Below are 72089 nucleotides of genomic sequence, written 5' to 3'. Positions count from 1 at the left end.
CCACATCTGCTCACAAACATCCCATCAAAGCAATGAAGCAAGTGATTGCATTATGTTTTGTGCATCTCTCTCAACTAAATGCTGAGCACAGAACTATTCTCACAATTAATATTTCAGGACGTCAACATTGCTCTGTGTCACTTAAATATACATGTTGCCGTTGCATAATGTTGGTTTCAGTGTGACGAGGGAAACACAAAAAAGATAACCTTTTGGCCCAAGACACCGTCACGTCAACAGCACCACAGGCATTGAACGTTAATGGGCTTGTGGGTGCATTAAGGTGAATTTAGTGACATTGTAAAGGACTGTGGCAGTTGCATTAGCAAATCTTGCTTCCTGCTGGCGTAAGCTTCTACAGGGCTTTCCTGCTTTTTGGGACTTGATAGCCTACTCAAGATTGGGGAGTCCCCTGCATACACAGATTGTGGCTTTGCAACAAAGTCACTCTGAAGTGGGTTCTGCTGGGCTCTCCCGGGTTTCACAGTCCATTGGCAGTTAATCACTGAATGAATGAGTGTGAGTGGTAAACTCCCGGTGCTCCTCAGTACTTTGACAGCAGTGCTCTCCTGTACGCTCCAGAGGATAAGGAGGGAATTTCTGCTTTCATATCCGAGAATGAGGAAAATATTCCCCCCCCCCCCCCCCCCCCAAAATGTAACCTTTTACAGTCACGTTAAGTAAGAGTAAGTAAGAGTAGTAGATTACCATAATTACAGCTGTAAAATCACAGCTCAATGACTTCAAATCACCTCTGGTATTACTCTTCAGTTGGAGTAACTGCATTGTACTGTATCTGTCACAGGTTTAGGGTGGCACAAACCAGGGAAATAATATACACTTTCTAAAAAAAAAAAAAAAAGCAAAAAACATTGTTCATACATTACTAAGCATTAGTAAGTAATTAATAAACACAGTTATAAATGTTTTATTCTTGATTGATAAGCTCATTTTTAATTATTTAACAATTGCATTTAATCTAATTTATAAAGGCTTTGTAAGGCATAGACAGTCCTCACTTTAGATGAGGATACACCACCTGTAGCCAATCCTGTGTGCTCGGTTCATCGTCTCCGGAGTCCCCACCCTAGAATTGAGCGCGCACAAATTCTGTTGATCTTAATATGATGTGTTTCAGTTAGCTTTGCACAGAAGCAGCTACATTTCAGAGCCTGCTGTACTTTTTTACTTTTACTTGAGTAAACAAGTTGAATCAGTACTTCTACTTTTACCTTTCGTCTTTTTTTACACAAGTAACTGTCCTTCAAAAGTGAAGTATGCGTCCAAGAATATGTGTACTTTTCCCATCTCTGCACCTGGCTGATGCACGGCAGCTAGCTTGCGTCAGAAGAACGCTCACCACACATCAGCTCTCATGGTGGAGGGTAGACGACTGAATGTGCCAATTAAGTAACGAGGGATGATTAGGTGGCCATGACGGAAGGAAGGAAGGAAGGTCTGTGTGTGAATTTAGCCAGGGCACCGGGGTCACACCCCTACTCTTGCGAAAAGCACCGATTGGATACAGAGTCAGGACCTTAGTTTAATATCTCATCTGAAGGGCGGTGCTCGCTCTCAGGACGGAGTCACACTGTCTCTGCCATGGGGCATTGGGTGTTATTCATGAGACCAGAGGGAAGAGCGCCTCCTACTGGTCCTCCGGCACCACTTCCAGCACCAGTCTCCCATCCAAGGAGTATGCACAGCCAGACCTACTTAGCTTGCCCAGGAAAGCCAGTAATGTAATGTAATGCAAGAACCACTGGTGCTGCTGACACTTCCTTATTGGCTTCAAAATCCGCCTGTGGTTTTGGCCCAGTAGGTTGAACACATGGTAGCTGCTGACTGCTCTGACTGCCAATGTTTCCATTCCATGATGCCTTGCTCATTTAAAAACAGTGTTACTTACTAGTCATCAGTTTTTTTTCATGGTGATGTCTGCTTAAAATTATCCAGTTATTTTCTACATCAGTTTGACAACCTATGTGTAAAACCTAGCAAGTAGACTCCTGAGGCAGGCTAGAGGTATATTTAATTGTGGCTGACACAGTGCTGTATGTGTTTCTGCAGTCTAGCTATGTAACTAATGGCTCACTGCTCAGCAGTTTTTCCTGCTTCTCTTTTCACCAACTCCCTTTACAATTGAAAATAAAATTAGAATAAATGTTAAGATACATGCAATTAATTAACATTCAAATTGCCTGACTTCAAATGAATGCTTTTGTATGAAACTAGGCATCTCGATTCCTAGGCTCGCCGAGCTGGCCCTGCAGTTCACATACGCAGCTCGGCTGCCCAACTTTGCATCACTGATGACATCACTCACTGATGACATCACAATGATGTCACAATCAGTGATGATGTCACAATGCCTATGACATCATCAGTCATGTCATATTTGATTTTGGTCAATAATGATGTCACCGGTGACATTACTGATGATGTCATAGACATCGTGACATCATCAGTGGGACAAAAATTGAAACAAACACTACCCCCTTGAAACAAACAGTGCCCACATAGGCTCGGCTAATAGAGAGGTCCAGGGATGACGTATTTTTGTAGGCTGAATGCGGAAGTCCCGAACTTCCTGGTTCTTCACTGTTTCTGTCTATGGGATTTTTGAATGGGTTTTTGGCACGATGCTTCAAATAAGGTCTGTGGGCAACGCAAGTTTAATCAAACGCGAACCAAGGTTCGGCGGGATAATCTTCACACATGAGGACCACTTTCATGAGTTTTGAAGCGTAAATGCGAGCCCTAGAAGTAAAAAGCTCGTGCTAAGCTAATCCAGAACTACACACTGTCGCATAGGCTTCCACGTCACGTCAGCACTCAACCTGGACTTTTGTTGATGTGTGCGCTGATTACCCCGGGCTGAACGGGGCTGAACCAGGTGAGGGAAAGAGAATTTCTGTGTTCGTCCTTTGAGTGATGACGTTATTGACGTATATATCCCCATCGAATCAACAGTGTAGTTCCATTTAGCCGTTTGCTAGCTAGCCACCCTTTTAACGGCACATAAAAGCTTCAAAACTCATAAAAGTGGTCTTCATGTGTGAAGATGATGTTACTAAACACTGATTCGCGTTTGATTAAGACACCGTTGCCCAGAGAGCTTATTAGAAGCATCGCGCCAAAAACCCATTCAAAACTCCCATAGGCGAAAACTGTGAAGAACCAGGGCTGTTAGCATCGATGATTTCCGGACTCGTTACTGGACCTCTCTATTCCTAGGCTCGGCCGCTGCGTGGCCTTGCCCGCCCTGCAGCTCAACCACTGTGCAGTCTCACCTGCTCTTATGACATCACTGATGTCACAACTTTGCATCACTGATGCCACAACTTTGCATCACTGATGACATCACACTTGCTCTTATGACATCACTGATGATCTCACAATGCCTATGACATCATCAGTGATGTCACAATGCCTATGACATCATCAGTGGGACAAAAATTTAAACAGAGAACAGAGAGACAGAGACTGCCCACTTGCTCCCTTAGATAGATAGATAGATAGATAGATAGGTAGATACTGTAGATGCTGGTTTCTTTCATCCTGCACTATATCTAGCATCTCTCTGCCTTTTCATGCCTGCCTATTTTGGTGTGGGTCGTCCTTTTTGGAGGCCAAAGTTATCCAGCATTGTGACTGGCTGTCAATCATCAATCAGAAGTAATATTCCCAATGCACATCTCTCTCTGTTGCGACTGTCAGACAAACCAAAAAGAGAGAAATGACTGAGCCTACTTTCAAGATGTTGCAGGTCTTTGGCGGTCCAAGTTTGAACACAGTTTATTTCCTTGTCCAATTACTTTAAATGTAGCAGCGGATGCCGATGTGGAGAGGTTGGCTAATTGTGACTTTGCCTCAGGCAGAGCCGCTGCAGGCTCTCCGTGGGGAGAGAGGCGAGAGAAAAGCGACTCCCTGTGGTAGCTCTGACTGAAGTCTCGCTCTCTCTCACTGTCTCTCTATCTCCCTCGATCACATGAAAGTGAGGCTTCCTTCAGGTACAATCAGGACGGTCAGCTTGGGTGGTGGTTGCTTAAACCTGTGCTAAAACTCTGGTGCCACTCCACATTTACGCTTTAGGGCAAGGTGTCTCAATAGTCTACTGGAACCCCCCCCCCCCCCCACACACACACACACACACACCAGCTTTATGTTGATTGACAGCTGAAATGTAACATTTTAAAACCAGACAGGTCAAACTTTTTGCAGCGGGATTTTGGCCGAACTCTCTTAGTCTCGCTCTCTCTCACTGTCTCTCTATGTCTCTCGATCACATGAAAGTGAGGCTTCCTTCAGGTACAATCAGGACGGTCAGCATGGGTGGTGGTGGTGGTGGTGGTTGCTTAAACCTGTGCTAAAACTCTGGTGCCACTTCACATTTACTCTTTAGGCTTTAGGGCAAGGTGTCACAATAGTCTACTGGAACCCCCCCCCCCCACACACACACAAGCTTTATGTTGATTGACAGCTGAAACGTAACATTTTAAAAACCAGACAGGTCAAACTTTTTGCAGCGGGATTTTGGCCGAACTCTCTTAGTCTCGCTCTCTCTCACTGTCTCTCTATGTCCCTCGATCACATGAAAGTGAGGCTTCCTTCAGGTAAGATGTGGCATTTCTTATCTTACAGTGCCAGTGGAGCTGTTTTACTGCTTTGTCTAATTTTGTCCCAGGAAACTCCTGGGACAAAATTGGAGCTTCCCCAGGCGTGATGCGCTATAGCGCCACCTATGATTGATGCTATTGACTAGAGCTTTTTCAGCTTATTTTTTGTTTGCCGTTTGCCTTAGAGATCCCTCGTATTGTGTACATGTTTCTATTTTTAAACAAGCTGCTTACAGTGGTGGATGGAATTGAAACTATGGAGAGACATTCAAATGGAGCTGTGTGTGTGTATGTACAGTATGTGTGTGTGTGTGTGTGTGTGTGTGTGTGTGTGTGTGTGTGTGTGTGTGTGTGTGTGTGTGTGTGTGTGTGTGTGTGTGTGTGTGTGTGTGTGTGTGTGTGTGTGTGTGTGTGTGTGTGTGTTAGAAATAGCCAGAAACAGTTTGATGAGGCTTTTTGGGGGAGGTGGCATAATGTGGCTGTCGTGCACTTCAAGATTCCTTATAGTCCCTCTTTAGGGCAATAGAGAGCCAAAGTGAACGTCACTTCCTGCTTCAGCACTGTAACAGAGATTTTCATCCACCATTTATTTTCCCATAGACATTTCGTAAAATGCTTATAAAAAAGTTTTACTTGGTCAAACCAAACGGTTCAGATATATTTAGAAACAGGGCAGATCGCATAACATTTCACTCGGACCAAAACATTAAAGAAAATGCGGGTTTAAGGGAAATATTTTTTCGATGTTTTTTTTAGTTGTTGGTCCGAGTGAAATGTTCTATGGTCTCTCCCGATTCTAAATATAGCTGAACCATTTGGTTTGACGAAGTAAAACTATTTTTATAAGCATTTTACGAAATGTCTATGGGAAAATAAATTGCGGAAGAAAATCTCTGGTACAGTGCTGAAGCAGGAAGTGACGTTCACTTTGCCTCTCTATAAGCAGGTTGCCTGCCCAGAGTGCTGCTGGTTTTATTTCACAAGGCTCATGGAACAGTCACTAATCTGCATTTCAGAGTGCTCATTCCACATACTGTAAATACGCAAACAGTGAAAAAGAAAGTCATCATCAAAGTGTTTGTGATCAATTGTTGCAATTAATTGCAAGTGCAGTGAACCACTTTTTTTTTTGCGTGGGAGTCTGAATTAGAAAGTTTGCTAGAGCAAATTATGTTCTGGAGAGGAGGATTGTGATTGCTAAAATAATCACAAGCCGAAGCCATCATCCTAATTGATCTCCCATTCAGTAAGCTATTTGTCAACAGTGATTTATTGAATAATAACCTGAGGGGGTTCCACTAATTGTTGAGGAAACCTCCGGGGACACATTAGGAACTAAATTAGAGCTAGCCTTCAGACAATAGCTACAAACCAACAACAATTCAGTGGCAATTGACAATTCAGTGGCAGTCACAATTTTATAGCTGTGCAGCCACTTCTATAAGTGACGTGTGTCTGCCTGTCCGTCCGTCCGTCCGTCCGTCCGTGTGTAGCATGAGTTAGCGTAAGCCCCTCCCCCGGCTCCACAAGCGAGAGAGAGAGAGAGAGAGAGAGTGCGGGGTTCAGTGGTCAAGCAAGGTCACGAGCGACCTAAAGCTGCCGCAACGTCGTCAACACGACACACACACGTCATCGTCAACGCGACAGACACGCAGATTAGCCGATGAGCTTGCTAAACTTGCTAATGCATTCAAACACATCTAGGCTAGCTCTGAAATGCAGCAACGGATTTCAACACGGTTTGCACCATCGGAATCAGCTTGACTTGTACTTGTTAACGAAGTCTCAGTGGGTAAGCTCAGTGGCGTATTGAGCCCGTAGTTGCTTACGTACGTAGCCTAGTGTACGTAGCCTAGTGTACGTAGCCTAGTTACTTCAACACCTGGGTGTGATTTCTTTGCTTATAGTCTACTTGATGACAACATGAAAAACACTCTCTTGTAAATGTTTAGTCTTTACTGTCTGTGTGGTGTCTACCAGGCTCTGGCACAAGTAACGTCGGCTGATTCTGCTGAGACGATCTGCTTTCAAACCCGCCGTACCTCAAAGAGAGAGAGAGGTGAATGGTCTGTCGAAGAGGTGTGCACAAGTGACCGGGAGGCCAGGAAGCACATCCCCCCCTGGTGCTTCTGGAGTGCACTCACCGACCGGCAGTAGCATATCATTTCTGTCGATTTATTCTGAAGAATGCATTCGCCAGGCCGGGGCGTGTCCGCCGGTCAGCGGAGTGCAATCAGAATTCATTTAACCTCCAGTCCAAAGCGGTAGCGATGAAATGCCATCCATTAAGTGTGGAGAGAACCTGATGTGTATCACAATCACTGTGTCACAGCCAGGCAACTGTCACACACAGATAGCATCTTATTCAGTGCAGCCTCGCGGTCTCTAATCCTGTTTACTGGCACACTTTGAGCGATGTTAAACAGAAATGATTTCCTAGAGACTCGTTGTGGTGCAACTTTTTAAAGATTTTTTTTTAAAAAGATTGCTTTATTTGACAATGTATCGATTCTGTTCTAACTTATAACCTTTGTTCTAGTCTATACTTTGTCTCACTGTAAGAATACAGTGCAGTACCTACAGTAGAGCCTTCCACTACTGCAGAACTGAAAAGAGCAATTAAATATGCTGTTCTACCCTTTAAAATGTGGCTTCAAGCGGAATTCAGATCATTCTGTTAATTTTCAGATTTTGAAAGCAGGACATGCATGGCTGCCTCGGCCCCGAGCCATATCATATTCTTATGATCAGAGTGCAAGGACAAGAAAGCAGACATTTGTTATTAGGATCCCTAAAGTTAGGACTAACTTGCCTCAGAAAATTATTTCTGACAGCACTATAGTTGTTATAGATTGCATTTAATTTAGTTTCTGAGGCACTGAATAGGTCCGCATAACGGTAGCATTTAGAGTACACTGCACTTTATTAGCCCTATTCAGTTGACTATTTCAAACTATAGGCCTACATAATATCAAAAGTCGTATAATTATCTCTCACTGAATTCTGAATTACTTTGAGTTATATTATTACACAAACTCTTGATGTTGAAGATCACACACGGTACTCCCACACGTTATTGAGTCTGATTTACTCCAAAGCACATCTGAAGATAGGCCATGATAAGTTTTCTCCTATTATCGCCCATTTGCTCACTTAAGACGTAGTAAAACACCTCCGATACTGTTGTTTTTTAATCAGTCCCCAATTTCCTCGCCTACAGCATCGTCTTTCCTCAATGGAGGAAAGGATGTGGTTGGGGTTAGTGGCAGAGAGTTCATCCAGAGCACACATCATCTCACAGTCACCCATCCACTTCAGAAGAATCTATCAAATTGCTGTTTAACAGGAGGGAAACCACTGGTGTTTTTGTCTTGGATTATTATCACTTCTTCATGAACCTCCACTCGATGGACTCTGGTAAATGGATATTAAACCAGCCTCTGTATGTCTGAATTGGCATACAATCTGGTGTAATGTATCACTATCATCCACAAACCAAACCATCCGTTTCATGTATTATCCATTACCGCATATCTCACAGATGACATCAAAATGAAATCAAGATCCCATTCTTTTTGCTCGTTTTTGCTCAGACAGCACCTTCGGCACGTTTATCCGATATGGGAATGTTCTGGGGTAAACTCATTTTGGAAAGATCTCTCCAGCAGCATGCCTGTCATCATAAGAGAATCCATTCCTCACTCACATTCGACTCTATTACTGAAGGATACTTCCTCTTCAGAACTGACCATTCATGACAAACGCCTCCGCTTGGCTGGCCTAACTGTATCCAAGGGGATGGTAGGCTGTCATTGAGTCACAACATTAGCAAGGCACTGGCTCTTAGCTTTTATTCTGTACTGTATGTTTCCCAGATTCACCTTTCAACTGCCAGATTACTTGATGCTAAATCTCTGAAAATTACACGATACAGATTAGGGATGTAACGATAACCGGTTTTAGTGATAACCGTGATAAAATTCCTTACGATAACCATGCCATAGTGTTGTCACGGTTTTCGGTACTTAGTCAGTACTACATTGTTTTCGGTACTTCGGTACCTGTTTTGCATGGTACCGAGGGTATTGATTTTTTTTTATTTTTTTTTTATTCAATAAACAATACTTGAGGGCTACATGCCACTGGTGTTGCACTGTCTGCACTCACTGCCATACAGAGTTGAATGTAAGAAGTAAGCAGAAGCACATTGTTTTGTTTTAAAGTTGAAGGCTACATGCCATTTGTTCATTGGAAATGGTTGCATACTTTAATAAAGGAGAATATGTTGAATAAATATCAGTCTGTTTTTTTTACCGTGGTACCGAAATTGGTACCGAGTACCGTGGAAATTCACTAGTACCGTTACCGACTACTGAATTATTGGTACCGTGACATCACTACCGTGCCGTTTCAAATCTTCATTGTCATTAAAAACATGGTACCGTGTTTACAGTGCTTTCAAAAACATGGTAAATACTGTCCATCATCAACCAAAGTGGGCACCAGTCTCCCAGATGCAGACACACAGGCTTGGAGAAATGATTTCACTGAGTGTATCAATCCTTTTGGGGTCTCCTTTTGGAGTTTTCAATATAAAACTTGGTGAAATGATTTCTGAGTGTATTAGCACATTTTAACAAACCGTGATAATACTGATAGCCGTGATCATTTTAGTCACTATAATCGTGATATGAAATTTTCATATCGTTCCATCTCTAATACAGATAGTATTTTCTCTGAGAGGTCTGACAATGAAATATGATAGATACAGTATGAGTGCTCTAGGATTCATTAATTCATTCAGTCTACTGCATAGATCCTATGCATCTCTTATTTTACTATTGTACTAGTAGCCTAATCATGTACAAAACACATTGTTTTGAATGCACAAACACACACAAATGACTTTTGAAATTAGTTTCCCCTGACATATGGAAGGAAAGGAGGGCTTCGGCGTTCCTTAAAGTGAAAAAATGCTTACAGAAGGTGCTCTTTGGATGTTGGGGAAGGCATAGAGTTCATCAAAAAGGTTCCAAGGCACTCTTCTTCATTAAAAAGCTTTAATATAAGGCTAGTTCTTCATAGAACAGAATAAAACAGCCAACATGTTTCGGCCATAAGGCCTTCTTCAGGGCTAGTTGCAAACAGGAAACAAGTCAGTAAAGGAAGCCTTAATAAGTTCAGCAAGCCACACCCATGGGTGTGGCCTTAATGGCAATACTTAACAGGTGTTAGCTGGAAAAAAGTACATAATATTAACCACAAGAGGTCAACATGTCACATAAATACACTTACTGACCTTTGTTCTATAAAGAGACTCCTAGGCTAGAAAAGTACATACACCACAAAACAACAAACATCTATAATCATAATACGTTGTGAGACCAATAGAATAAGAAAATACATATATAATAATCATGATGCATAACCCTTGTAAACAAAAGGGGGGGGGGCTAGGGGGAAATAAAGCAGAGGAGAGGGCTACCAAATTCCTGAGGGGAGGATGTCTATAGGAAAGAAACCATATCTATAGCATCGTTCAGCCCTGGGGAACGTAAAGCCTGTAGTCTATGGATCCAGCTGCTTTCTAGCTGATTAAGGGCTTTCTCTCGATTTCCTAGTTTCCCCTGACGTTGGTCACATTGCTGCTCTTAGTCCAGACGGGCTTCACTAGATACATCTTTTTTCTTTTTCTGCATGGTCTTTTTACTGTGCTGTTGCAGTTTGTTTGCTGACATTCGTCGACTGCATTAGCTAACGTTAGCCTGTGTGTATCTTCTTCTTCGCTGGTGTATTTATTGTCACTGAATAATAGGGTGTATCATCCGAGTACATTATTTCCACTTGTGTGAGATTACATTGCCAGTCAAATGAAATATTTGGGGATTTAATCATTTTGGTGTTTTACTCCTTATTGGATCAATTTACTGCATTATTGTGCATAGCTATAATAGCACACTGCACTTTCAGCCAGCTGTCGGTTATGACATGTACCTGTTCACACAAAACCGGTGGTTACAGACAGTCTCTGCAAACTTTGTGTGCGGTGACAAATGAGGCAACAGCTCAATAGTCAATAGAATTCTCATCTGTGATTTCACCGCACAACAATTAAGATTGGGCAAAGTTCCTGAAAACCAATTAGGCATAATGACACATCCTTCTAAGATTAATGGCTGTAGATGGAAACTGTTAATTTAGACTTTTTTCCTGTTTTTATTTTTTTATTTGCGCTCTGAGTCAAATGTTTTATGCTCACTCACTATTAATCTCATAGATAGATGGTTGGCTTGGTTCAAGGCTTAAAAATCCTTATATAAGGATTCTCCAAAACGTCCAGGGAGAGATGAGTGGGGAATTCACTGCCTGGAATGGGAGCTCTGGGAGTCGTTCCTGGATCAACATTTGTTCCTAGTATGGCCCGGGAAAACCCTGCCCCTGAACTCATTTGATTGGTCGCCGCAATTGCTTCTTCCTTAAAACGTGCGGCAAGGGAAAAAATGTAGTTAAGATTAGGGTTAGGGTGTGAAAAAAGTGCAGCTCTGAGCAAGCTCGGTCCTATGGCTAAATGGATAACGTGAGTGCGAGCCTTCCAATCTGAGAACTGGGGTTCGAGTTCCGGTCAAACCACACATACCGGTATTTTTATTTAAAAAAATTGGTTTAGGCAAGTACAACAATGTGGTTAGGGTTAGGGTTTGGGTCTGGTCGTCGTTAGATAAAAAAGAACCTAACCCTAATCTTAAACACATCTTTTTTACTTGTCGCACGTTTTCAGGAAGAAGCAATTGCGGCGACTACCGTAATCTAATGAGTTCGGGGCGGGGTTTTCCCGGCCCATATACTAGGAGCAAATGTTTGTCCAGGTAACGACACCAACACGGCGATATTCAAATATCTTGGCGTTGACCTTCTGAAACCCTGAAACCACAAGATAATGATGACGGAGTTCTTCTTCTCCAGAAATTTTCTCCAGAAAGGTTCGGGGTGACACAATTAAAAGGCACTTAAAATGCAATTCCCAACAGTGGCCTGTTGGAAATCCCCTACAGCGCGAGCGCGGCGAGGTCCAGCAGCACTGAATAAATTCTGCCAGCCTAATGGTCCTGTTGTTTAATGAAATGAAAGTTTAAAAAGGTATTTTTTACGAGGGGCCTCTTTCATCATTATTGAGGAGCAAAAGCCCATTATTATCACAGGATTATTTGTTGCCGTCGTTCCCCGGCGTCGCCTACTTAAGGCAGAAGTCGTAAAGAAGAGCGATGGTCTCTAAAGGGGGGAGATATACAGCAACCAGGGGCTCACATGACAAATGAGGAGCTCGGCCCGACGCTTATTTATGGCTACTTAAAGCTGTCAGTTGCAGATGATAAAGGGTGACTGCTTGATTAGAAAGTGTTGGATCGGTCGGGTCCGCGCGACCCGCTATGAAGGGAGCAGACGAGCAGGGGGGAAAGGTGGCGATGGCACGGGTGAAATTGTCTGCTTTTTTGCTTGACAGGTTAACTGGTTTGATCTGCTGGCAGAAGGGGGGAAAAGATGAGTGGAGAGGATATGGATGGCAGAGAAGGTGTGTACCTGTGTGTGTTTTATTCAAGCTATTTTCTTTCTTCACCCTAATACATTTGGGCATTCTGACATCGATACGAGGAATTGAACAGGCCATTTTGTTTCTGAAGTCATTATGAAGTTAAATGATTTCTTTGCTGAAAACGGATAATGGAAGGGGAGAGAGAAAACAGCAAATATAGTGGGAGGGGTGGTTGTAGCTCTCTTGGGTGATAGGTGAAGGAATTGATTGGGGGGGAAAAATCCATTTGCAATCACCTTCATTACTACATTATGACGTTTACTAGTTTCAATATGTGCTCTCTGAAGCACGGCTGGTTTGGGGGAGGCATGGATCAGGTGGAGGATGGGGGTTATCGTGCAGGATTCTCACTTTTCCTGCTGTTTCATCCTCAGATCAGGACCTCCATCCATCCATCCATCCATCTTCAACCGCTTATCCAGAGTCAGATCACAGAGGTAGCAGTTCCAGCAGGGGACCCCAAACCTTCTCTTTTCCCTTTCCCTCGCCACATCAGCAAGCTCTGACTGGGGGATCCCGAGCCGTTGGATATAGGCCAGTGTGGATGTATAATTATCGCTCCACCTCGCCCTCGGTCTGCCCCGGGGTCTCCTCCCAGCTGGACGTGCCTGGAACACGTCCCTAGGGAGGCGACCAGGTGGCATCCTTACCAGATGCCAGAACCACCTCAACTGGCTCCTTTCTACGCAGAGGAGCAGCGGCTCTACTCCCGAGTCCCTCACGACTGACTTTCTCACCTTATCCATAATAGTGGGGCAGATTAAATGCACATTTAATGTCAAATGGTTCACAAGCGGAAAGAAGTACCAAAATTGGCATCAATTCTCCTTGGAGATTGTTCTTTGGATAAAACATATTAGCCACCCCCAAAAAAAATCAGTGATGTCATCAGTGAGTGGTGTCATCAATGAGTGATGTCATCAGTGATGTCACTCGAGAATTTTGAGGGTTGTCAGTCAGTCACCTAGCTTCCTTCAGACCTTCAATCAGACCCAGACGTAAGCCGGCAGCTACCAGCTGTAGGAACGATCGGTAGGTCGAGATCAGGAGCTCTTAAAATCAAATTCATGCTAGCTGCATTCAAAATAGATTGAAAGGAGCAAAATGTGCAGTGGATGACTTCATATGCCAAAGCTTTCCCCCATCTTATTGCACATCTAATGAAGCTTGTGCTTGAAGAAGGGCAGTTACATTTTTCCCTGTCAATAGTTTTGTTGTGGAAATCATTGCTATGGGTATACTGCTGTCACTGCACATTCTGCAAACATAGCTTCTCTAATAGCAGGGCTGTGAGATGTTCAACTGATGGCCTCAGCGTTTCACCGGCTTATCTGCCATCTTCTGTATTAAGTGGGTCTTCGGCTGCAATGCAGTTCAGCAGTAGTTCAAAGACTGATAGGCACTTTCCGCCCAGTTTCTTCTAAATTGCTGCTGCTGGGCCATCTTGTTAAGTGGATGTTTAATGGTTTCACGGAAGCTCCTTCTTGTCCTGGACCAGGATTTGCTGTGTGATATAGGGACAGGACAGCACATAATTACCAGTAACAATCTGTGCTACGCTATGTGATCGCAACCCAAACTGCCATATATACCACTCTTTACTTAGAGCCATTCAAAAAACATAAAGCTCTGTCATTGTTTCTTCTGCTTCTTGTGTGGAAACCATCCCCTGGTTTGACTTATAGAAAGAAGGACATCGTCAGAGTGACGAGACCGTCATTTTGCCTCCACCTTCACTTTGAAAAACAAAGTTCGTCAAGTAAATCCTAAAGGTTTAGGATCAGCTGACTGACTATTCGGTTGCCCAATGTTTTCCCCTCCAATTAATCTGCAATTTAAGTGGTTTCATTTAGCCATCATTTCAAGTTCATTGCTCCTCTTTTTGAGGAGTTATCGATGAATAAATAATGCCAGTTTTCATTAGATTGAAGACACCCTCTAACGAATTGACCTCGAGTGGAAGAAGAACGGCCTATTATATTTGCGTTCTCTATTTTCATTTGTTGGACTGCCTACCTAGAGGTATGACAGGAAGGACACAGCAAATGTTGGGATGCGGAGTGTGTCATTACAGCACACATACAGATTGTCCTTGAACAGGCCAGACAGCTCTGACAGTGTTTCCTCTGAGTGGATTACTGGTAATAAACTACTGCGCCGTCTGCTATCAGCCGGATCATGTCCATGTTGTGTACACACACTGCTCTTGGCTCTGTCAGTCATCTCTGTAGAACAACTGACTTCACGGAGTTAAAAGAACAACATTGTGTCCACATGTAAACCACCAATTAGTAGGGACGATGACAAAAAAAACAAAATAATAAAAAAAAAGGATGGCACGGTGGCTCAGTGGTTAGTACTGTTGCCTCACAGCAAGAAGGTCCCGGGTTCGAACCCCGGTCCGTCCCAGGTCCTTTCTGTGTGGAGTTTGCATGTTCTCCCCGGGTTCGTGTGGGTTTTCTCCAGGTGCTCTGGTTTCCTCCCACCATCAAAGACATGTATGTTTAGGGTTAATACTCCTGTCAGTGCCCCTGACCAAGGCAATGGCAAAAGAACTGGAGTTGGTCCCCGGGCGCTGCACTGCGGCTGCCCACTGCTCCTATAGTTCTAAGAAGGTTCCTAATAGAGATGGGTCAAATGCAGAGGATGAATTTCCCCATGGGGATAAATAAAGGATTACTTAACTTAACTTAATGTCATCTTTTAAATCGCTGAATCATTTTCACGTTTTAACTTCTTTGAATTTGCCCATTTTATTTATACATGACCATATTTTGAAAATTAGCATATTACCATTATTGTTGTTACATGATGAAAGACTATTTTTACAGCATGAAGCTGAGATTTGGAATCGTTTCTCTATGACACTAAGTTACTACTAACACAGGAGTCACAGTCAGTTTTCTTTGCAATTGGAACATGTAGGCAGATTATATCTTATTTATCAGACTGTAGAACTGTCTGTTTTTAAAAGGTTTCATCTTAGTGTTATCTACCGTATAATCGTGCAATATCGCTCAACCTTTGTTATCATGTGGGATTATAGACTTATAAAGTCTTGATATGGAAAAACAACAACACTGGTGGTTGTTGTTAGTTCTCATAATGCTGCAGCACAAGCAGCTTTAATACATGGGAAAGAAAATCAGCGCGAGTTTGTCTTGACATTAATATGCTAATCCTGATTGCTGGGGAGTGGGGATCAATGCTGGGGGTCAGGATACAGTGCAGACGTCCTCCACTCAGTGTGTGTTCAAACAAGCACAAAGAGGCCAAACAGAATCCCCATAGCTACTGTATATTCATAGACTGCTGGGAACCAGGGGTCATCTTGATGTTGATCTTTAGATGCCAAGGTTTTTACTCTAAGCATATTTCTTCAGAAAGACATTGAAGGTAACACATCGAGGGGAATATTCCCAAGGAGCAACTTGTGTCTGGTTTTGTGTTTTCCACCGAGCAAAATTAGAGGTTTGGATGAATCAATGACTACGTTTACATGCACACAATATTAGAATGCATCATTATAATATTATATTACAATGCAGTGTCTTCCCAATGTAACATTGGGCTGTCTCTCTTGTGATTATTTTGATCGTCTGTTTACCCCATTGGTTTACTGTTAGGGTAAAATAAACCAATGACAAAGGGATCAACATAACAACATAAACCAAAAAACAAAAAGGATATAAAAAAAACCGATCATTGCTTTAATGAAAATATCTTAAGCCCTGCGTTTATGTGAATTTTCTGGTTTGCTCCATCAAAAACACGGCTATTGTGCACTACTGTAAATATAGCCTGTATTTCCGAATGTGGGGCACGTACTGTAGGAGTAAGAGTCTGAGAAGAAGTGGAGGGAATTGTACAAAAGGCAGATAACCTGGGGCGCCCCCAGTGGCTCACCTACAGTGTGTACCTAGTGTACTAGAGTGACCCAGGTTCGAATCTGGCCCGCGGCCATTTGCTGTATGTACATCCCCCCCCCTCTCTCTCATACCTTCCTGTCTCTCTCTCTCTCTCTCTCATACCTTCCTGTCTCTCTCTCTCTCTCTCTCATACCTTCCTGTCTCTCTCTCTCTCTCTCTCATACCTTCCTGTCTCTCTCTCTCTCTCTCTCATACCTTCCTGTCTCTCTCTCTCTCTCTCTCATACCTTCCTGTCTCTCTCTCTCATACCTTCCTGTCTCTCTCTCTCTCTCTCTCTCTCTCTCATACCTTCCTGTCTCTCTCTCTCATACCTTCCTGTCTCTCTCTCTCTCTCTCATACCTTCCTGTCTCTCTCTCTCATACCTTCCTGTCTCTCTCTCTCTCTCTCTCTCTCATACCTTCCTGTCTCTCTCTCTCTCTCTCTCTCTCTCTCTCATACCTTCCTGTCTCTCTCTCTCTCTCTCATACCTTCCTGTCTCTCTCTCTCTCTCTCATACCTTCCTGTCTCTCTCTCTCTCTCTCATACCTTCCTGTCTCTCTCTCTCTCTCTCTACCTTCCTCTCTCTCTCTCTCTCTCTCTCTCATACCTTCCTGTCTCTCTCTCTCATACCTTCCTGTCTCTCTCTCTCTCTCTCTCTCATACCTTCCTGTCTCTCTCTCTCTCTCTCTCTCTAATACCTTCCTGTCTCTCTCTCTCTCATACCTTCCTGTCTCTCTCTCTCATACCTTCCTGTCTCTCTCTCTCTCTCTCTACCTTCCTGTGTCTCTCTCTCTCTCTCATACCTTCCTGTCTCTCTCTCTCTCTCTACCTTCCTGTCTCTCTCTCTCTCTCTCTCTCATACCTTCCTGTCTCTCTCTCTCTCTCTACCTTCCTGTCTCTCTCTCTCTCTCTCATACCTTCCTGTCTCTCTCTCATACCTTCCTGTCTCTCTCTCTCTCTCTCTCTCTCTCTCTCATACCTTCCTGTCTCTCTCTCTCTCTCTCTCATACCTTCCTGTCTCTCTCTCTCTCTCTCATACCTTCCTGTCTCTCTCTCTCTCTCTCTCATACCTTCCTGTCTCTCTCTCTCTCTCTCGCTCATACCTTCCTGTCTCTCTCTCTCTCTCTCTCATACCTTCCTGTCTCTCTCTCTCTCTCTCTCATACCTTCCTGTCTCTCTCTCTCTCTCTCTCTCTCATACCTTCCTGTCTCTCTCTCTCTCATACCTTCCTGTCTCTCTCTCTCTCTCTCATACCTTCCTGTCTCTCTCTCTCTCATACCTTCCTGTCTCTCTCTCTCTCATACCTTCCTGTCTCTCTCTCGCTCATACCTTCCTGTCTCTCTCTCTCTCATACCTTCCTGTCTCTCTCTCTCTCTCTCTCTCATCCCTTCCTGTCTCTCTCTCTCTCATACCTTCCTGTCTCTCTCTCTCTCTCTCTCTCATACCTTCCTGTCTCTCTCTCTCTCTCCCATAAAATGCCTGAAAAAAGGCAGATAACCTGATAACTTGGATATACTACATAATTATACTTAGTATAAAAAGAGAAATTCAAAGAGGAAGGGGAGAAGTTCATTTTACGCTTTTGGTCTCGCTGCAGTTGCTTGTTGACAATCAAAGAATGGCAGGCTCACATTTCTCCAAAGAGTCTTTTTCTTTTATTTGACTGAGATAGGCTTAGCACAACATTGTATATTGCCTTTCTCATATCCAGCACAATGAAAGAGCCACTCAATAGATGGAAAATAGCCTGAAATTCAATGAAGAAAATCTATACAGTAATAAGTCTTGCTCTTCACAACCTTATTCTTTGTGGTGTTTTTTTTAGCAGTGGTCCAGCTAAATTTATTCCCAGTTTCACTCAGTGAATTAAAATTCATTGAAGCCAGACAACAAAGGAAATAAGCTTTACCATAACACATACATCACAAAACATGATGCCATAATAACTGCATGATAAAGAAGCATGGCTTCTAATCATAGTAAGGCTCTGGATGCACAAGCTGTACTGCTAAATGTCACAAACTGTACTCTAAAGCATACAGTCATACTGTACATTGCTTGACGACGACACCATTAAAAAATTCCGAAAAGGAAAGGTTGTTTAAAATTCAACATGATGCGCAAAGGAATAAAAAAAAAAAAATCTACATTCTCAAAGGGAAATTGGTTTAAATTTGGAATTTCAGTTTGCAAATCAAGGAAATCTACTGCCATCTTGTGGAACATATAGAGAGAGAACTCCATCGCCTTAGTTCTGATTATAAAGGTCAACCTTGTTTACAATGGCAGAGGAGTCTAATCATTTGTGGGTCGAATGACTGACACCAGGGCACGATCCATCTTAAGAGCCAAACAGAACCTGTTGAAGGCAGGTTAATTATCTTAGCATGGGGACTCAGGCATATAACATTTGAGCTAAGTGCAAAACTGCAACTTTAAATATATACTTAATATATTATATATATATATATATATATATACATGCATAATGAAAACAAATAGCAGTGGATTTAATAGTTGATATGTTATGTTCTCCAGCTAAATTTGGTTATTTAGCTGAGATTTAAACCTGATCTCGTTTTCAGAAGACATCCACTTGCTGCTCAAGGTTGATCACCTTTACATGTCACACTGCATGTTCTGTCTGAAGCCAGGTGAACAATATTTCCTTACTTATTTATACTAGTTATGTGTTCTATATCTTTCAGTGTGCAGAGGAAGCCGCAACACTCATGAGTAATAATAATAATAGTAATAAACACTGAATGGCTGCTGCCATGATATTGGCGACAGCCCGGACTGGGCTGACTGATGAGACTACAAGCTGTCTAGATGGGTTGTATCTCGATGTTGAAGACCGTGCCATGTTTACGTCAATCTCTCCGGCTCTGTGACAGCTCTGTGGCATGGTGTGTTGTTTATCCCAGCCTGAGGAAGAGCCACGCCAGCTCTGATAGACACACACCTTTTGCAATCCTGGAATTTGTGTAGAGGAGAATCTGCCTTTCAAGCTAAATGTTGCCCATGTTCAAAGGGAAGCCCTCAGGTATGTGCAGCAGCTAGCCAACCAGCACGAGCGTTGTGTTTGTTGCTCAGCTCTTACGTATGAAGCTCCAAGTGCTGCTGGCCAGAGGAGCACGTTAGCAGGCGGCGAGAGCTCCATGGTTTGAGTGTGTAAGCTAAAGCATACAGATGATGTGTTTGTGGGGAGAGTTAATCAGGCCTGGAGCCTTTTGGAGATGTGAGTAATGAGGACGGGGATGGAGCCATCAGCGAGATGTGATGAGGATTTAGAATGCAATTCATTGCAGTGAAAGAAATCCCCACTCTGAGTGGGATGATTTTTGTGACGGTAGACAAATACTTTTCCGTCAGACTCCTTTTCATCGGTCTGATTTAACACCTCCAGGAGAAGATCTTGCACACAAAGTCACAAGTCAGATACATGTAGGAGTTCTGTAAGCGTCTCTCCAAATGTGCTGAATTCGTGACAGGACTGAAGCCCGGGGAGGGATGCAATCAATTCTGCTCTGCAGTTGAAGTGCTGTGTTTTATTCTGCTAATGAATCATTTTAATTGCTATCCAGTCATAGCACACGACAGTGGCAGCAATCTTCAGTTTGTGGTACTCCCAGCCCAAGGCCTTTCGGCTACCAGCCCACTGTCATACCGAAGAACTGAACTTTGTTAACGCCATAATAAATAATAATAAACTGACGATATCTATGCTGTTTATTAAGAGGGTGGATTGGTTGAAATTGTGTTATGTTAAGTTTAAGTATATTGAATATTGAGTTGAATTGAATTGAATTATCTTAGTTTAATCTGCTAAGGATCTTGGCTGGCAAGCCGAATGGCCCAGGGCCAACAGGACGAATCAGCGTGACATCACGACAACAAAAAAGCCCTTCCGGGTGCCACTGCAGTAATTAACTAGTGATCATTTCAAATAAATGTTAATATCTCAAAAACGATGAATCAAATCGCTTATTTTTTTGGCTTTGTGAAGTAGCTCAAGGGTCTGAATGATGTATATACGGTATATGTATGTCGTGTGTCAAACTTGTGTGAACTGTCGCAGTTTTCTGTGGATTTAGTAAGACGTATACAGCCTGCTAGAGAGAGACACACTCAAGGCTGGCTCCATAGGGTCCCATTATCAAGGCTGAAAAAAGCACCAATCTCCCACTTGGCATTACACACGTTGCACTTTTGGCGATGGTTATCTAAGCAGCTCGAGCCAGTTGTTCCAGTCAGAAGCCCTGGACAGACAGCTTTATGAGCTAACAGGATGTGTGCTCAAGCTAGCATGTGCCTGCCTTGGTCTACCGATCTGCTCATAAATGTTGCTTGGATGGAGAAATATGTTGAAAATCAATAACAAGACAAGCAATTCATAAATACTCATTGGTAACACATGGGAGGAACACTCTATTCCCAGGCTGAACTACAAACTGGGCTAAAAACAGTCCTGAGTCTCAAAACTGATGTACACTCTCACTGTGAAACATGTTGCCTCTTTAATAAATAAGCCTATTCATAAAGTCAATCCCCCCGCTTGGAAGCCTTTGCTAAACACCAGAGACCTGCTGTGTGGCTGAGAAGAAAAAAGAAAATCAAAGCTGCATGTGTTCCGTCTCGTCTGTTGTGGACACCAGATCACTTCAGGTTGTTAGTAATCTCATCAAAAATAGATTTTCTTTATTGGACATAGATTTTCTGGGCTGAAGCCCAGACTTCAGTGACTCAGAGAGTCTATTGTACACATTTCACCGCCCACCGTCTTTCTCAGCAAAACGCCGAAAATGGCAATATACAACCGCTACGTGCGGCAATTTGTATCTTGGAAGAGAAGGCAATGGCAATGCAATAAATGTCATAGTCTCAGCGCCCCTCGTTGCCTTCTTCTGCACAGTCTGCCATGGGTTCACTGTGATTTATAGGCATCTGTGGTCCATCAGCATGTGTGAAAGGCGCCCGATGTCTCAAAGCAATCATGGCACTGGGAGTCGGCACGCTCTGTGTAGCAATAATGAACAGGTGATATAGCGTACAGTAGAAAACAAGACGGAGTGGCAGGTGGCCGCTGTAAGATCTGACTACAAAAACTGTGATTAGGACCACCTAATTTTAGAGCCCTTTGAGACTGCAACACACACACGCACACAAACACACACGCGTGCACACGCACACACACACACACACGCACTCACACACACGCATGCGCGCACACACACACTCGCATCTGCACCATCAATAAAAACAGTAAAACGTACTTTGAAAAGCAACAAATTATGTCAGATACCACAGACCACAGACAGGGGGAGCTGCTGTGTCGGCCTGATTGCTGATAAGCATCGCCTGTTTGTGACAGATTCAGCTTACTTGCCACTGATACACACTGAAGAAGGACACTTCTTCCCGAAACCTCTGTGCAAAGGCAATAAAAAATGGAGAAAGTTATTGCAGTGCTGTCCTGGATCAATTCCTTTCTGCGATATGTTTTGGAGGATTCAGCACCCATAGAAACTTTTGAGGGTTGAGCGTGTTTTTTTTTTTGGTACTTAGATACCACAGACCTGACATTAAATTCCTATAGTTCTAGACCTTTTTTGATGTTAGATTCCATTAGATTTAGATGTGCTACTGTATTAGCATGCATGCTAGGCCTACTGTCATACCGTTATTGTGCAAGATATATGCCTCCACCAACAAGTGAGCAGTCCACATCCATGTCTGTCCAGACTTTGACGTTTGAGCAAAATGTGAAGAAATTCCGTCAAGGTGTTACTGAGGTATGGCGTTACCGAGCTTGAAAATGGCGTTGGTGAGGTCACAGTGACCTTGACCTTTGACCAGTAATCAGTTCATCCTTGAGTCCAAGAGGACGTTTGAGCCAAATGGGGTGAAATTCCATCAAGGCTTTCCTGAGATAGCGCGTTGTTAACGAGCTAGAAAATGGGCTTCGTGAGGCCACAGTGACCTTGAACTTTGACCTTTGAACACTAAAATGTAAGCAGTTCATCCTGGAGTCCAAGTGGATGTTTGAGGCAAATTTGATGAAATTCCGTCAAGGTGTTCCAGAGATATCGCGTTAACGAGCCTGGAACGAGCGGTCGTGAGGTCGTTGTGACCCTGAACTTTGACCTTTGACCACCAAAATCTAATCAGTTCATCCTTGAGTCCAAGTGGACGTTTGAGGCAAATTTGACGAAATTCCGTCAAGGCGTTCCTCAGATATCGCGTTAACGAACCTGGAACGAGCGGTCGTGAGGTCACAGTGACCTTGAACTTTGACCTTTGACCACCAAAATCTAATCAGTTCATCCTTGAGTCCAGGTGGACGTTTGAGGCAAATTTGACGAAATTCCGTCAAGGCGTTCCTCAGATATCGCGTTAACGAACATCAGATGGACGTACGGACATACGGACGGAAGGTACAGTATGTATGGACAACTCAAAACCATAATCCCTCCGGCCTGGCTATCGCCGGCGGAGGCATAAAGAGAACAAGTGTGGGACATAAATGTAACAACTACTGTAACTGCAATATAGGTTATATGGTTCCCATAAATGTAATGCCACCTTTGCCATTACATACGATATTTCCCACTAAACCATGATCACTACTATCTATCAACTCATTCAAAGCTATATGCTCAAAATGCCTGTGATCTATTGGCTTGGCCTTGATGTATTCCCTCAGCATGATCTTTCTGCATGGCCCGACAGAGCCCAGTGATAAATCAGCTCCCAAGATGGACGACGGGCTGCGTCACTCTGCATGCCAGCTTCCAAAGGAATGAGGCCACTTGTTCAGCAGGCTTCTCAATATAACACCTGTGGTATGTCTGTTAAACAGTATGCTCAGCACACTGATCCTGACTTTTTACAAGCCTTTCTTTTTAAAAGGTATAGCTGCACACTACACTGGCATGCCCTTGTAAACACCGGTACACTATGGAACCCATAAATTACTTTTGGTTTTATTTTAGTTCACATACCTGCCTGGGTATATTCAGTGCACCTATTTAATAATGTATGCATGCAAAGAAATCACACAAATCTCATTTCTTTTAGTTTTTCCACACTTTTTCCACATGAAAAGTTAATTTTTCAGGATTTCATTCATAACTGTAATCTACAGTATGGGGACGTTACGAAGAACAATCAAATTTCTACCCCATTTCAACCAATCATATCACGACATGGCAGCTGTCAATCAATCTTCATTTCGAATGCTCTCGTGCTACAAACGGACACCTTGGTTCCCTAGTCCCGCCCTCCTTGCTCCCACCACCCACATCCCCCTAGCCGCCCCTCGAATCCCGACTCTACCACCTTCCTATCCTTAGCCTGGGTAAACTGGGTAAAGGGGGCACGGTGGCGCCGTGGTAGCACTGTCGCCTCACAGCTAGAAGGTCCTGGGTTCGATTCCCACCTGGGACGCTGTGGGTGCTGAGGGTGTGTCCCCCCCATGTCCTCAGTGCCCACGGCCCAGGTGGGCTATCTCGTCAAAAGGGCCTTTCTGTGTGGAGTTTGCATGTTCTCCCCGTGCTCCCCTGGGGTTCCTCCATACAACATCGGTATGGACCCCCACTACGAACATGCAGAAGATCATCAGACAACAACATTTGAAGTTGGTCCCCAGGCGCTGTACACAAGAAAGCTGCCCACTGCTCCTGGCTGCCCCCCCCGGAGGAAGGACAAGCCTGGATGGGATAAATGGAGAGACTGTGTTTCACCAGCCACCGTCAGCATGTGTGTGTGTGTGTGTGGCTGGCCGCATGCGTGTGTGTTGGGTGTGTTCTTGTGACAAATAAGGACGGGTTTGTCCGTCCAGTTCTTCTTCCCAGCCTCCACGTGACCTTGATGTACCATCACGCTACAGGCATATAGTCTGTGACGTCACGTTGGGATAGGCTGGGTTTACCCAGGCTATCCTAATCCCTAATAGCTAGTAGCTATGGCCCTTTTTCCCAAGCCCCCCCCCCCCCCCCCCCCGCCAGCACCCACATCCCCCTAGCCACTCTCCCTCCCCTCCCCTCCCCTCGAATCCCCACTCTCCATCACCTTCCTATCCCTAGCTACGGCCCCTCTTACCTAGCCTCTTGCTACAGACGGACGGATGGACAGACATACGTACACTTCCTGCAACAGCAAAATATGTCATACGCACGGTGTATTTATCCTCTCTCCTCGTTGCAGAGTGAGTGACGAGGCGTCCGCTGACACACTGCTGCCGTTTTCCCACAGCGGAGCAAATGTAGTCGACAGAGAGGCAGGCCAGACTGTCTCGTTAGCACCTTCGGCGGCTTCTCTCTAGTTCCCCCCCAGAACTGGCCCGAGCGCTATGCAGCATGACATTTCTTCAATATAAGGAGGACGGGCTGGAGGGGTTTAATTCCTAATCCGGCAGGGTTTATGTGGGCTCAGGCCCAATCAAGGGCCCATTCAGATGCATTAGAGGCACCGCACGTGGAAGGACAACCATGACAGGAGACTGGCACCACTTAAGACCTCGTGCTGCTAGATCTTCTATGTGGGCTGTCATGGAGACCTTAAACACATCCAGCGCTTAGGAAGCCAGTTGTTTCCGGCTCATGATTTGATCCCTACCCGTTTCTTTGGTGTTCCGCTCCACTGAAGGACATTTATAATATAAGAAGGGCCGTCATGTCTTGTGTTTGTTGTTGTGTTCTTTTTTGGCAATGCTATTGTCGGGACACAATGTAATCATTGTCTTATTTCTGTAGATTACAGTGATGTTGTGTTAAGTTCCGTCTAAACTGGGAAATTAGAATTTTCAATTAGACTAATTTGGGAGGGATTAAGATTCTGATAGATATAAAAACAATGACCGGTTTCCATGGAGAGGTCACAACAGGAATTAAATATAGTCCCCTGCACTAAGGGAAATAGATCAGCAACTGCAAAAACACACACTGTTGATCACATGACACTGTTTGATCACATGACAGGAACATTCACATCTACTATAGAGTTGTGTACTATAGTGTGAGAAGTGCCCATTACACACATGTGTCCATTAGTTGCATTTGCTGCTGTGATGAATGAAACTTGACCTTGAGACCCTTAACGTCTCCTTCTTCATTTGATCCAGCCTTTCTGAAGCAACAAACCGCCCCGTACAGTAGTGACTAGAAGAGATTAGACCATATACTATAAATGGCATACCCTTCCTCATCTAATATAGGCCTAGCGTAATATAAGATGCCCTACGTGATAAGTGCCTTGTTCACAACTTCTGAACTTAACACTAATGTCCAACCAAGGGTGAGGGTTAATTCAGAATCAGATTGTAAATTGGTTGGAATATGATAGCCACTTACAGTATGTTCACTATACAGTATATTCGTGAATTGAAGTAGAGTTCAAAACAAATACAATTAGTGAAACTTTAGCGTGTTCCTTCGTGTTATTTTAAGGTATTCAAATCTGTAATAAAATTTTCCTTTGATCATCAATTACCTTTCCATCGATGTAATTAAAATTCAAGTTAAAAATGCACGTTGGGCTTCCTGTCACAGTCTTAATTAATTTCACGGTGCAAATTGATATGAACAAGCAGAGGTACGACATAGGCAGCTACATGTATCACCCCAAGGTCACAACATCAAATTATCAACGTTTAATTTTCAACGATAACCATCTCTTATTGTCATCGCAGTTTTGAAGTCATAGCTTAAACTATTTCTAGATGTCTATTAAAAAAGTGATATAATCTGACCTTCGGCTATAAGTCATTTGTCTGCATTTTCAAACAATTATCATGACTCATGACCCCCTTTTCTTAATCTTTTGATTTCTCTATGTCTTTGTTTTGATCTAAATTATTTTATGTACAGCACTTTGAATGGCCTCTGCGTATGAAATGTGCTAGACAAATAAACTTGCCTTGGCTTACTGAAATTGCCAGAGCCACTAAATAAACAGTCTCACGTTTGTGTGCTCTTGACACTTAAATGCGTTTAGCGGATTCAGACGTGGCACAAACAAAATGAACCCACCCATCATGTTGTTGTCAGCAATGTGTTGTGCGAACGACCGCTACACTGTCACCAGTAATTACTGACAGTGAGATCAACTTCAACACTAACCTGTCATTGGTAGCCCACCCCTCTCCCTCAGACCCCCCCTCCTCTTCCCCCATCTCCTCTCATATAATAACCCTTCCCTCCAAGCATCCATCAACACAAGAAGCCTCTCCTTGGCAGGTCACTGTGTCTCGGCACAAGCTTGCAGGCAGCCAACTCCAACCTGTTTTCCCCAAAGGAATTAAGATCCAGTTTAACCCAGGGGGGGCCGCAAACGTATACAGCAGGTGTATACGCAGTCTGGACAGAGCTGGAGACAGGTAAACTACTCTTCCTGTGTGTTTTACACCAGATCTATACGCAGTCTGGACAGAGCTGGAGACAGGTAAACTCTTCCTGTGTGTTTTACACCAGATCTATATGCAGTCTGGACAGAGCTGGAGACAGGTAAACTACTCTTCCTGTGTGTTTTACACCAGATCTATACGCAGTCTGGTCAGAGCTGGAGACAGGTAAACTACTCTTCCTGTGTGTTTTACACCAGATCTATACGCAGTCTGGACAGAGCTGGAGACAGGTAAACTACTCTTCCTGTGTGTTTTACACCAGATCTATACACAGTCTGGTCTGAGCTGGAGACAGGTAAACTACTCTTCCTGTGTGTTTTACACCAGATCTATACGCAGTCTGGTCAGAGCTGGAGACAGGTAAACTACTCTTCCTGTGTGTTTTACACCAGATCTATACGCAGTCTGGACAGAGCTGGAGACAGGTAAACTACTCTTCCTGTGTGTTTTACACCAGATCTATACGCAGTCTGGACAGAGCTGGAGACAGGTAAACTACTCTTCCTGTCTGTTTTACACCAGATCTATACGCAGTCTGGACAGAGCTGGAGACAGGTAAACTACTCTTCCTGTGTGTTTTACACCAGATCTATACGCAGTCTGGACAGAGCTGGAGACAGGTAAACTACTCTTCCTGTCTGTTTTACACCAGATCTATACGCAGTCTGGACAGAGCTGGAGACAGGTAAACTACTCTTCCTGTCTGTTTGTTTGTGGCCCAGACAGAGGGCGCGCGCCCTCAACACAGCTCAGCCTTTGCTGCTTTTGATATCTACTGTAGGTGGATTACAGCTTAAAGAAGTAGAACAACTGCAGGGCATACAGGATCCTTTAGAGGGCAGTGTACTTGGAGGAAGAGCGTATCAAGGATGTGGTTTTCATTCTTCTTCTTTTACTCTACTGTGTAGGTACAATGTATGAAAGGTGTGTGGTCTTCTATCCTTTCTTGAAATCTCAATCCATGATGAAAATAATCATACTGTTTAACTTTGATTGTGGACAGAAATAAATAGATGGAATAACCAGCTATGATAACAGTACAATGACTCTCTCTCTCTCTCTACTCTCACCTTGTTTTTTGTTGATGTACTCGTGTGGTTCTTCTCGGAGCTGATATCTTTGTCAATTTCGAGGAATGGAAGGTACAGATCTGGAACAGAGTGTGTAGTCTGCCTTTGTGTCATCATAGCAAGACACTGCAGGGTCACAGCTAACTATAGCCAGGGTTGTGTGTGTGTGTGTGTGTGTGTGTGTGTGTGTGTGTGTGTGTGTTTGTGTGTGCGTGTGCGTGTGCGTGTGCGTGTGCGTGTGCGTGTGTGTGTGTGTGTGTGTGTGTGTGTGTGTGCCGTCACTTTGTCCTGCACCCCTCATGGCTTTGTGCTCTAGGACGTTGGGACTGACCGTGACATGAAGGGAATGTGTGGCTTCTCAAACATCCCTCTTGGATATTATAAGAATACACTTAATTTGTCTCTGCACTTGTTTTTCAAGAGGTTGCTGCTGTCATCCTTTTATAGCAAATAACTTGATAAAAGTTGAAATATGAACTTGAACTTCACAGAACATACCAAACAACTCTAACAAGAGATGTTGACACTTTTGTATTCACCTGGTTTGAATCAGTTACCACCCACTTTTGAGTCGATATACATACTGACAACGGCTTCGACTTTCCAACTAGCACATACAATCTAATGCCCGATAGAACTAAGCCAATCACTTAATTGTAACAGAAAAAAAGTGGTTTTCTAATGAATCAACACAATGAACTTTTGAACTTGCTATAGCACACGTGTAGACCTGCTCCCACCAGACATTCAAGTCATTTTGACGATTCCCAAGATAGCCACCTTGGCAGTTTTATGAGTTATGTGTCCTATGACACAAGCCCACTGTCACATAATAGCGATGAATCCTCTAAATCCTCTTTAATTGGCTGTTTACTTGGCATTTACTGCATAGTGGTCACAACTGTCAAAAACAAATGGCAAGGTGCAATGCTTAATTTAAACACACTCCCTTCCTTTCTCACTACCTCTCTCATACACAAGATAGGCATTGTTATATACCAATACCATGCTAAACTGCTTGGTGTGAACAGAGCGGGTAGACTATTATTGTGTGCCAGTAAAGTGGCCGAATGGGTCACAATTCAAGTTTATTGGACACCTTGATGCCTGACAGGTCAAGGCTGGGGTCCTAAAAAGGCTAAACAGGGCTAGAATATTGCTCTGGATAAATATATCTTTAACACACCTGCCATCGCTATATCACTAAACATTAGCTGCAGCTGTTGCAGTGTATTATGGCGTTGTAATACTATTTCTTTATTATACTCTGTAATGGGTCATGGATTATTTTAACAACATACAGTATTTGCAACGGCATCGCACAGCAAAAACATCATCGCTTATGCTTGTGTGCACTTTGTACTTGCAGGGCAACCTTTTTGTCCATAACCACGTGCAACATGTGGAAGAAGGGGAAGACCACAGATCCAACCGCCAACGGCCAAGGTACTGTATGGCACACTATCGCCAAGTCTTTCCTGTTTCATTAGCCTATAGCCTATACTTGCCTGGGTCCTAGCCTATAGCCTATACTTGCCTGGGTCCTAGCCTATAGCCTATACTTGCCTAGCCTATAGCCTATACTTGCCTGGGTCCTAGCCTATACTTGCCTGGGTCCTAGCTTATAGCCTATACTTGCCTGGGTCCTCCTAGCCTATAGCCTATACTTGCCTGGGTCCTAGCTTATAGCCTATACTTGCCTGGGTCCTCCTAGCCTATAGCCTATACTTGCCTGGGTCCTAGCCTATAGCCTATACTTGCCTGGGTCCTAGCCTATAGCCTATACTTGCCTGGGTCCTAGCCTATAGCCTATACTTGCCTGGGTCCTAGCCTATAGCCTATACTTGCCTAGCCTATAGCCTATACTTGCCTGGGTCCTAGCCTATACTTGCCTGGGTCCTAGCTTATAGCCTATACTTGCCTGGGTCCTCCTAGCCTATAGCCTATACTTGCCTGGGTCCTAGCTTATAGCCTATACTTGCCTGGGTCCTCCTAGCCTATAGCCTATACTTGCCTGGGTCCTAGCTTATAGCCTATACTTGCCTGGGTCCTCCTAGCCTATAGCCTATACTTGCCTGGGTCCTAGCCTATACTTGCCTGGGTCCTAGCATATAGCCTATACTGCCCTGGGTCCTAGCCTATAGCCTATACTTGCCTGGGTCCTAGCCTATAGCGTATACTTGCCTGGGTCCTAGCCTATAGCCTATACTTGCCTGGGTCCTAGCCTATAGCCTATACTTGCCTGGGTCCTCCTAGCCTATAGCCTATACTTGCCTGGGTCCTAGCTTATAGCCTATACTTGCCTGGGTCCTCCTAGCCTATAGCCTATACTTGCCTGGGTCCTAGCCTATACTTGCCTGGGTCCTAGCCTATAGCCTATACTTGCCTGGGTCCTAGCCTATAGCCTATACTTGTCTGGGTCCTAGCCTATAGCCTATACCTGCCTGGGTCCTAGCCTATAGCCTATACTTGCCTGGGTTCCAGCCTATACCTGCCTGGGTCCTAGCCTATAATCTATACAGTACTCCCCTGGGTTCTAGCCTACAGACTATACATGCCTGGGTCCAGATCTTCGAATCCACCGACTCCACAGAGTTGGCTCCTTCTGAAGAAGGAAATGGAATGTCGCGAGTTGATTCAGTCTGGTATCATCAGGCTACCAGCAAACTGCTTCCAGCTACATCTCATATAAAGTGGTGTGGTGTACATCTGGAGTGGTGTGGTGTACATCTGGAGTGGTATGGTGTACATCTGGAGTGGGGATTATTTGACTGTAATAGACTCAAAGTGGTGCAGCAAAGAGATAAATACAAGTAAATAGAGCGATGGCAGTTTGTTTGCACCTAGCAATTACACTTCTTGTGAGATTCAGACGTTAAGCAGTACGTGGTAAATGTGCTGTCGTGAACAAGCAACCATTTTTTTTTTTTTTTTTTCGAGCTATTGGTTGCTTTTGCATACCGATAAGCATCCACCAGCCTTTCTTTTTTCAAAAAATACTAAGTTCCTTTTCTCATTTGTGATCATGAAAACCGAGTTTTGTAGAAGAAAACAAGAAAACTTGCTGCGTCAGTAAATGCCTGCTCACATTTGTCATTCAAATCAATGTATTCGTTGACTCACAGTATGAAGGAAATACTGCAGAATTATTCACTGACTGCTGTCTGGAAACATCTTATACCCTAAAGCCATCAAAGTAGCCATGGGGACTCTAGAGTTCACCACACTGTCAAGACCATATCACTCTATCTCAAAGTGGGACTGTTCTTTTTCAGACACTCTGTCGGATCTGTTGATGCCCAGAGAAATATAAATTCCATCATTAAACTAGAAGTGGCATCAGAGAGCGCAGACTTCTCTGCTAAGGCCAATAGTACAGTCTGCTGTGATTTGCAAATTCTGTGAGTCGGATTGGCTCCGTTCCAGAATGTAATGGCTTCTTCCTTGGCCCATGCTGCTACACCCTTCCACCAAGTTTAATGAAAATCAGACCAGTATAGGTCTCTCCATAATCCTGCTAACAAACTAGGGCTGGGTATTGGCAAGGACCTCACGATACGATACGTATCACGATACATGGGTCACGATAACGATTGTATCACGATACATCGCGATACAATACATATCGCGACATATTGCAATACTGTAGATAATTTACTGAAACTTTTAAAATAGAGCTAAAAATACAACACGCTGTGTACCACCCAGGTAGTGTAATAATATGTACATCACTTTATATTGATAACTTAGTGGACAAATTTAGTCAAAACTACCGAGTGTTGAGTGTGTTATACTGAACACACTGAAATAAAAAGTATTCTTACTGTGTCAGTGAACAAACGGATGTGCAAAAAAAATCAATATGGCGATATATCGTGATATTTTTCTGAAATATCGATACAGTATTGCGGAAAGAAGTATTGTGATATATTGCCGTATCGATTTTATTGCACAGCCCTATAACAAACAGACAGATCAACAAACAAACAACCCCGAAAACATCACCTCCTTCCTTGGCAGAGATAACATGCTGAAGAAATAAGGAACCACTAGGACCGTATAATGGGAAACAGGCCTGTCTGTGTGTACATTCATCGCCAAAATTGGTAGAAAATGAGCTGCCACTAATCTTGTCAAAATCTCATAATGGTGTTAACAAGCAATTTAGAGCACGGACAAACACTCCATGCTGTTGTGTTGTGTGCACACAAAGATCCATGCATTAAAACAGTGATTAAAACACTAGTTTTTTGGTTGAATCAGCAAATTGAGTGTTTAGAGACGCATCGCTCAGAGCTCAGGACTGTTTCCTTTATTGTGAAGCTGCGTTCACACCGACCTATTAAAGTTTGTTGCTGGCGTCGAGTTTACATACAAAGTCAATGCAAACGAGCGATTGAGCGTATACTCGCCTGGGAGAATAATCGCTGGGCGTCCGAGCGGCAGAGACAGAGTGATAGGGAGAAAATACGCTCGTCGCTCAAGATGAAATATTCCAACTCGAGCGAAAATACGCTGGCATCAGTCGCTCGCTGTTCAATGCTGATTGGCTGCCGTGTGAGAGCGAGTCAAGGATCACTCTGGCTTGGAACAAACCGCTGGTTTATTGTGTGGCAACAAACCGCATTGACAGGCTGACAGCTGACATGAAGTGAAGTCTGTACTACCGGTATGCAGCTCGCATTAGGAGCACGCTGATAGGCTTAGCTTGTAAACAATGACGGTGGCTCGTAGTGGACAAACAGCATGACATTGCGTAACGTTATATCCCCCACATGTCCGTCATTTCGTGTGCCTGTTGATGAGCGATTTAAACAGAGCGACAGAGCGATTCCAAAGGGTTGAATCAAGCGACAGAGCGAAAAATAAATATCTCGGTGTGAACGCCCCTTGAGGGGAAATGAATGTGAAACAGATTAGGCCTATAGTGGATAGCTCTCAGTTCTTATTGGTGGAGTCCCATTCAGATTGTTAAAATACCCATTAAATGCCCAACTAGGACTGTATAACTGTTAAATACGATTGCACCAACTAAAAAAACACCATTCACTGTACTACTGTACAACTATATAGGCAGAAGAATAGTATTTCATTATTATTGTTATATAAATAGTATTGATTGAATATTTGTGGGGGGGGGGGTTTTATTAAAAAAGGTGATGGTTGTGATTTTATGAGTAGAATAAGCTCAAGGACAATTTCCTGCGTGCCTCACCCTTCGTAGCCGTTCTAAAAATGCCTGCAAAAACACGGCTATCGAATGGCTTAATGCTTCATTTGCTTGAAGACTATTTATCACGTTTTGTTGTATCAACAAAGATTTTATTGTCGATGATGTATCTTCATACGACTTGCAGATCAACAAGTACATTACCTCTTTCAGCTTCAAAAGCCACACTGGGGAAAGAATGCCGCTAACAGTTGACATGAAATGAGCTATAAAGCACAAAGCAATGCCTGCGATCAACTCAAAAACATGAATTCACTCCAGACACACGAGTGAGTAGTATTGATTGAGGGAATGCAGAATACATTCCCACCAATCAATAGGACAACTCACCTTATCAAAAGTGCGTGAGTTGGAGTTTTGAGAACCTAAATGTCTTTTCTCCGCTCATAAACTGAGGAAGAGGAGCAAACATCCCAGGATGAAAGCAGCCTAGTCTGCCTCGACCTTAACGGTGACCCTGTCAGAGCCTGACTCTCCCTCTCCACAGTGTGTCTGTCTGTCTGACTGACTGCTCTCACCACCACCCACCTCCACTCCCACTCTCCTCCTTCTCAGCCTCCCACACCGACTCTCTCTCTCTCTGACATGTGTCCGTGCCAATTTTGCAACCATTGCGAAAAAAATTAATAAATAAACAAGAAAATCCCACAAGCTTCCTTTGTTCAAATGCTTTTTCTAACTGATATGCTATGGTTTCTTGTCAGGTTTCAGGCCCAGGACGCGTTTCTCCCTCGTTCATCGGTATATTCAGCATTTTAATGAGGTGTCTGGCGTCAAGTCAGGTGAAATGAAAGACAGCCGCATTATATTTCCGGTAGACCAACATAGAACTATTTCTGAAGTTGTTGTTTTTTATCATCTCTTATGCCCTACTATATGAACACTCTGCTCAATACAGTAGGATGCGAGGGGGTACATCCATTATTGTAAATAATGGAATAAATACTTAATAATACATTAGGTATTATTGTGTACTGTGCCTGCTTGTGAGCTGTCCTTGACTTTGTGGTGCTTGATAACCTCAGACTTGTATTTGATGCTGCCTGGTTAAAATCAGTAGGACCCGGCTGTACTGTATTTGACAGGTGGCTCTCTCTCCTATCTCTGTCCCTGTCATAATAATCATTAATCCGCTGGATTAACGTTGTTTCTAAATCTCCTTCCCGTGTGATCCCCCTATCTTTACACGTCCACACAGGCCTGATAAGGAAATGTTCGACAACAAAGCAGGTAGGCGGGGGGATCACAGAACGCATTTCATGCACTGGCTGTTTGAAGTGCCTTAGTGAATGAGTCTGTAATGCATTCAACTTTGTGGGTTAGTGAACTGAATGTGGGCGCAGCACATAGGAATGTTATGAGACACGATATAGTATCAGATGGTACGGTTTTGTTTACTCTGGTGAGAAGAACACAAGTTCAAGTTCAAGTTGCTCTGGGGCGTCCATACAGATACACAATTGGCCGTGTCTGCGGGTGGGAATCGGGATTAAGGGGTATGAGTCCTGGTCGCTGCACTATAGTGCCTCCTCTGGGTCGGTCGGGGGCCTGTTTGGCGGGAGGGGAACTGGAGGGGGGAGGGGGGGGGGTAGCATGATCCTTCTATGCGCTACGTCCTGCGGGTGACACTCCTCACTGTCAGGTGAAAAGATGCGGCTGGCGACTGCACATGTATCGGAGGAAGCATGTGCTGGTCTACAACCCGGATCGACCGGGACAGCAGGGGGACTTGGCCAAGTAAAAAACTAAGTACTTAGTGCATTATTCTACACAGCTCCACAATAAAACACATAAAGCCTTTAAAGCCACAGGAAAATGAATCATCAAAAAGAAAGATAAACAACAAAAAGGCATTGCAGCTTTTATGTCTCTAATTTGCTCTCATACCCCCCACTATTCCTTCTTCTGCTTTGTTTTCATGAAGTCGTCAAAGGGCTCCGTCTGTCTCTCTGCCTTGCAAACACCCGAGTAACTGTCCTTTTCCCTTTTTCCCTGCAGCGCAGTTGGGAGTCCTTTCAGTCTATTTAAAAAAATCCAGGTGCTTCCACTCAGGGGGTAGACTGTATCAAAGACTGTATAAAGAAAACAATATGCCATGACTGCCATCTGCTGGTAGCAAGTATAGGAATCTGTAGTCACGCCACCAACAAAACGCACATAACAGTCTCTCTCCATTCTCTTTCTGTGCTGAGCTGATTTTGGTTTGGTTTTGTCGTACGTTTAGGTTTTAACTGTAAGTCATACCTGACAATGAACTGGATCTTTTGCCTATAGGCTTATATGTTTTGCCCTTCCTGACTGATATGTTTGCTGACTTTATTTAGCCGTCATCAGGAAGAGATCGAAGGTTCCCGGGGTGATGATCACTCAGCATGTGGTGGAGATACCAGAGGGCCAGAGCACCCCGGACTTCCAACGCAAACCCATCTCTCTGACCATCCAGGAAGGTGAGCCTCCCCCAAACCCATCTCTCTGACCATCCAGGAAGGTGAGCCTCCCCCATATGATAGCAGAGTGCTGACAGATGACATCATTGAACCGTTTGCATTTGAACACTTCAAACACTTCAAGGGATCTGTGGAGTTTTATCTCTTGGCAATTTATGGGAAATTCTAATGGCACGGTCACTTAAAATAGACGTATAACTTATTGTATGAGTAAACCAAAAATTCGCTTTTGGTTTTCAAAAGAATGTTTTGTGAAGCTATTTTTGAGCGTTCCAAGTGTGAATGAATTTTCTGATGCTGTTTAACTTTTTTCCTGTGTTGTAAATTACTTTTCTGTTGTTGTTTTTCTCTCATTTTGGAGGAGAGCTTAATTGATTCGAAATTAGGTCAGGCCTAATATAAGCATTTTGCTTCTGCCTGAGCCTGTTCAGTCTCTGGTTGTTGACTTTGTTTATACTGTGATTTTGTTATGTATAATGACTGAATAAAATTACAATTACAATTGTCTTGCAAACAAAGTAAATAGTTGAGTGTTTGAATGCAATACAGTAGTGCCATCTTTCTATTTACGAAAGTAGAATGGAATTCATAGACGTGGGATAAATGACGATACAATATTTGCGCACCTCGTTTTAGGGAAATTAGCTGTGTTCAAGGCCGTGGTGATGGGCGAGCCAAAGCCAGACGTGACGTGGAAAAGAGCTAAAGGAGACACTTCAGACACGGATAAATTTCAGTGTAAACATGATGAATCATCTGGTGAATACATGTTAGAGGTGAGCGACTACGAGGTTTCACCCAGGCTAAACATCCTGTGGCTGCTAATCAGCAAACACAAACATGAAATATGTGACTGTTTGTTGTGTGAAGAAGCCAATCTGTGCAACTGTCAACTTGCCATGTTTCGTGTTATTTGTTATTTGCCAGATTCATAAAGTGTCTGGTGCGGAGGCGGACACGTACAAATGCTACGCTTCCAATGAATATGGCAAGGCTGTCTGCACGGCAACATTAAATGTGATCGAGGGTAAGAATGACTAGCCTTGGTTAGAACCGTCCGGATCGGTGAACTCACATTTTGTGTCGTTCTGTCCAAACAGAAGGTGAGTTCACGTGACTGGATAGTTTTAAACAGGCTAAAGAATTACAAGCTTCATGCAATGTATTTCGAAATGTGATTGTTTGTGTGGATTTGTGTGTGTGTGTGTGTGTGTGTGTGTGTGTGTGTGTGTGTCTGTGTGTGTGTGTGTGTGTGTGTGTGTGTGTTGTGTGCAGGTGTGTGTTATGATAATTCCCTCATGATCATCTCTTTTGTAGTTGCATTCAAGAAACAGAAGGCTATGGAGGAGCTCGAGATTAGTGAGTAACAGTCTTCCATGACTATAGATTTGTTTTTGTATTGTAAATACATGCATGGATTTAAAAAGAAAATCGTTCTTGATGGATGTATCTTGATGGATGAAAAACGTATATATAAAAACAAACAGATATGAATCAAATCTGACATTCTGCTAATCTGACATTCTGCTACACTTTTAGCCGCCACAGACCCAGCAGAGTTCAGGAAGATGTTGAAGAAAAGGTAATAAGGTGTGTGTGTGTGTGTGTGTGTGTGTGTGTGTGTGTGTGTGTGTGTGTGTGTGTGCATGTGTGTGTGTGTGTGTGCGTGCGCGCACGTGCGCGATCACAGAGCCTTGGTTGTGCTTAATAAATTTTCCGATGCGTTTCCAATATTTGCCTCATGCTTACCAGCAAAGTCGAGGAAAACCAGGTGAAGAAGGAAGACGGGGAGGTTGACGACGAGTTCTGGGAGCTCATCATGAACGCTGACAGGAAGGACTATGAGCGCATCTGTGCCGAGTTTGGTGTCAAAGACTTGCGTTTGATGCTCAAGAAACTGGAGCAGAAGAAGCAGGATCGAGTGGAAGAACAGTGTGAGGTATGGATGTAATACTTCCAGATAACTCATAGATAAATCATAGTGTAAAGCAATTTAAAGTCCCACTTCGCCACTTTACAACCAGCTTTGTATCATTACAAATTTGGTAGTATATATGCAAATTAATAATGTTTAACTTCCCTCCATCTTGCCTGGACCGAAAGCTCCCCGTTTATTCACAGAACCTGCTGGTCCAAACCCAAATGATGTCATGCTGATGTCATTTTGAGCAGTTTTGACATGGTGTCATCACTATTACTGTCACTATCACTATTACTGTCACTATCACTATTGCTCTCTCTACCTTGATTAGCAGAACTTCCTGGTCCAAATGACATCATTATGACATCACTTGGACCAGGAAGTTCTGCGAACGAATGGGGAGCTCTCGGTCCAGGCAAGATGGAGGGAAGTTAGACGTTGTTTATTTGCATATATCCTCCCGATTTTGCAATGATACAACGCTGCAATGATACAAAGCTGGTTGAAAATCAACAAAGTGGCCCTTTAACTCACAGATCCGGTATATTTCTGCACGTTCATTCTTCATATACACATTACTGTGTGTCATCATTGGTTGTCCAAATGTCTATCAGCTGAAATCAGTTGATGCATTGCATTCACTTAAACGATGATCATCCAATTTTACCGCTCATTTCATCTTATTTATTCTAACTGGCGTCTCTCTCAGTCCTCCCCCTCCCACCTCCCCCAGCATCTCAATCACCTGTCTCTTTCCATGTCCTCTGTTGTCATCCTCCTTGTCTTGTCAGTATGTTGAGTACCTCAGAAACCTCAGGCACATTGAGCTTAAAGGAGATGGCTGTGCTTGTTTTGAGTTTGAAATGGAGCTCAAAGATGCAACCAGTCGAATTTTCATCTACAAGGTGAGACGGCTAGAGATATCTTCAGTTGTTTTTACGCTAAATTTAAAGTCATATATTATCTTTTAACGTTTCTCACAAAAAAGTATGAATCAGCATTACTTCATACCGCCAAAACATCAAGGGATGCTTTCATTTACATGTACTTACACTTACTCAAGAAGTAACAGGAACAACATATATATTTATTGTTATTTTTCTCTCTTTGCTACGGTAATTAACTGTCGACAAGGATAATTTTGAATGAATATTCGGTTTTCTTTGTAACTCTTTGCTGCCACCCGGCAGGATGGTGTGATGGTTCCTTTTGATGACGACCCAGCACAGAAACACAGCCTGAAGACCGTTGGGAAGAAGTTTGTTTTCAGTATCAGGGACCTCATGACAGAAGATGCAGGGATGTATCAGGTGGATGTTGAAGGAGTCAATATATTCTCGACAGAATTATTATGTAAGTGGAGGATACATTAACATTAGTGCCCCGTTTTGAACATTCATTTTGAGGTGCATGTTGTGGGTTTCTAAAGGCCAATAGCGTTTTATTTTTGGCATGATTCTGGGAAAACAAATACTACTGTCTCAAATACAGTAATAAGAAATAAGAGAAAATAATGAATCTCACCCTTTAATCTCTAATAATATCAAACCAAGGTTCATCCCAAATATATATATTTTATGTCTCAGAAGTGACACAAATATGTGTTGTAGATGTAACAACACACAAACTGTGAGAGTCCATCGATACAGTTTCCCATTAATTGTCAGTAGAGCATGCGGTATTGGTATGACAAGACTGACGTGTTCTTGGACAAATAAAAGATGCTTAAATCCGTTGTTTTTCTGTGTGTGTGTGTGTGTGTGTGTGTGTATGTGTGTGTGTGTGTTGTCCACAGTCCCCAAACTGAACTTCGTTGTCAAAATCCAGGAGGTGAAAGCCCAGGAGAGAGAGGACGCTCTATTTGAGTGTGTGCTGTCAAACCCCTTCCCCCGGATCACGTGGACGGGCAAGAACATTGTGCTGGAGGACGGAGACAAATACAACATAAGTGTATCAGAGGACAAGCTGATCCACAAGCTGCTGGTCAAGGACTGCAAGCAGCTGGACAAGGGCGTCTACACTGCTGTGGCTGGCATCAAGACGTGCAGCGCCTGGCTGCTGGTGGAAGGTATGTAAGAGTTGAATGCACGCATACAGACGTTAGTTCTGCCTTTGCATTAGGGCTGTGAATCTTCACTGGCCTCACGATTCGATTCGATTACGATTCAGAGGGCTACGATTCGATTCGATTACGATTATCGATGCATCTCGATGCATGTTAAATCGATGCATCACTTTTTTCCGCAATACATGATTTCTTTTTTCTCACTTTCTTTTTTCTCACTGTGTGGCTACTTTTAAAATAAAAGTGCGTTTGGAATTGCATTGTATTATGATCCATAATTAAAATAAACAACTGCATGTACTTCCATTATATTTTATTTGATTATAAAACAAAAATAAAAATAAATAAATTAATAATCGATTTTTGACATTTGTGAATCGATGCAGAATCGTGCACGTCCGCATCGCGATGCATCTTATAATCGATTATTTTTGACACCCCTACTTTGTATGCTTTCAATGGCGTGTGATAATATGATTGTTTTCATGGCTGGCATCATTGGGCGACCGGGTAGATTCCCTGCCTACCAACACGAGGGGTCGCCGGTTCGAACCCCCATGTTTGTTCAGGCGTCTATACAGGCACAATTGGCCGTGTCTTCAGGTGGAAAGCCAGATCAAGGGTATGTGTCCTGTCCTGGTCGCTGCACTAGTGCCGCCGATCTGGTTGGCCGGTGGGGCGCCTGTTCAGGGGGAGGGGGAACACGTGCTATGTCCTGCCAGTGAAACTCCTCTCTGCGTCAGGTGAAAAGAAGCGCCTGGCGACTGCACATGTATCGGAGGAAGCATTGTGCTAGTTGACTACGGCTCTCCGCAGATCGGTAGAGGGGGTAGAGCAGTGATACTCAACTTGTGGCCCGCGGTGCATGCAATTGCATTTTTTTTTTACAGTGCGCCTGAATGCAACATGCAAGATACCCGCTGAACAAGTGTCCTAATGTTCATGTCATTCTGGCCAATACTCCACTTCTGTTATAGCATTTCAGTCTGGAATATGGAATATCTTTCAATAATCTATGATTTAGCTGCTAAATTGTCAAATACCGCCGTCTGCTCGCTACCCAGGCACTTATGTATGTACTTAACCTAACTAACTTAACCTAACTAACTATCTGGTGTGCACAACATTGTCAGACTAAACTCCGGCTGAGACCCCAAAAACCTACAATCCGCTACAGAAAAATGTATATCGTTTGTTTATTAACTGGCCCTTGGCCTTCTATCATTTCACGAAAGTGGCTCCCGGGCAAAGCAAGTTGAGTATCCCTGGGGTAGAGGAACATGGGGAATTGGGGGAATCCCCCAGCATCAGGGGGAATTGGCCAAAGGTCCGAACGAAAAGTGAGTGATGGTTTTCTCAAGTAAAGGTGAGTTGTTGTTTGTCATGATACTCATGTTGTATTTGACATGTTCTTGTCCTCTAAGCTGACAGCGACTCTGGTAAGAAGAAAGCCCGTAAAACAACCTCCGCTGGCGGAGCAGGGATGGACCTTGAGAAAGTGGCCAAAGAGCAACAAATTAAAATCCGAGAGGAGGAGGAGCAGATGGAAAGAGCCATAAAAGCACAAGAAGAAGAAGCAGAAGTGATGGATGAGGAGCCGTCTGCCACTGACAGAAGAGATGCTGAAGCACCTGCGGTGGGACTTGGTCAAAACTGTGGAGCAGGAAAGGACAAACCTCAAGCGGGAACAGCTGCTGGTGGTGCTGCACTGTCTGGGAAAACGGGGAGCAAAGAGGGAGCAAAGATCACAAACTTGAGAGGAGATGGCAGCAGGTCAAAATTACAAAAGGAAGATGTGAAGCTGATAGTAGATGACGTCAAGAGCAAGAGACACGCTAAAACAGGTCAAGTGGATTCTGACAAGATAACAGGTAAAGTCGAATATTAACCCTGTGAATGCGTTTACACAATCAGCAGTGAATGTAGAAGTGGTGGACTGAAATGTATGCTTCTGATCAAAACATATGCAGACATAGATAGATTTGTTTCGGGGTCAATATGACAGGTCACAAATTTCATGAGCTCACAAAAATAGGAATGACTTCAATGACTTCAGTGTCCTAGTACATTTCAATATGCGATCAAAACAAAACTCATTCCCAACCTATATTTTCCATTTTGTCTCTCTGGTGATGACAGGCAGCCAAGTACAACTACTGAAAAATGCATCACTAAATGATGCTGTTGACCCAAATACGCAGGAGGCAGGTGCGTTAACCGCTGGGAAACTTCCATTACTAAGACAATTTGAGTGATGGCTGCAGTGGTTACTGGATGGAAAGAAGCTATACATAAAAGCTGAACCTTAAAATCTCTGCTCCCAATCCCAATAATTTAGCAAGGCAACAGTATTTCAGTATTTTGAACTGAAAACCACTGAAGCTAATCTTTTGTCTTTGTATGCGTCATTCATCCAGAGGGCAATCTGGGATCGCTTGTCAGACTGATAGACTCTGGGTGCCCAGATTGTCCAGAGGGAATTGCAATGCAATGACAACCAACATCCAATTATTCTAGAATTTCTAGACTAGATAATTCTACATGCCTACCAATCAGTGCAATCATACCGTACATATACTGTATAGGAGAAGTGCCAAGACGCTCCCCTCCCTCTTGTCCTAACATGAAGGCTAGTTTTTCTGTTTGCTCAGGAGCTCCTGTATTACTGTAATAATACTGGCACAGCAGCACACTCATGAAACATATTTCTGCATAAAATCACAATGTGCTCTCCACAACTAGCAGTGCTCATCTGTCATTTGTCTGTCTGTTACAGGCATAATTAACACATACGATGTGTGGCTGTATTTTTCCTTTTCTTTTTCTTTTTTTGGGCACTAAGATATCGAGTTTTTGCTCAGTTAACTCTTAAAAAATATGACAAGTATGACAGTTGTATCTTTTATCTTTTCTTGATGTCTCACGCCTGTGGCACCTCGTGCAAAATCCAGATGGAAAGGAGGGACTGAGAAACAGCGCTGAGTCTGCCAAGCGTCCAAGATACTCAAGTAAAGACTCACAAGGTAAAGTGACTGGTGGGAGAGAGAGACCACATATTATTATAACCTGTATTAAGTGTATAGAGGAGGCAATCTTTGCTCACAAAGATGAACATTTAAAAGATACAATATTGAGATAAGAAGCATTCCTAAACATGTTGCTGGAGAAACTGTATGTGAATACCCTATCAACCACAGTGTTGACCTTTTGAGAACAAATTGGTAGCAGGCCATTTAGTGATGGAACGTCTTTTGTTGTTCCTTCCTGGGTTTTTTTTTTTATTTGAAATCTATCCAAATGAAAAGTCACTTTGAAAAGCTCATCCTGGACTATTTTAATTTTCAGGTAAAAGGACAGATCCAAATGATCCAGATGGGACTGAGGAGGACTCACAGAGACATGATACAATGATCAGTAAGAGATGTTGTTCATTGACTGCATGGAGAAGATCAAGCTAGCAAGTATGAAACATGTCCCTAAAATTGAATGTTAAAAATACCCCTCATATGAACCGATTTATTTATAACGTATATTAACCTGGTTTACACTGCGATTCTCTCAGGCAGGAAAGCAGGGCCTTGGGCAGAAAATCATGTAAATTATCTAATTAGCACTGGCATACAGTACTGTAAAGGATAAATGATTGAATACAGTCATCTATAGGGAAACCAAGCGCTAGCCTCTGCATTCCAGAGAAATAAAAACCAACACATTAGTTTATTTTCATGCTTTTATAAGCCCAATAGACCAGGGGTTCCCAACCTTTTTTGTGCCGCGGACCGGTAGATAGATGGAAAAAAAGTTGCAGACCGGTTGTCAATTTTAATAATTTATTATTATTATTTTTTTTTAATAAACATAGGCTATAATATGCTGTGTGGTAGTTGAAACATAATTTCAAGTTGACGTTTATTTATGTTTGTAGTTTGTTAAAAAAAATAAAATAATAATAATAATAATAATAATAATAATAAAATAAAATTGACCGGGCTCGCGGCCCAGTACCAAATGCGTTGCGGCCCGGTACCGGTCCGCGGCCCGGTGGTTGGGAACCACTGCAATAGACAACAGGGATGTACCAGGAATCCACCACCACCTGTCTTCAGGCTTTTTTCCAACTCTCCAACTTCCAGTAATTGCAAACAGGCAACACTTCTTAGAAACACAACATGGAAGATCAGGGGGAAGAAATATCTGGGTTTCATTGGTGTAGTAGATAGTATTTATCATTATGTTAGAAGTATGGAGTTGTTGGAGATGTAAGCAATTGAGATCACTTTGATACTCTGCATGGTCAAAATACATGTAGATCCAGTTTTATAATGGCAGGCTATACTGTATATAAGTAAACTGTGGGGTTATATTTAAGCAATATAGCATGAGAGGCAGTGTGTTGTGAAGAATATATCCCCCTGATCAGCTGTTATCCCACGAGGCCGCAGGCCGAGTGGGATAACTGCTGAGCAGGGGGATATATTCCACAACACATGCAGCTCGAGTGCTATATTTCTTTTATAAAACGGTTTCCAAGTATGATAATATAATAATAATAATAATACTATAAGTCCGACTCCGACTGGCATGTCATTCTGATAGAGTCAGTTGAAACACTACTGTAAGGCGGGACCGCAAGAACATGCGGGTGATTTGATTGGATCGTTCTGGAGACTGAAATTGACATTGGCCAATCCTGGCGCTTGCTGAGTAGCTGAGAGCTTTCTGGAAACCCCGACACAGGCAGCTCGAGCGCAGCATTGCATTCTCAGCGCTTGTTGAGAAGCTGAATGCATTCTGCAAAGCCCGACACCAACTAACGTTACGGGGTTAAATGCGGGGTTAAATGCGGGGTTAACAGCCTTTCTTTTGCAAAGAAGACATTAGCCCGCATCTATTCTTGTACAAAACATCATTTTCTGCGAAGTATTAGTAAAGTTATAAGCGAAGATCGATTCACAAGGATCTGACAGCTGTCTCCGCCATTTTTTTTTCTACGTTGTCATTTGAGGTAAGCCTTATTATTACTCTCTTAGTAAGAGAGTTGCCATGGCAACCAATAACCCATGGCCATGGGTTATTGAACTCGGTTACTGGAATTATACAATGGCTGTGAACCAATCAGATTGCTTGATTTGAGAGAGCCATTTTATAATACTTGATAAAATATGTTCACAGGCGCCAGTAAGATCAAACTCAAATTGTCTAAAATCTGATTGACAGCAGAAGTGTGTTTAGAGATTTGAAAATGCATATTCGATTTGAAAATATTCACGTTTCTGTGATCATGAAGATTATCTCTTAAATGAACTTATAGGCTATGTTTGGCAGTCTTTCCTGTTCACCTAACCTTGGGTGGTCTGTAATATCATGTCATTTTGAAAAGATTCCAATGAAGGAAGCTATCCTGATGAGAAGGGTCAAGAGACACAAGGTGGAGTGACTGGTAAGAGAACACATGTAGGAGACATGTATGTTCTTGATACCCAGTAATATGAAACTGAGTCTGGAATAAACATCTTCTCATCATCTCTGACAGGATTAGCATAATTATGTCTTTTGTCTGGTTAACATAGACTATTTGTTATATGTTGTCTTTTGTTACTGTTTATATTGTCTTTGGTTTAGAGTGTCTTTAGAGCTTAAGCATCTTCTAACCCTAACCCAATATGCATAATGTTCAAACGGCACAATATTGATTTCATGGCTATGCCACAGATTCCATTGAACCATGTGATTCTGATGGGAATGAAGACTCCACTAGGTCTACCAAGCGCTCAAGGCGTAAAAGGCAAGACCAAGAGGCATCAGGTGCCATATCTGGTAAGAAACCACATGCCCCGTATTGACTGTACTGTAACTGATTGTCATGCATAGTCATGTTTTGATAGTAGTCATAGTTTTGTGCTTTCCTTAGTTTTTTAGGCTTTTATGTTATTTTTTTTTATGTTCTTTTTAATGCTCTTTTAATCTTTTATTTATTTATTTTTATTCTCCTTTAATTTTTTATTCTTTTAATTATTTTATCTTATTTTTATTTTATTTTTACTCTGTAGCACTTTGGGATTTTGTCCAAAATGAAAAGTGCATTAGAAATACAATTTATTATTATTATTATTATTCATGTTTCAGGTATACTGCAGCAGTAGAAAATCCCATGACGATATGATGATATAACAGGTGTGACTTGTCCATTTGATTTCTGTGCAATGCACAAGGTTGATTACCAACGTGTAATTCAATTTCATTTGTTTTCTTCAGTCTTCTTCATTCAGCATCAATATATGATCAGTTTGTCATATGGAGTTAATGGTGTCTGTCTGTCGCACCTTTGTAAACGGGTCAGTGTGGATAGTTTGTGGTGATAATTACAGATCCAACTGAACTAGGGCACTTAATTTGCTGGTTGTGAAAATGATAGCTGTACCACTCTTAGAAGAAGTGGTTCTATATGGAAACTTTTAAGGGTTCTATAGCTTGGTATGTATTTGGAACTCTCAAATGGTTCTATGTAGAACCATTTCAGATGGTTGAAAAGGTTGGTGATTTTCACTCCACTGGTAGAAAAGTGACGCTTCGTCCGTTTCAAGAATGCACTTTTGAATTAGCATGATTGAAAATGGCACAACTGGCACAGCTGTATGTCATACTGGCAGGCAGCGAAATCATTCTGGTCTGGGTGGGACAGGCAGAGAGCTCATTCTGGTCTGGGTGGGACACCCTGAGTGGGACCCTGAGTGGGACCCGGAGTGTCCCCTGGGTGGGACACCCTGAGTGGGACACCCTGAGTGTCCCCTGGGTGGGACACACTGAGTGGGACACCCTGAGTGGGACCCTGAGTGTCCCCTGGGTGGGACACCCTGAGTGGGACCCTGAGTGGGACACCCTGAGTGGGACACCCTGAGTGTCCCCTGGGTCTGACACCCCGAGGGAAATCTCTAGTCCTGGCTGTCATGCTGCCTGTTAGCACTTGTTTATTTCTGTAATATCTTAAATCTTTTTGAAAAGCAATGTAATGGCCACACCACAGATTTAAAATGAAGCAAGATATCCTGATGGGAATGAGGACTGGATCTGCCAAGCACTCGACGCACACAAAGCAAAGGTCAAGCGGCACAAGGTGGAGTGACTGGGAAGAGAATGAACACATGTAGGAGACATGTTCTTGATACAGAGTCATACAAAACTCAGTGCAGCAGAGTCTGGAACAGACTGATCTTTGTAACGTATCCATTTCTTTTTTGAGGTAGCACACGTGTCTTTTCATCCAGTTAATGTCCATATGATTATTGTTATATGTTGTCTTCTGTTCCTGTTGTATGTGTGGAGTGCGGTAGGTGAAATTTTTAGTCAGAGCTTAACCCGCTCAAAACCCATACTGAAAGATTCAGGCAGACTGATTTCCCCTAGCTTACAGTAGTGGCAGAAGAAACATAACATCCATTACCCAGTCTGAAACTTTATTTTCTAAAGGTCAGCATGGATAGTTTTAAATTTGGGGTGATCATACAGATTCACAGGCACTTTACTGGTTGTGAAAATTCTGGGTGTGGTAAGGATCAGCAACTAGCTTGGCTCCAGACCTTCGAAGCCACGCCCACTCCACAGTTGTGGATATGGCTCTTCTTGAAGAGGACATTAGTTTATGAATTGACGATGCAGTGTGAATATCAGGCGAGATCAGCATCTGCAACATGGTTATTTTGTATTTGGCTTGTGCCATGGAGTTGAAAAGATTGGTGATTTTCACTCCACTGCTACAAAAGTGACAATTCGTCTGTTTCAAGAATGCACGTTTGAATTAGCATGATTCAAAATGGCACAACTGGCATAGCTGTATGTCATACTAGCAGGAAGAGATTTCATGGCCTGGTTTGGGTGGGACACAGAGAAATCCCTACTCCTTGCTGTCATTCTACTTACAGTAATAGTACTTGTTTATTTCTGTGATACACTTTAAATGTCATTTTGAAAACTGAAGCAGAAGTATTTTAATATAATGGCCACACCACAGATTCAGATGAAGCAAGGTATTCTGATGGGAATGAGGAGTCTACTGGATCTGCCAAGCATTCCAGGCGTACAAAGCAAGGTCAACAGCCACAAGGTGGAGTGACTGGTAAGAGAACCCATGTAGACATGTCTGTTCTTGATACCACTAATACAGAACACAGTACTGAGTCTGGAACAGATGTCATCTCTGTGACTTGTCCATGTTTTGTGATGGATTAGTACATGTCTTTTTGTGCTTATGGTAGTTATATGTTGTCTTTTGTTACTGTTCCTGGTGTCTGTGGTACCTGTGCACCAGCTGAAATGTTAGCTTCAAACATAACAAGCTCAAAACTGATACTGAAATATTCAGGCAGAACTATATTGCTTTCCTGACCACACCACAGATCCAAATCAACTATGTGATTCTGATGGGAATGAAGATTCTACTGGGTCTGCCAAGCGCTCAAAGCATACAAAACAAGGCCAACAGACACCAGGTACCATGTCTGGTAAGAAACCACATGCACAGATATACTGTGCAGTGGTTCTCAAATGGGGTTCCGGGGACCCCCAGGGGTCTGCACCAGGGGGTCTGCGAAAGGTTTTCAGTAAAATAAAAATACAAACTTTTTTTTGTTGCAAAAGCTTCATAGTTCAACGAAAATATTGTAAGCTTTAAATCTAAAATGGTTCATGGATTACATTCTAATCTAACAAACCTATCAATTTAAAAGTCAAGCACGTTACCGTGGAAACAATTAAGCTTAGCCCAAAATCACAAATCAGAATGAGGGGGTCCCCTCCCAGTATATTTTCCATCTTGTAAGGGGTCCTTGACTGAAAAACATTTGAGAACCTCTGGTGTACAGTATATCTTTTAGTATGATTCAAAATGGCATAGCTGGTGTAGCTTTATGTCATGCTGGAAGGCAGAGAGCTCCAAGATGAAGATCTAGTGCTTCACTGTCATGCTGCCTGCAGCCCTTGCATCAGACCACATGCTGGAGGCCATGTACTGTACAGGAGGACATGTACTGTAGTTCACTATCAAGGATAGTCATATATGCAATCTGGGAGCCCAGAGTCTATCAGTCCCACAACTAATAAGACTCTGGGACAGACGGCTGATATTTTGGGGTTTCCGGTTATAGAGTGGATGTCTGCGCCAAGACTTGTTTTGACTCAAACAGGAGTATTTTGATGTAACCACAGATTCAAACGAAGGAAGATATTGTGTGAATGAGGACTCCATTGGATCTGCCAGGCATTCAAGGCAGGCAAAGCCAGGTCAAGAAGAGACACACGGTGGAGTGACTGGTAAGAGAACACATGTAGAAGACATGTTCTCAATACCATATCAAAACCCATTACTGAGTCTGGAATCGACTGTGATGTCTTTGTGATGGACAGGAGTAGCACATAAGGAAGTGTCGTTTTGTCCAGTAAAGTATAATTATTGTTATATGTTGTCTTTTGTTACTGTTCCTGTCGCCTGGGGTACCTTTGTAGAGCTATTAGCCTACCCTAAAATGTTGATTTAGAGCTTAGCCATTTTAAAACCCATAATCGAAATGTTCACTCAGCACTATACTAATCTCCTGGCCACAGATCCAAATGAACTATGTGATTCTGACGGGAATGAGGACTCCTCTGGGTCTGCCAAGCGCTCAAAGCGTACAAAACCAGAACAACAGACTGCAGGTGCCATGTCTGGTAAGAAACCACGTCATGCACAGATATACTGTGCAGTATATCTATTAGCATGATTCAAAATGGCATAGCTGGTGTAGTCCTTGGGACTCCACTGGATCTGCCAAGCGTTCAGGTGCTACCTGTAGGACCTGTTTGTTTCTGTATGATGGGAAAAGAACATCACTCACATACCTACAGTATCTACCTGAAAACAGGTCTAAAACTACTCCGTAAAACTGCAAATGTATTGTATTTGAGATATACTGCAATGCAATAATCTAAGCTTGTAAACATATCGGAGCTGTGCTTCTTGTCCATTTGTCTTTCCGAAGAATGTCTGTTACTCTGTCTGTGTGCTTCATCTTTGACATTGTTTGAAAACAATACTTGCTTGGATAACCTCTTGATTCAGAACTTCAGAACAAATCCACTCTGGGAAAGTTCAGTGTGTGCTTGAATTTCCTGGCTGTGACACAGATCCAAATGAACCAAGTGATTGTGATGGGAATGAGAACTCCACTGGTCTTGACACATTTTCACGCTGTACGAAGCAAGGCCAACAGCCACGAGATGTAGTAGTCACGGGTAAGAGACCGCAATTTCTTGGCGTTTGTCAGCAGCAGCGACAATTGCTCTGGCTTCTTGGCAAGATTTCCTTTTCTGTTTGTTTGCAGACATGTTCATTTCTTATGTATTTGTTAACTGACTTAATCTTTGTCTAACACCCCACATTCTCTTTTGATATAAAACATCCCTTGTTGTTGCCGTTTCTGCTGCCTGTGAGACCCTTACAGATGTGATTTAGAATGAAACTTCAGTTGTTGTGTGTAAAGTTCAGGCTTGAATATTTTAATTTGAAGGTGAAAGCAGAGATCTAAATGACCAAAGTGAGCATAACAAGACTGAGGACGTCGCTTCTGCCACGCATTCAAGGCGTAAAAGGCAAGGCCCGTTGATAGAAGATGTGGTGATTGGTAAGCAACCGACGATGGTGTCTTCATTGAATGAAAGGGATGTGATCCAGGTGCATCCATCATTTGAAAGGATGGAGCAAAGACTTGACATGCACATCTGCATCATCCATTGACGCTGCTCACTGAAACATATTAGAAGCTTGTCTAACACGAGTTCTGCTAGAACACCAGGCTGCTTTGAACTTCAGTTGGCTGATCTGTAGCACTACTTGGCTCCATTTTCCATCCTGTTGAGTGGCTAAATTAACCTATTCTACATGTACAGTGTTACTTCAGATGATGAGAATGAATAAGCTGTGCTAATCTCAACTGTACTTTCATAGGATCAGCTCTACTCAAGGGCTATTTACAACTAGCAAAAGCACTAATCTCACTAGTCACTACCAGTGTTGGGCAAGTTACTTTCAACATGTAATATGCTGCTACATATTACTAGTTACTTTCATTTGAAAGTAATACGTTACTTTATAATATTACTGTCTGTGTAGAGTAACTCGTTACTTATTATACTACTTTTGCATTACTTTCACAAAAACAACAGCAGCAGCAGAATGACATTGCCACCCCGGAACCATCCCGAAAAATAATTTCAACTGCCTTGAAGTGAGTGTAAACAATCCAAAATTCAAAATTGTATTATTTTCCTTTGTTATTGTCATCTATAGTGGTTATTTGCATAAAAAACACGGTTTGATTAGGAAATGATTGTATCTTTATTTAAATAGGTGCTTTGATAAAACAAAAGTAACTCAATTTGTAACTTGAGTTACTTGACAAAGTAACTGGTATAATATTACTGACATCCTATAAGTAATAAGTTGTATTACTGAGTTACTGCTAAAAGTAATGATGGTCTCGACCTAGTTTCAAGATGAAGACCAGACACGCTGCCACACGCCACACGTAATCTAGTGACATAGCGACCCCATCATCACATGTAATCCTAGCGTGACGACAAGTGCAGTAATCCCAGCGTGACGTTCGCGTGACGCACTTGCCTAGGTGACGCCGCTAATGTCGTCAGTGCAGTAATCCCAGCGTGACGTCCGCGTGACGCACTTGCCTAGGTGACGGCGTTAATGTCGTCAGTACCGAGGCTATGACGCGGCAGTATTTATAGCCACGCCGGGCACACCACCGTCCTTGTTCCCTGTCCTCTAGCCGCTGCACTAAGCTGATCTAATTCCCTCTCTGGAAGCCGCGTTTCACCCCACCCACCTCCCCAGTCCACCACCAATGTATTGACTCCTGAAGAATCCCCTACGGGATGGGGTTCTCTATTCTAGCCCGAGCAGATGCCCTCCCGCCTCAAGAAGAGAGGCATCTTGCCACGGAGTCACTACGCCAAAGAATCAGTTGCCATGCTGCCACGCCATCAGAATTAATGCCATACCGCTTCCGGCCATGAATCTCATCGCCATGCCATACTTTAATAAAGCTTGCTGATTAACCTTACCCTCTGGTCTCTCATGATTGAAATATATTACATGTAATATGTTACTTTTGTAATGAGTTACCCCCAACACTGGTCACTACTATAATAAGGCAAGGTTCTGTGGAACACAATTGCTCAACGGTTGAGCAGGGTGAGCATGTGTAGCATGCGAGCTGCACCTGCAAGGGCAAACCAACAAGGCATGGTAAGTAAATGAGTGCTGCCAGTTGAGCAGGCGAGGGATGCTAGAAAGGAGCGCGCGAAGCACGCAAGATTTATAGTCCAAATAATTATGACTTAATCACAATCCTTAATGTACAGTTATTATCAGTTAGTTTTGTCATATAATTCTGCTGTTGCATGTTAAATGCTGCTTTACGTTGGTCATTTGTATGTGGTCCACAATGGAGAAACAGGAATCTTTTTCCCCCCACCTGTTCTTTGAAAAAGCTTCTTCTTCTTTTGATGCAGTAACTTCACAGCAAAGAGCACCTTCTGTAACTTCACAGCAAAGAGCACCTTCTGTAACTTCACAGCAAAGAGCACCTTCTGTAACGTCACAGCAAAGAGCACCTTCTGTAACTTCACAGCAGCAAAGAGCACCTTCTGTAACTTCACAGCAAAGAGCACCTTCTGTAACGTCACAGCAAAGAGCACCTTCTGTAACGTCACAGCAAAGAGCACCTTCTGTAACTTCACAGCAAAGAGCACCTTCTGTAACTTCACAGCAGCAAAGAGCACCTTCTGTAACTTCACAGCAAAGAGCACCTTCTGTAACGTCACAGCAGCAAAGAGCACCTTCTGTAACTTCACAGCAAAGAGCACCTTCTGTAACTTCACAGCAAAGAGCACCTTCTGTAACTTCACAGCAAAGAGCACCTTCTGTAACGTCACAGCAAAGAGCACCTTCTGTAACGTCACAACAAAGAGCACCTTCTGTAACGTCACAGCAAAGAGCACCTTCTGTAACGTCACAGCAAAGAGCACCTTCTGTAACGTCACAGCAAAGAGCACCTTCTGTAACTTCACAGCAAAGAGCACCTTCTGTAACTTCACAGCAAGGAGCACCTTCTGTAACATCACAGCAAAGAGCACCTTCTGTAACGTCACAGCAAAGAGCACCTTCTGTAACTTCACAACAAAGTGCACCTTCGGTAACGTCACAGCAAAGAGCACCTTCTGTTGTAGTCCAGCCGAGTCGGACTCGAGTCGGAGTCCTGGACTCATTTTCAGGACTCGTGACTTGGACTCGAGCATTCATGCATTCGGACTTGGAAGTTGAAGAGGACTCTGACTTGTTAATTTATAGACAGTTTTTTTTGTTTTTGTTCCTTTTTTGGTTGATATTGATAGCTATATTAATGAATACCCGTGACATTATTCCATTTCATGCCAGGGCAGGCACGTGTGTTCCGCCTACATGTGGATTCACTTCACGCTCATGTTCAGTAACTCCGGACTCGGACTCAGATAATACGGACTCAGCAGTCAGCTCAGACTCTTCTTCGGTGACTCTTCTTTCACTGGGGACTCGAGATATAGTGACTTGACTAAAACACTGCCATCTACTGAAGATTTTTACAATATACACCCAAATGTAGCACTCTCTACTCTACTGTTTTTTTGTTTCAGTTTGTTGGCCTTGACACAAATACACATTTGACTGTACTGCCTCTAACTGTTTGTTGTTGTGTATGTCAGATCCAGGGGTTCACTTCATCAGTGGGTTGTCTGATGTCAGTGCCATCATCGGTGAGAGCGCTGAGATCACCTGTAAGCTCAGCAGTGAAGACTGTGAGGGAGCCTGGTTCAGAGACGGCAAGAAGGTTAGTCTGAAAGGACTAAACTCAGCTCAGCATGTTTATGGGTACCATGATCGCACTGTCTGTGACTAGTTAAGAACTTCCTTAAAGAAACAGCATTGCTCTGTATGCTTTTACATTATTGGGAATCCATAACCCTGCTGATGGACCCACATGTCAAAATGATGGCATTGTCCTTTAATTCCATTGTTGCCCATTTTTATGAATGACTGATCTATTTGTAAACTTTTCTCTTGCTTGCTTTATCTGCAGATATCTGCAGATGATAATTTCATGATCACCAAGGAAGGTGCCACCCATAAGCTGGTCATAATCGGCTGCAAGGAGGAACTCTCTGGGAAATACCGCTTTGAGGCAGATGGTCGTAAAACAGAGGCGGTGATCAACGTCAAAGGTTTGAAGAAGTTGTCGTGTTATAAAACGATATCGATGAACATCCCCCTGTCTTCCTCGAAATGACATAGCCTTCTTTCCTGGTCCCTTTTTTTAGACCCTCCGAGGTTTGACCCTGTTGACCTGAGTACATTCGCTGAGCCGGTGACCGTTAAAGTGGGGCAGAAGGCCATCTTCAAACTGCCTTTTGTTGGCCATGAACCCATGAAGATCCAGTGGTACAGAGAGGGAGACGAGCTCCTAGACGACAACAAGAACATCAAGATAGAGAAGTGTGTAGGCCACAGCCGCTTGTTACTGAGCAAGTGCCAGCGGAAGGACACAGGAGAGGTCAAGCTGAAGATCAAGAATGAGCACGGCATCACTGAGGCCATTTCACAACTCATTGTGCTTGGTGAGTGAATGAAAGGAAAAATAGTGTTCACAAAATTCCCGGTTCGGTTCGATACGATATGACATGACACGACACAGTGGTGTCACGGTTCGGTATTATTTCAATTTACGACAATGTTTTTAGCACTTTCGTCTTTTTCGTCTCAGTTTTGGTTACCTCCGCCAAGTAGGTTCAGTGCCGTTTGAGTGTCTGTCGGTTAATTTGTCTGTCTGTCTGTCTGTTAGCAGGATTACGGAAAAACTACTGGGCCAGTTTTCAGGGTTCCGATCCGACTCACAAAATTTGCATATCATAGTGAACTGGAATATTGACGTTGGTGGATGTCTGCACTTCTAGTTGATATCCTTGTAGAAGACTTGTGCTGTTCAGCAGTGAAAAATGTGTTAATGTGTACTGAACCTAAAGCCTTGTACTGCACCTAAACAGTTCAATACGAATAAATGTGTATCGTTACACCCCTAAAGGAAAATAATTCTGGCCCATAGAATCAAGAATCACTTTTTGTCCATTATGCTCTACAGTTAGAATAATGATTCCATGTGATGCAAAGACAAAGGAATGTCTGCGTGATTCATAGATAATGATCAACTCTGTGTCTAGCTGCTGCTGCAAAAAAATCCCTATGTTTATAGCTGTCAATAAATATGATTTATGCAGCGAGCTGAGTGGCAAAAAGTCCTCCACTCTTTAAAGATCCTCAACATCAGAGCGCAGTGTGTTCCATCTGCTCCCTCATAGCTCATCCACATTATGGTGTACAGTGAATGAGGCCATTCGTTCCTCCATTACTTGAACAGGGTGCTACATTTCACTGAGCCCATCTGTGGCGGGACACATTTACACCAGCTACTTATTATTTGACCAAAATCTCAACCCTCAAACTATTCCTAATCCTAACTGCAAGAGCTTTCCGTTTTGCTCTACTTGAAAAAGAAAGAACCCCAGCTTGTCATGATGTGACGGTTTGGAAATCTATATCAGAGGCTGACAAATAGCATCTTTGTTTTAACATCGACTGCAGCTGCCAGTGCCATGCAGTCACCATCTGAATTGTCAGATTTGACCATAATCTCTCATTGAAAATTATTATACCTGCTTTTGCGGTTTACTGTCTGCTGCTCCAGTATAAATGCAGTATAAGCACTCTCAAATAAGCAAGCGAGGAAAGTTTCTCAGACTTTTTGTGATCTTTCAGACAAACCCACCTCACCCCTGGGTCCTGCGGAGGTCATCGAGAGCTCAGCTACGTGTATTGAATTCAAGTGGAGGCCTCCGAAGGACGATGGCGGCTGCCCAGTGAGCAACTACATCTTGGAGCGACAGCAGGTGGGCCGAAATACCTGGAAGAAAATAGGGGAGATCCCAGGTGTGCCCAGCTACCGCGACACGGGCGTGGAGCACGGCCGGAGGTACTGCTACCGCATCTGGGCGATGACCGCGGAGGGGATCAGTGACATGATGGAGACCGATGACATGCAGGCTGGCACACTGGGTGAGACTAACTCAAGTCTGTTGTTGTTCTCCAGGATTTGGATCGAATGCACTCGAGATTCTGTTTCAACTCGACAACATAAACATTTTAAATTGGCCCTAGCTTACTTCCTGTTGCAGTGACTGTTAATACAATAACTGACAGTAGAGTCCAAACCAAGGACAAATCAATTAATCAATTAATTTGTTAATCAATTAATTAATTAATGACATCCTGGAGAAGAGCTTAGTTGAATTCTTGAATAGAGGCATTGGTAAAATTGTTATTCCAAAATATTCTATTGCTAGTGGGCTAGAAGGAGTCTCAATCCATACATGCAAGAATAGTTAAATCTGCAGTAACTGACTCGAAACCGTCCCAAAAGTACTGTCTATTTTCTCCCTACATGCTGCAGCTTTCGCTGGCCCTCCAGCACCTCCTAAAGTGCTTAGTGCCTCTGACGACTGCATCAACCTCTCCTGGACTCCGCCGGCGAACACGGGAGGCTCCCGCATCTTAGGCTACATGGTGGAGAAACGCAAGAAGGGGAGCAATCTGTGGAGCGTTGTCGATGACATGGGTGAACTGATAAAAGGTCTGAATTGATTTACCGTCGTCCAAACTGTCTCCATTGACAAACGTCAATTGTAGAACACTGATGGTTTTTGTTTGTTTGTTTGTTTGTTTTACTTGCAGAGAAGAAATGTGCAGTGAAAGACATTGTGGCAGGTTTGGAATATGAATTCAGAGTTGCTGCCATCAACGTCTCAGGAGCCGGTGAATTCAGCGACCCCTCCGAGTTTGTTTTTGCAAGGGATCCCAAGAGTAAGTGATGCACCCGTTTTCCATTTAATACAGTAAACCATAACTCGTAGATTATAATCATACAGAATAATATGAACAAATATTACATTATAGATTTGGTAAGAATATTGACAACACGCAGAAAGTATTTTAAAATTCTGATGTTAGATTTTGAGTACTAATTTAGTACTAAGTTCTAATAAAGAACCAAAACCAGCTGCAGTCACTATATAAACCTAACTATTTGACATTATACGATATCATCTTTTAATTGTATGACATGCTTCTTGTCTTCTCTAGAGCCTCCTGGTAAAGTTGTAGACCTGAAGGTGATGGAAACGTCTTACACCCACTTGACGCTGGCATGGACCAAGCCTGAGGAGAAACCTGGAGTCCAGGATGAGGCCAAAGGATATTTAGTGGAGATCCGGCATGCTGAGTGCACCGAATGGACCTGCTGTCATCCCAGCCCCATCATCATGACGTCCTTCAGTGTGAGAGGCCTCCAGTCCATGTCCATGTACTGGGTGAGGGTGACCGCTACCAATGAGGGAGGAGACAGCGCTCCCCAAGAGCTGGCCAACTATGTCCTTGCAATGCCTTCACCTGGTACGTAACTCTCTTATTGGAGATTCAGAGGAGCAATATGTATTGTGTATAATGCTTTTCTTTCTAGCATCTAAGCATTTAGCGCTTTGAAGAGGGGCATTGTTTTTTTATAAGCTAAAATCAATCAAAATCCACTTTTCATGTACATTTTTAATTGAATTAGAATGGAATTTATGAATTTGAGTTTACTCAAATGTTGCACTCACTGTACAGTAAGGCACTCATGGTAACAGTGTCTCCATAAAGGTAAATAATGGTATTTTTGTCATGATTTGTTATTCTCTTTCAGTGAGGCCAAGATTCACAAACCGCAAGATGAATAGTTTCATGGTGGTGCGAGCAGGCAACTCAGTCAGGATCACAGTCAACTTTGAGGTGGGATTTAATTTCGGCAATTCATATTTTAGCTGCATTATTGGCAACTAACTAATTCAAACTCTTGGTCTACCACAGGGGGAACCAAACAAAAGCTAAATTTGACTTCAAGGTCTAGTTTCTGTTCTGAATTGTGTGTATAATAATAATAACAATCACAATCATCATAATAATCTGATTGGTCATCATAAAGGAATATTTGTACTTGCCCGTCAGAGTGCAGAAGAACAGCATCCTGGACATGGTGTGGATTTCCTGTCTTTGCTCGGGGACAATTTAGCAGAAGGACACATGTAGCTGTCAGCCTACAAGAAATTCAGGGGGGATGTACAGTATTTAGGCTCACAACAGGGTTCACAAGGGCAACCAGGTGCATTGGGTGTTGACATGTTCAAGATACTTCTGATGCTCTGAGCATGTTCCTCACAGGCCTCCCCACAGCCAGTGATCATGTGGCTGAAGGACAACACACCTGTGACAAAGCGGGCTACAGTGAGCAACTCTGACGAGTCGTCCCAGGTGCTGATCCCCTCCTCTGAGCGCTCCGACTCCGGGATCTACTCCATTCTGGTGAAAAATATGGCGGGACAGGAGACATACAGTATAGAAGTCAGGGTCACAGGTAATATATAAGATATATAACAATATAATAAATAAATAAATAAATGAATATAAATACATATAATTTTATAACATAAAACTGATTTCTTTACTATTTCATTTCTTAAATAATTTGGTGTCGCAGCATATTTAGCGGTAAAACTAAATTAATGTTACAGATGACCCAAAGCCTCCTGGATCGATAGAGCTGGATGAAAATGTGCCCGGCACTGTGACGGTCATCTGGGCGCCTTCTCCCGATGAGAAGCGCGACGACCGCCTCCACTACACCGTTTCCAAACGGGACTCTAGCAAACACACCTGGAGCACGGTGGCCGACAGGCTCTTCAACAACAAGTTCACGGCCTGCAACATCATGCAGGGGAGGGAGTACCGCTTCCGCGTCTACGCCAAAAACGACATGGGCATATCTGCACCCTCTGAGTCACCGACCTGGGGAAGGGAGAAGAAGAAAGGTGCGTTACTTCCTGTGTCGTGTAAACTTTGTTTTGTGCAGCCTCACAGCAGAAGCATGGTCTTGAACAACTCCAAAGGCTGACTGGGCGCATTCCATTTGAATTGGGAAACAGGAATATCCACCCAGTTGAGTGATGTCACACTCGAGTTGACCCCGTTTCAGAGAACAGGGTTAGCTCTAGCCAGCCTAGCCCTTTGATAGCAATAACAGTTCATAACAACACATTATGCGGTATGTTGTTCATACTAACCCTGTAGCAGCATGTCCACAGATAGAAGTTAGACAGCACTGAGACATAAATAACAGACGCTAATAACAGTATTTAGTACAACTTTCACCATGTTGACGCGCGGAGCTGCCATCTTGGATGTTGAGGTCGGGGATGGGGAGGCTCCCCCGAGATCGGGGTTAGGAAATCGGAGGGCAGGTGACATCACAGGGAGGCGTTCCCGACCGTCTTTGACCTGGGAAATTCCTAGTTCCCAATACGAATGGAATGCGCAACTAATCCTAGTGCTTCTCTTCTCTTCTCTCAGAAAAGTTTGTGGTGAGCTCAGCAGCCAAAAAGAACTGTGATCTGCAATGTGCTCCAACCTTCATTGTGCCCTTAAAGCAACACACTGCACCCAAAGGCTACGAGTGCTACATGAGCTGTGCGGTGAAGGGAAACCCCAAACCTCGCATCACGTGGTATCGCAACAACATCAGCATCAACACTAATACCAACTACTACATCTCCAACACCTGCGGAGTTTGCTCCATGTTAATCCTCCACGTCGGTCCCAGAGACATGGGGGAGTACAGCATCAGTGCAGAGAACACACTGGGGAGAGACGAATGCTCCACCATACTCAATGTCAGAGGTGAGAGGGAGCCTTTCATTCAAAGGCTATACATAGGAAACAGCATTGAAGTGAGTACACGATACTAAATGCTAAATCTGTTTGTCTCCCTCCTATACAGAGTGAAGAAACTGCTGCAACCACAATACCAATAGCATATAAAGTTAGGGTTAGCATGATCTAATACATGATGTTTGATTTGCAATGTCCAATGCATGGTTGTGCTGCTTGGAAGTCATGCACTGATTGCACTAATACAAAAAGAAGGGATATACACTAGGCATATTTATTGAACTTGTATTGAAATGAAAATGAGTTTTGTTTCTGTGAATAAACTACAAATAAAATATTTGCATTCCTGGTTTGAAAAATATTTCACTGTGGAGTGTTTTAGTCCAAGAAATGAGTCCAACAACAAAACATGCAGAAAATGGAGATTGGTGGGGAGGGAGAGAACAGTCAGCCCTTTGATGTCATGGTGGTAGCCCTTGTCATATACGGTAGTATTAATACACTGACGCTAGTCTAGTGCGCGTGCGCTGTACATTGTTATTACGGTAATCTGCCTCTACCACAGGACGTGACGTTTCCCTGTACACATCCTGTATGTTGTTACTGCTGCAAGTCCTGAAATAAACAAGCTGGAAGCTAAGCTAAAGAGAAGCATCTTTTGCATACTTTACAGCCCTCAGGCTGGAAAAGCACCCTCTTACCTTCTGGTATGAACAACTTGTGGAATTCCGTGTCGGGCGTTAAACTCACCTTATTCTGCATTCTGAATGTTTCATTAGATGAAAGAAACGTTGGAATTTAGTGGCTTCAAAACAAAAGGTTAGTGGTTAGTCTTTTAAAACAAAGTTTGACGTCGAAAAGCAGCTAGTTGTCTGGAAACGGACAGGACTGGCCTTTTGGCAGCACTGACCTTTGTTTAATGTTTCTTCTTCTACGGTCAGGCTGTGGCGTGTCCCGTAGAAGAAGAAACAAGGTCCCAGACAACTAGCCGCTTTCCACCAACCTTTTGTGTTTTAAAACAATAACCGCCAACTTCTCGAAGCAACTAGGACTCAAATATGCCAAGTTTATTTAATCTGATCCGACCAAAACCTTCAGAATGCAGAAATGAGGTGAGTTTAATGCTCGACACGGGATTCCACACACAAGAGGGCGCGCGCGCGCTTGGAGCATCCATCAGATCAGTGGAAAAAGAGAAATATGTACAGGTCAACCTGTGGCGGTACATCAAACAAAAGCAGGTACAAAACAGTAAAATCAACTTACCCCTATCTAGCGGAAAAGTTGAGCGGAGCCATAAGCCCACAGAAACACATATTGTCATCAAGTAATATGAAACTAACATTGCAAGCAAGCTGGATTATCTCGAAAACAAACAATAGCGCCACCATCTGGCAATGTCAGGTTAATATGAAACATCCTGAAATAAAGTGTGTGTGTGTGTGTGTGTGTGTGTAGTGTGTGTGTGTGTGTGTGTGTGTGTGTGTGTGTGTGTGTGTGTGTGTGTGTGTGTGTGTGTGTGTGTGTGTGTGTGTGTGTGTGTGTGTGTGTGTGTGTGTGTGTGTGTGTGTGTGTGTGTGTGTGTGTGTGTGTGTGTGTGTGTGTGTGTGTGTGTGTGTGATTTTCCTACAGCCGTGCACCCACCGATGTAAGAATAGAACAACGTGTAGCTAGCTGTCAGACTGTCACGTCCACCACTGCACGTCGTGTAGTCTTTCCATTAGATGACAGCAGCGCACATGGTGTGAGAGTCTCAGCCACTCCCGGCGGAGGATAGAGGAGGATCGGCCCCTCACTCTCGTCACTCTTCCTGGACACACTACACTCCCTACCCGTGCACGCCTCCCTCCCCGTCTCCCACCCACCCAGCAGCAGCAGCAGCAGCAGCCCAACCCCCCGAGCCCAGCCAACACAACTCGCAGCTTTTCGCGACTTTCTTTTATTGTGCGCGGATTGACGGGCAGATCCTCCCCGTGCTGCTGCGTCAATTAACGAAAGAAATCAGCGCCTGCGGCGGCTCGGTCGAAGCTTCCCGACACACCTCCTCCTCTGAAGTCCGAATTAGCACCTCTGCCCGGGCGAGAACATCGTGTCCTTTGTGGCAAAAATGACAGCCAAGCATCGCAAAGGGAAAGGCAACCACAAACATGAAGACAACTTTTTCAAACAAGACGCGCTGGAGTCAGAAGTGCGCGGAGGAGGCAATAGTTACGCTCTCCTCTTTATTCTCTTTCTGATGATTGTGATCGGCGGTGCCACGGGCGCATGGTTCAGCTTCCAGCAGCACCAAACTATAACCTACTTAGCAGACAGTCTCATGGGCATGCAGATGAAGGTTGTCAAGGTACAGTCCGCACAGGAGGAGCTTCGACAGGCCAACAGCAAGGTAAGGAATCATTCATAATTCAACCAATAAATGTGAAAATAGGATTTAAGTTTGCAGCCTGAAGGCATAAACTTCCTCTTGATGTGCTGCTATAGGCCTATCCTATAGCCTAAGTAGTCATTTTGAATTATAGGCTAGCATAAATCATATTTTCATCAGCTCATAATTATGCCTAAACACTTTAGTGAAATAAAAAATAGCCTCACCACACCACATGCCAACAGGGCATGCTGCTAGTTGCAAGCCAGTAGGAAGGAAAGTTGAGACCTGTAGGCCCCTATCAGGTTTCAAAATGCCAAGACCCTCAGTGGAGTGAGTACAAAACGCTGCTATTTCTAACATCTAGACAGCTGCTCACGTTTGTAATGAGGATTATTCTAATCTTGACCTACAATTGCAGCAGCTCTGACTTTGCCGTGCACAGTAGTTCGGCTTGCAGACATTCATCAAATATTAAAGTTGTCTGTTGTGTCTGTAGGCCTGTTCGTTCGGCACCACCAGACCAGTCAACACACGTTACTGCCTGTGTCTGTAGGCCTGTTCGTTCGGCACCACCAGACCAGTCAACACACGTTACTGCCAGAGCCAGTTGGCAAAATAATAATGCCCAAGTCAGTAGTGCGTCAGGGCTAAATTTAGTCTAACTTTGATATTGAACACCAGTTGAGAAGCTGTTTGTAGTATTATGAAAGGATAACACGAACTGATGTTTGTCTATTTCATGTAGATTTCAATAATGATAGATACAGTGCATTTGTCTTAAAAAACGTTGTAGGCAGGCTTGATATTTACGATCTTCAAAGACTTGATGAAATAAGCAATATCCCAAGTGTTACTGTTGACACAAAACTGTAAGCTGACCTTGTGCATGTGACACTAAACTGCTTTACACTGGAGTGAAGATATTTGTGACTCAGTCAGTCACATTTTCTACCTGTGTCAAGTTAATATTCCAACCATTTTAAAGGTTTTTTCTTTTAGGCCTGCACAATATTCTCTGCTAGGAGCAGTGAGTTTGTTAGAAACCATAGTAATTAACCTTGAAATTGACACTTATTGACAGTAGGCCAGATATGACCTCTTCAGGAGGGAGCTTCATCTATAGGTCACTGCACACAACAGTGTTGCCACTGCTAACAAATATGATCGCAATGTCAAGCATCTGCTTATTGAGAGACTGACCTGACCACCAGCTTCCCTCAACATGCCTCCTCTTGTGTTTGACTCCAGCATGCTTCAGAGGGGCTGGAGCTTCGCCTCGACGTGCTGGAGGAGTCTTACGCTCTGGCCCAGAAGCAGGTGGGCATGGCGCTGGCCACGGCGGAGCAGCTGAAGACGTCCGACCTCCCCGCCCAGGTGCTGTCCCTCCACACCGAGATGAAAGCGCGCCTGTCGGAGATGCAGCAGGCCACCGTGTCTCTGGAGCAGCTGGGCCGGCTGCAGGGCATGCTGAGGGGTCAGGGGGAGGAGTTCGAGGACGTCCGGCTGCAGGTGGACGGCCTGGCCGCGCTGAGCGCCGAACTCTCCCAGAGGGTGGAGGTCTTAACGGGGAGCCTGGGAGAAGCAGAGTCCAAGCTGGAGGAGAGAGTCGGGCACGTCGTCACGCTGGGCGCCGTCCTGGACGGACAGGCGTCCGAGGTGCTCGGACTGAAGGAGCAGCTGGCTGGCTACCGGGGTCAGCTGGAGGCCAATACACTGGAGATGGCTACTGTCAGGTATTTTTTTCATATTTTCTTCCATTCTCTCCCCCCAGGAGGAGGCACTAGTGCAGTGACCAGGACTCATACCCCACCGGCTTCCCACCCGCAGACACAGTCAATTGTGTCTGTAGGAACATCTGACCAAGCCGGATGTAGCGCTCCCGGGACTTGAACCCGGGTCTCCGCTTTTACCTAAACTCTACCCAGACACCACTGTCAGGTACATTTGACTCATTAGGGAGAAACTAGCAGCAGCTTTTGGTGCTGTGGAAAAAATAGCTGGCCTCCTCTGACCCATAACTTTGTGTTGACTTTGTCAGAGCCCCAGTGTCTGCCACTGTCTCACTGTCTGTGCCCTGGTCTGACTCTCTGTGCCCTGGTCTGACTCTCCGTGCCCTGGTCTGACTCTCTTGTCTTACTCTAGGTTAGTGTCGGTAGGCCCCATATCCATGGTGTACGATTGCCCTCATCTATATAAACATTTCCATGGTAGAGTGACAATATCTGCAGCTGAATGGTTTTCCATCAAATTCCTTTTGAAGCTCATCAAACCTCTTTGAAGCACATCTTATGAAAATACATAGACGGTTAAACATAATGGGAATGTGGTTCACAGGCTGTTTTTGCTAATATGTCCGACTCAAAGAAAGCAAAGTTATGAAGTCCTCAGGGCGCGCCGCTCACCAATATTTCAGCAGTAACAATTCAGATTCCATAGGGCTGCAAAATTGATAAGTTTCCAAAATTAATAATTGAGGCTGTATTGGTGTAACAACAATATTTGAAACATTTATCTCACTTCAAATGCCTTCTCTAGTTGAATAAGATGCATTGCAGTGTGCATTGAAATAATTTTGTTCCTCAAATCAGGATTAATAATCGTGATCACAATATCTTAGCAAAAATAATTGCACAGTCAGGTTTTCACATGCAAATGGTCACTGTGTGCCTGTCTTTCAGAGAGTTGCTGGAGAAGGAGGTGTCCCAGCGGGTGCAGCAGGCCGGTGTGGAGGAGCAGCTCAGTACGGTACGTCAGAGTCTGCAGGATCAGAGCACAGCAGCCCATAGTCTGACCTCTGACCTCAGGGCACAGCTGGAGAACATACAGGAGCAGGTTGCCCAGGTAACCACTCCTGGAAACTAACACACGAGCCAATCAAATGTCACTTTGTTGAATACTATTTCACTTAAGGCCAGCAAACTAAAAGACTGTTTACATGTAATAATAAATGCCCAGTACAAAATAATTTGCCTCACAGGCAGTTGTGTGTGGATTGTGGACATTGGCATTCCTTTAAACACAAAACTGTCAGCAATACAAAGCACGGAGGAGCACACATGATCTCCCTCCCTTACTATTTTTGTTCACTGTGTGTCTATAGGGAACCACGATGAGATCTTCATCTCATTAATTTGAAGAGGGCAATTACCTGACATGAATTCTCTGATGATTCATAGATCTGTTACATAAAAAGATATATCGCTGCTGTGTAGGTCCTTGTTCTGTATATCAGGCTTCTCGCGCCCTATTTTAGTGAGACCTCTGGATGTCCGTGTTGCAGACCCAAATGATTTGCTGCCCTGACTTAGTCTAGTGATCTAATCTACTTTCCTGCTTTGCTGCTCTTAGCTGGGGGGTGAGGAGGCCCAGCCTGTGGAGGAGCTAGCTCTTACAGCTCAAGATGAGGCAGCTCCAGCGACTGAAGAAGAAGAAGAAGCAGCAGCAGCTCCTGCAGACGCAGAACCGGAGGTGTAGTGACACATTTATTGGAAGGAAATAGACACAGGAGACAGAGCTGTCTTTTATTTTGCACGTTTAATAATTGCTTGTCACTCCAACAAGTCTGTGGACCAAAAGGCACCGATCAGGGGTTTCTCTGGTCAATTTAAAGGCAAGCTCGGGGGTGTGAAAGTATGACATCAGTGCTGACCTGTGCCAGTCGCTTTTATGGGCATTTTCCAGGGAAAATTGGGGTTATCAGGGGGTGGCTGTCTAGGTGACAAAATGTTACTGTAGGTAGAAGTTGTCTTTAGCTGGAAAGATTGTATGATTATAGTGATAAGGGCTTTCCGTGCGCTAGCAAGATGTAACAAAAATAGCTTTGATTTATGCATCTCCTGTCCAGCAGAAGAGAAGCAATTAAAAGGTGTCTGATTTATATATGCTGTGACGGTGACCGTCGTATTTGCACGGGAAGGGGCAGAAGTGGAAATGCCAAATATGGAGTGGCAGCTGAAATCAAATGGAAAAAGTACTCATAATATCATCGTTGCTTCCACAGGAGGCTCCTGCTGTAGAGGAGGAGGAGGCGCAGCCAGAGGAGCAAGGAGAAGGGGAGGAGTCACAGCCAGAGGAGCAAGGAGAAGGGGAGGAGTCACAGCCAGAGGAGCAAGGAGAAGAGGAGGAGCCACAGCCAGAGGAGCAAGGAGAAGAGGAGGAGGCAGTGTTACAGGATGAAGCTCCCGTGGAGCATGGAGACTCTGTGATAGAAGAAACCGCTGCTTCAGAGGAGCCGATGGAGGAGCAGACAGAGCGAGATGCCGCGGCAAACGAGGCAGTGGACGAGACGCAGGCAGAAGAGGAGGAGATAGCTGAAGGTGATATGGCACAGGAGTCGCCGCAAGTAGAAGAAGAAGAAGAAGACTCGTCTGAAGGAGAGGAGCCACTGGAGGAGTCTCCACGAGAAGAGGTAGCGACATCCGAGGGAGAGCAGGCATTGGAGGACTCGCCGGTAAAAGGGGAAGATGCATCTGAGGGAGAGGAGGCTTTGGAGGACTCGCCGGTAGAAGAGGAAGATGCCTCTGAGCGAGAGGAGGCTTTGGAGGAGAACCATGAAGTAGAGGAGGAGGCATCTGATGGGGAAGAGGAAAAAGAGGACATAGCAGTTGAAGAGGAGAGTTATGAAGAAGAGGAGGCTGCAGAGGAGGAAGAGCCATCAGAAGACGATGCCCTACCAGAGGAGGACAAATGTAAGTGAGAAGCGTATTGGGGAAAATGCTAGTTTTCTGTAGTCAATAGATTCATCGCCATCACTGTATTGGATAAAATGTTGACTATATCGATGTATTAATATGCTCAGAAATGTCACATCCCTCCTAATATGTTCTGTTTTGTTATATTTCCCCAGAGAACACGTGTGCAGTCTTCAGCAGCTGACCTATCCACAGAGGAGAAGGGACACTTCCTCAGTCTACAGTCACAGTCTACAACTTGACAAATAGGAAGGGGGGGGGGGGTTGTTATCGATTGCTGATGTTTAAGTGCAGTCTGCATACAGTCATGCGATTTCTCTCCGGAAAAACAACACGAGTTCAGTCACTCTGCTGGAGTCGCAGCTGAAACCTGTACCTCAATAATGTGAAAGTGTCAAGTTAGCCAATGAGTAACTTCAGGGTTTACCTGCCAATACCAACCTCAAGAGCCTTAACCTGTTCCAATAAGATGACCGTCTTTCTACAGAGTATTTTCCACGCTTTGGAAAGCCAAACTATTTATGCAAACTCAGATGAACTTTTGTTTTTAGTTGGGTTAGTCTTGACTAAACTGGTAAACTAGACTAGAGGCCAATGAGAAGACAAGTACTTATTGACACACTTGAAGCCATAAGTAATGCCTGTCTTGCTGACATGAAAATGTGTTTATTTTTTGTCACTGTCTCAAAACGTGTCTGGAGACATTTGTTGTTTCGGGTGGGGGGAAAGGATGCAGAAGGTAATGTATTGTATCCCACTTGTTTACACGGGCAAAACAGCCAATCAAAGCACGAGTATAGGAAGGGGGGCATCTGTGAAAAATCAACAAAAACTATTCACTCACTTTTCTGAAGCATAGGGTGTAACTGTAGTTGATCATTTCTTTTCTTTTTTACCTTTTGACTTATGTCTGTATTTGGTGTTAAATACATCTTGAAATACCCAGAGGTGTGATTTATATAGTTTGGCTCATTGTATTGTTTGCACTTTTTTAATTGATTACAATTCCAGCCAGCCAGAACACACCTTGAAGTATTTTAAGATACATTTCTGCCAAGATGATCCGCTGTTCACTTTTACAAAATGCACTGTTACTATTGCCAAGGTGTTGGTAACCCTCACTACTCCTCTCGTATCACCATGTTTTTAAAATAAACCCTGGTTCTTCCGTTTTTGTATACTCACATCTTCCGTTCTGATCGTTTTTCTGTGTTGGTTTTAAAATGGCTTTGTGGTCGTTTTGAACGTGGTGGTTTGCCAAGTAAATGCATACAGCTCGGCAATCGGAGGCTCTCTGGGTAGGTACACAGGAGCTCCTACACTTTTCTGTGTCCTTATTGCTAACCTACTTTGTTTATTTAGTCATATTATTATAGTCATAGTCCCATTAGCTGACACCTTAGCGACCGCAACTCCCCCCTGGGGTCCACACTCATAAGGATATAATCTCCCCACACAGTATAAAAAGTAGCCGTTACTACTGTATATATATACGGTATATATCTCTCAATTAAATGGCTTTGTTTTCATATAGTGGATATAAGAGTCATATATATATATAGTCATATATAGATCCTTTAAAAAAAATGAATATCATGGAAATACCATGGATGAGCTTCAGTGGATTGTCAAGCAAAGACTATTCAAAAATTTGGCGGAGATTCAGAGGGAGTGGACTGAGGCTGGAGTCAGTCATAACTGAGAAATAACTGCTGATTTTCTTCACACTATTCTAATTTCTTGAAATACTTTTTGGGGGGGTTTCTGGAGCTGTAGGCCAAAATTATGAAAAATGAAACAAAGGCTAGAAATATTTCACTTTGTGTGTAAGGAATCTATAATCTATGAAAGTTTCACTTTTTGAAAGGAATTATGGAAAAAAACAAACTTTTCCATGATATTCAAATTTTTGGGAAAGGACCTGTAGTCGTCTTTAGCCCTATGTTGCCATGCTGCAATGTGATGCCTGAAATGTGCTGCACACAGTGTGTGGATGTAAATATTGAACGGTCAGTTTCGGCGTGTGTATCTGTTTCTACATGTAGGATGATTATAACATTTGTGTGGATGTATTCTTTGATTAACAATCAACGTCACTAATGGCACTACTTAGTTTGTAGGGGAATAAGCAGGTAAAGACACTGAATGAATAATTGTGCTTTCTAAAGATCTGGGGGGGGGGGGTCACTGCTTTCTTCCCAGTTCCGTGGCAAGCCTTCCAGGAATACAATCACTCGGGTTGCAATCTGGGAACCCATCGTTTAAACAAAAAAATACATATATATTGCAAGTCGAAAGTCTGTGTGGAGAGATTACTCGGGTTGTAGATCATATTATTTGGCTATGGTTATGTTCATTTATGGCTTTGGAGGAGGCAAATTACACTATGTGATCATAATATTGATTATTTTATATTACTTCTGATGCTTCCAAATAAACCATTGGTTCCTATTAGCTTTTAGCGGTAATGTGTTTGCTGCCCAAATGCTCCACTGAATGGAAGTGTGTAGAATTGCTTGCATCAGATGCTGGACAGAATGTCTGTGCATCAGCCAGATAGGAAGTCTCCCCCCCCCCCCCCCCCTCTCTCTCTCCCCCCCCTCTCTCTCTCTCTCCCCCCCCTCCCTCTCCTCTTACAGTCATGTTATCCATCCAGCCTCTCCCACTCATCACTGCTGCAGTCTCTCAGCGCCTCAGTCTTTGACCTTCCATAGGGACCATGCAACCGTTCCTTCCCAGGTAGGTGACAGAGCTTGAATCTTATCTGTGTATCTGCATTCATGTATTTTCAGGCAGCAAAGTTCTAGGACTTGATGTTTGCCATCTTAATGCAGGGCAGCTACGCTCGTGTCCAGGTGCTGTGGGCCTTTTGAAATTTGAAAGTGAGCTTGGAAGTTGTCATTTTGGGGTTTGAAGATGAGTTCCTTTGCTGGATAAGGCTTTCCTAATATGTCATGGTGATATTCATTGTTTCTTGTGAAGATGATCATTTCATATGCAGGGTAGTAGCAGATTTTGTTATTGAAATGTGAATAGATCATGTTTAAATGTGGAGGTACTGTTAGGGCCTAACTACCTCATTGTAATTGCTGCATTTCTCCTTTATGGATCTGCTGGTATGGTTCTGCAGATTGGATGGCTGTTGCCTTGGTGGATTACTTTGCTTTAGTAATTCTGGTATCAATCTTTGAAACTATGCACACGCGTCCAGGCCCGGTTTTACAGGGGTGCAAAAGCATGCATTGCACCCTTATTTTAATTGTCTGCATGCTCAGTTGAAAAGAGTGGTAAAATATATATATATATATATATATATTTTTAAATAAATGCTGCAGCTGCACACTTACTGTTTAAACTTGAATTATAATTGTTGTTTTTCTTTGTTCTTTGATGTTAATTTATGGCTTTTTGGCACCCATATGTAACCTTTTAAGGTTGAGATAATTGTATTATCATTATATGGTAAAAAATATTTCAGTAAAACACTTGAAATATTCTTGCTTGGCTGGTATCATTCTACTTGAAATGATGATAAAATGCATTATTTTTAGTAAAATAACATGTCAAATTTTTCGGGCGGCCGGCCGAACCCGGGTCGGCCCGTGCACGTGCACCCCTTCCTATCTAGGATGCATCCCTAGTCATCTTGTTCTGGAACCGGCCCTGCGCGCGTCATAGAGAGCATATCATACGCTTTTTAAATGATACAGTATTGTGTGTTGCTGCCTTTCTGTCAGCATCCAGGGTGGCTTCATAAGCGAGGGATCGATACACTCACAGTAAAAGTGTGGCAGGGGAGGGGAGGGGAGGGGAGGGGAGGGGAGGGGAGGGGAGGGGAGGGGAGAGGAGGGGAGGGGAGGGGAGGGGAGGGGAGGGGAGAGCAGAGCAGGGGATAGAGGGGAGGGGAGGGGAGCGGAGCTCTGGGTAAAACATGAGCTCTGTCCACTGCATGCTGACTCAGCCCTCTCTCTCTCTGTGTGTCTGGGGAGCCATTGGCGCAAATCATGCTCGGGTCTTAAAGGCTATTGATTTCCTCCTGTACACACCCTTGGACAGCAGGGGAGAGGACACATGGCTTTCAAAGCAGTCTCACGCAATTCTGCACCGTTCAACCGAAATTGAAATGGCCTCCTTTAAATGTAACCCCATCGGTCACAAATGGTGACCAGAAAAACTTGTTTCAGGCTCTAAAATGCGACTGAATCATGTCAATGCATTTCCAGCAAATATCGCAAAAATAATAAAGGGTCTCAATTATGTGCAGTGTCACATGTTTAGTGTCAATTGTCACGTGAGCCGTTTACTTCCTGGCTGGACCACAAGAAGAGCGTGGTTGCATCAAAGTTCCCAAACAAAAGGTTAATTAAAGTATGTGAACGTAAAGATAGGACAAATATTTTTTGCCAGACATCACCCCCAAGGTGTCTACTATTGATATATGCATTCGCAATTACTCAACTTTGTTCAGTGTGGTCATAGAATGAGTAAACATGTGGTTGGCAACAAGAGTGACCAGTGGGATAACACAGTGCATCTGTGTATACACATACTTATACACATACTGCACCCGGGTAGCAGTATGGGTTAGCTCCCCAGCCTGCGTCTTCCGTGAGGAAGAAGCCCAAAAACCCACGAGAGGCCTTTTAGGAGGGCCATTCAAGCCGCAAGTGGAGACTGCAGTGCCACCAAGTACTGGTACTGCATGGTGTCCACTAAGATACCATCACCTCGGAATGAGATGTTTGGAGCGGGGGAGTCTGGTGCAGCGCACAGGTCGTAGACCTGGTGAGACGAGGGAGGAACCCGGCCGGGTGGCAACCCACAGAGCCCGGTCCCTCTACGTACCAGAGCCCTCCCCCTCCCCCGGTCCCGGCAGAGTAGTTCCGGAGCAGCGGATTGAGTGGCCCTGACCACATGACCACCTTCGACCCTCCCTATAGGGCTGACCGTGGGTAGCTACTGGGACGTAAGTTGGGGCTTGGCCAGCCCCGGCTGGGTCACCTGGGCGAGGGTGTATGATGTTGCGAGACCCGAAACATCCTATGACCCCAGGGTACATCACTGAGGATACGTCCCAGTTATGCATCCATGCAATGTTTTTCTTTCTTTATTAGAGATGGATGTGTCATGATTTTCCAATTTTGCAGTCTTCCAGGATTGGTGATGGAGGACCTCCTCCCCAAGTTGCTGGAGCTCATCTCCCCTTGACTCAAAAGTCAAGATGCGCGAGAAGCAGAGGAACTGGATGCAGTGATGCAGCAGGCCTCCATACGAACAGACATGGACCAGATCATCAGAAGGTGAGTTGTGTGTGGAGGTGCCCAGTGTTAACTGCATCCCAGAGGTTGACGCGGAGGAGGACAGATGGGAGGAAGGGGAGGATGAAGACTGCCAAGCGGATAAGCTAAGCCAGAGTGAGAATGGAACCAGCAGCCCCAAAACACCAGAGAACCCCCTCCCCCCATCCTTGATGAATGGTTCGGTCCTGAAGCAGTAGGAAGCCAAAGAAGTCCCATCAGTGGGTGAATGTCCTACAAGAAGCGATGTAGAGGAAGTGGAAGGGAGATTAATGTCAGCGGCCAAGGAGGAACTCCCACCCACCAACCAGGAGGCACCGGCAGAAGAGTTCTCAACGGGCCTGAAAATTCAAACCCAACCCGACCAAACCAATTAGCATAAATTGTCGGCCCAAGCCCGCTGGGCCGGGTTCGGGTCCTGTCAGGCTCGGGCTGAAACTGGGAACTGGCAGCTTCGGAGGAGGTGTTGCTGCCGCCGCCGTGTCCTGAGGAAATCCCATCCAAAGCCACAGAAACTGAGCAGGGCCCCGCGTCGGCACCACAGAGCCGCCCAGAGGCCATGTTGGACTTCACAGAAGCCCCACC

The 72089-nt window shown here is 43.7% G+C and overlaps 2 protein-coding genes across 3 annotated transcripts; both read left to right on the top strand.

The window, feature by feature from the left end:
• Positions 1–28994: 28994 nt before the first annotated feature.
• Positions 28995–59292, top strand: LOC310780673 (immunoglobulin-like and fibronectin type III domain-containing protein 1; the record flags this gene model as incomplete). The annotated part of the gene is made up of 25 exons (XM_083641190.1): positions 28995–29040; positions 33529–33606; positions 35149–35271; positions 35908–36047; positions 36199–36298; positions 36589–36630; positions 36811–36853; positions 37024–37210; positions 37984–38097; positions 38383–38545; positions 38988–39260; positions 40682–41128; positions 49799–49912; positions 53049–53173; positions 53423–53564; positions 53661–53957; positions 55153–55449; positions 55844–56023; positions 56125–56253; positions 56533–56841; positions 57131–57216; positions 57646–57838; positions 57996–58292; positions 58831–59157; positions 59258–59292. 25 exons carry the CDS (start codon positions 28995–28997, stop codon positions 59260–59262), a joined length of 4257 nt encoding a protein of 1418 aa, XP_083497316.1. The 3' UTR covers positions 59263–59292.
• Positions 59293–61017: 1725 nt separating this feature from the next.
• Positions 61018–67371, top strand: LOC310780866 (uncharacterized protein). Of its 2 annotated transcripts, none has more exons than XM_083641374.1 (6): positions 61018–61534; positions 62765–63249; positions 64195–64261; positions 64865–64984; positions 65517–66204; positions 66363–67371. In XM_083641374.1, coding segments are annotated over exons 1-6 (1641 nt in total). In that variant the 5' UTR covers positions 61018–61255; the 3' UTR covers positions 66365–67371. The 2 variants fall into 2 exon arrangements, with proteins under 2 accessions (XP_083497500.1, XP_083497499.1); XM_083641373.1 differs by having other exon boundaries at positions 64195–64357.
• The last annotated feature ends 4718 nt before the right edge of the window (positions 67372–72089 follow it).

Source organism: Poromitra crassiceps, assembly GCF_964638095.1.
Source record: "Poromitra crassiceps genome assembly, chromosome: 8".
NCBI classification, from domain to species: domain Eukaryota; kingdom Metazoa; phylum Chordata; class Actinopteri; order Beryciformes; family Melamphaidae; genus Poromitra; species Poromitra crassiceps.
The sequence above is the reverse complement of the archived record's forward strand: the minus strand, read 5'-3'. Positions and strand labels throughout refer to the sequence as shown.

What these genes read in the sequence shown, in the direction of transcription:
- LOC310780866 (XM_083641373.1), top strand. Translation starts at nt 61,256, where the DNA reads ATGACAGCCAAGCATCGCAAAGGGAAAGGCAACCACAAACATGAAGAC. An exon ending in TTCGACAGGCCAACAGCAAG is followed by an intron (nt 61,535 to 62,764) that starts GTAAGGAATCAT and finishes GTTTGACTCCAG; the next exon opens with CATGCTTCAGAGGGGCTGGA. An exon ending in CTGGAGATGGCTACTGTCAG is followed by an intron (nt 63,250 to 64,194) that starts GTATTTTTTTCA and finishes CCTGTCTTTCAG; the next exon opens with AGAGTTGCTGGAGAAGGAGG.